Source organism: Ursus arctos, unplaced genomic scaffold (genome assembly GCF_023065955.2).
Source record: "Ursus arctos isolate Adak ecotype North America unplaced genomic scaffold, UrsArc2.0 scaffold_31, whole genome shotgun sequence".
Lineage (NCBI taxonomy): Eukaryota > Metazoa > Chordata > Mammalia > Carnivora > Ursidae > Ursus > Ursus arctos.
Window position 1 is genome coordinate 32761521 of NW_026622997.1, and position 70468 is coordinate 32831988.

Sequence of the window (70468 nt, forward strand, 5' to 3'; positions counted from 1 at the left end):
GAGACACAGCCCTGCCTTCAGGGAGCCCCAGTCTGAGGGGGAGACACAGCCCTGCCCTCAGGGAGCCCCAGTCTGAGGGGGGAGACAGAGCCCTGCCCTCAGGGAGCCCCAGCCTGAGGGGGGAGACACAGCCCTGCCCTCAGGGAGCCCCAGCCTGAGGGGGGAGACACAGCCCTGCCCTCAGGGAGCCCCAGTCTGAGGGAGACACAGCCCTGCCCTCAGGGAGCCCCAGTCTGAGGGGGAGACACAGCCCTGCCCTCAGGGAGCCCCAGTCTGAGGGGGAGACACAGCCCTGCCTCAGGGAGCCCCAGTCTGAGGGGGAGACACAGCCCTGCCTCAGGGAGCCCCAGTCTGAGGGGGAGACACAGCCCTGCCTCAGGGAGCCCCAGTCTGAGGGGGAGACACAGCCCTGCCCTCAGGGAGCCCCAGTCTGAGGGGGGAGACCCGGCCCTGCCCTCAGGGAGCCTCAGACTGAGGGGGGAGACACAGCCCTGCCCTCAGGGAGCCTCAGTCTGAGGGGGGAGACATAGCCCTGCCTCAGGGAGCCCCGGTCTGAGGGGAGACACAGCCCTGTCTTCAGGGAGCTTCTGTCCAAAGGGGCAAGACACAGCCCTGCTGAAGGAGGAGATACAGTCTGAGGGGAGAGACACACTTTCTGATCTCCAAGGGTCTCCGAGACGATATCCTTCTGTCTTCTTGCCGCTGCCTTGCCTCTATTTCTTTCTGTCTCTCTGCATTTTTCTCTTCCTCTTGCAGAAACACACACATGCACACACCCATGTGCAGACATTCAGAAGAAGACTTAAAAACACTCGAGACCAAATCTCAATAAATCCCAGAACACAGTGGAGACCCAGACTCAGGGATGCGTCAGGTAAGATCCTAGGCTTGAGCTGCTAGGGGTGAGCTCACCTAACTCAGGGGCCTCAACTCCGACGAGCCTTCTGAGGCTCTGAGCGTGCCTGCCCTCTCCAGCAGGTGTGTCCTCTGTGGTCACTGGGTTGGGGTGTGAGCCTCCCTGCCTTGGGGCTGTTTCCTCCCTGCCTCAGTGGTCCCGATACATCATCTGGCTGCTAAGGAAGCAGGGCCTGGAAGGGTGAGGAGCACAGCGATGGACGACATCTCAGGGGCAGGGTGGGATGGGAGCAGTGGAGCTGACCACTAGCTGTCCACGAGGCCAGGCCAAGAAACAGAGAATCCCCACTACACACACGCACACACACACCTGCCTTGACTTTCAGAGCCCAGAGGGGAGAGAGCCTAGGCCCTAGCATCTTCCAGGCATGTGCTCCATTGCCCTTGTTTGGCCTTCTATGCTGGGGAGGGCCCAGGGGTGGGCAGGAAGGGACCCCCAAATAGGGTTCAATTCTAATAATGTTTAGAAATCACCCTTCTGTCGCTTGCATGCCCTAGTCACTTTGTGTCCCCAAGAAAAGGGCCACTCCTATTCATTTACAAACATGGAAACTAGCGTCTGTCCCCGTGAAGTGACACCGTCCAAATGAGAGCTGGAGGGAAGGAAGCCATGATGTCCTGTAAAATCAAGGGACGCAGAGAAGCCGTGAAGTCAGCCTTTCCAGCACCCTTTAAACTCAGGGCCAGTTGCCTTCCTTACAGTCCGTTCAGGCTGGAGGCAGAGGAATGAAGAACTCTCTCTAACTGCAGAAGCACAGCAAGGTGCCAAGACCGCCCATCTCCCAGACGGGTCCCCTCTCCAGTGACAGGGAGCTCGCTCTCTTTTGAAGCTGCCTTTGCTTTCTCTAGATGACTCTCATGGGGGGCGGGGGGTATGGATTGTGAGGCTGCTGGGTCCCCTGCCCTCAACCCAGTCACAGTAGGCCCTGGCACAGAGGGTGGGGCACTGGAGCTCGAGCCCCATTTTACACGGAGGCCCAGAGCCTTCCTGGCTGCTCTGGGAACCCGTCCTGGGAAGACAGCTTTCACAGACGGGATTTTGCTCTAAAGTGGCCCCATTGTGCTCTTGGGTGGCGCCAGGGAGCTGGCGGTGGTGTGAGAAGGCTGCATTCGGAGCCACGGCGTGCTGAGGGTACAGCTGGCCCCAGCACTGGCTGGTCTCATCCACAGGCCTGGCGTGGCACCTCCCTGCCTTGGCATTGTCCACGCCGGATTATGGTCCAGCCAGACTTCCTGTGCACGTCTAGCCAGTCCTGAGCCCTGGGGGGCGGAAGGAGGAGTGTAAGCCCCAGGGCTACTGTCTGGTGGACAAACAAGATGTTTATTCAGTAAAGGTGAACGGGGGTCCAGGGATGGAGCCGCCGGTGCCTCGGCCCTTCCTGCCTGCCTTCCGCTCCCCGTGCCACACACACTCAAAGCCCCGCACTAGAGCCAGAGGCCCCAGCATGCACGCTCAGACGTCAGCACCAAAGGATCCGTGATAGACATTATAGACAGACACACACACACGTATACATACACCATACAATAAGGGGATACCTGTGGACAAGGCTATGTTCACTGTTCTGATATAACCTTCCTAAAATCACACACACACACACACACACACACACACACACAGAGAGAGAGACACATACACACACAGCATTTCTGTTTTAAAGGGGTGGCTCAGGTCCAAGGGTGTCACAACAGCCACCAATGCCAAGATGGAGGAGAACTGGCCCAGAGAGGGAAAGAGGTGGTAGCTGGCGTCAGGGACAGGGCACGCAGGGGGCAGCTGCCAGGTCCGTGGTGTGGCGCCTCTGGAGTAAACAGACAGGGCCTTGCTTGATCTTGGATGTTGTCCTGGAAGGCTGAAAGGATGAAGGACCTCCTCCCTGGACTAAGGATCCAGGCTCTGGGGCCCTGTGCATGGACAGGAGAGGGGACAGATGAACAGATGGACCCCCAGAGGGAATCTGAGGCTCCCTTGGCCCTTGCTTCTCAAAGTGTAATTCATGGACAGCAACATGACGTGGGAGCTTCTCAGAAATGCAGAGTCTTGGGTCCAACCCAGACCCACTGATTATCCATTTACATAATCAGGTTGCAGAGGCGTTTCTCGGGGAGCTTCCTGGGCCCTGGGTGAGTTTCCCTGTGAGCAAGGCACAGATGACAACGTCATCCCAGCGGACTTCACTGGAATCAAAAGACACCTTGCGAAGTCAGCCCAGCCATTTCCCAGCATCCAGGTCGTGGCTACGTGTCTGGCCTCCCAGATGGATGCATTCATTCATCCCAAGTGTTTACTGCAGCACCATGCTAAGCATGGGAGATACAGGGATAAGCAAAACCCAGACACGGTGCTTGCTCTCGTGGAGTTCTCAGGCTAGACGGGTAAGGCTTTCCTGAAGTGTCACTTGAGCTGCCTTTGAAGAGGTCACTTTGGTGAAAGGGGGAGAGAAGCCTATTCTAGGCAGAGGGAACAGCAAGCGAAGGCCCTGCGGTAAGACGGTGAATGGCTGGTTTGAGGAAGTGAAGATCACTGTGGCTGGAAGGCAGGAAGGGGGCAGGACCAGATGACACTGAGTGTAAAAGTCTCTGGTGAGCCAGAGTTCCCAGGCGCCTGCCACACTCTTTGATTCGAATAGGCTTCAGCGAATCCTAGAATGGGAGAAGTGGAACGAACACTGGGCTGCGTCCATGCCAGTGCTTTGAACCTGACTTCAAGCTTCAGCTCCAACATGAATGAACTGTAACGGTGACCTTGGGTCATGAATTTTTCATCTGAAAAGTGCAAGAGGTGACATCTACTTTGCCGGGACTTGAGTAGCTTGTGTAAGACTTTAATGAGGAGTGAATTTAGCTAGGACACATTTAGACTGCTACTAAAAAGAGACCCCTAGGGGCCCTTGAGCGGGGCAGTCCGTTAAGGGTCTAACTCTTGGTTTCGGCTCAGGTCATACCTCCCACACGGCGCTCGAACTGAACCTCACGTCTGGCTCCGCGCCAGCAGAGTCTGCATCTCCCTCTCCCATTGCCCCTCCCCCTGCTCATGCTCTTTCTCTCTCTCTAAAATAAATAAGTAAATCTTTAAAAAGAGAGAGAGACACCTCCAAATATAGTGACTTAAGCAGGAAACAGTTTCCTTTCTCTCTCATGTAAAGGTCTGAGTAGATGGTACAGTGAGGAGGGCAGCTGAGTGGTGATGGAGAGCCAGTTGTCTTCCACCGTTTTGCTCTCCCATCCTCAACACGTAGCTTCATAGGACCCAAAATGGAGGCTGCAGCTCCTGCCATCACATTTGGGCCCTCCTTCCTTTTAGAGGCACCATCTAGATGTTATGCCCAGCCCTTCTGCTCATATCTCATTGGCCAGAACTTAGTCATGTGGTCACACCGAGCCACAAGAGAGTCTGGGAAATGAAGTCTGCAGCTGGGCTGTGTGTGCCCAGCTGAAAATTTTACGACTATGTGAAAGTGGGAGAATGGGTACTGAGGAGCCACAGAGGGCGACTCAGAATCTGAAGGTACAGTTGGAGTCGGGGCGCCCAACCAGGTGTCTCTAGGATTCTCCTCTTGGCTTTGAGCTGCCCTGGCCCCCTTCACGGAGCTCACTGGGGCTGGGCTCTGTCCTGCCCCACAATCTGCCCTCCTTCCTACCAGCTTCGGGAAGGGGGCGCAGCCCGTGGAGGCTTTGGGAGTGTAGTAAGCCAGTCATGGTAGGCGGCCCAGCTCTCGCAGGCCCCCATGACCCCACACACTGGGTTTTAGGAGGGTTTGCGGTAGGCTGGTAGGACAGGCTCAGGAAGAGGTGGGTTTCCACCGTTCACACTTGTCAGAGGCTACTCCTTCTGCCCTCAGAGTGGTGGGAGAGGCCAGTGGGGTGGGGAGTGGGCTGGCTGTGATTTTTATCACCTGATCCTGAGCCAGGACCAGGGGTGATCACATAGCCAGGTACACAGCTGGCAACAGCAGCAGGGGTGGCTAACGGGCACTTTCCCACCAGATTGTCTGACCCTGAGAAGGCCAAAACCAACACCAGGGATTCCTGGGGCTGCGTCCCACCCACTGTCTGGGCTACTCATCACAGCTGGCTGCTGGCAGTGGCTCCCCTTCTGGGCCTCTGCTTTCCCTCTTGTTTTCTCCGAGAGGAACTGGGGGAGTGTGTATGAAGTAGGGGTTATAGGAGATTGGGGTTTCTCAACCTTGGCACCGTTGACATCTTGGGGCCGGATAATTCCTTGTCCTGTGGGGCTGTCCTGTGCATTGAACGATATTTGGCAACATCCCTGGTCTCTCCCCACTAGATATCAGTAGCACCAAGACCCTCCCTAGTTGCCAGATGTTTCCTGGGGGAGCAGGGGAAATCAACCCTGGTTGAGAACCACTGGAATAATAAATGGAAAATGTCCTGATTTCTTGAGGGAAGAAGTCAGGGATGGATGGAGAAAAAGAGGGGAGAGAGAATGGGGGAAATGGGAAAAGAGAAAAACAGGTGGGAGAGAAAAAAGAAGGAAGAAGAGACAGTGAGAGTGAGAAAATGAGATAAAAAGAGAGGAAAAAAGAATAAAAGGAGTGGAAGAGACAAGCAGGTGGAGAGGGCCAGGCCCTGGAAGGCAGGGGAGGGCAAGCAGGCCCCAAGGATTGTGTGGGAGTCTGGGGACATAATGGGGCCATGCAGGAGCATGGGGCAAAGCAACCATCTCAGAACTCTAGTGTCGTGGTCAAAACCAAGGTCCTGGCACCCCACTGCCCAGATGCCGGGGCCGCAGAGCAGAGCTTTGAGAGGGTCAAGCTTCTCCCAGGTCTCTGGCCATGCTGCTTTCTTCTTGGGTTAGAATTTGGATGTGGGATCTCAAAGTTTCTCTAAGCCTCGATTTTCACCTGCAGAGCATGGGCCATTGCTGGAAAGAAAGCATGGAGAACGCCTGCTTTTTATGTCTGCTCTCTCCTAGAACCTCGCAAAGAAGATCACAGTAAGGCATTGCACACAGGACATAAGAACGGAGCTGGACTGTAGGCGGCAAAACTCTGGAAGCTGGAAAGGGACGGGCAGTCAGCCCAGCAGAAGCTGTACCTTCACTGCCTGAGGTGGAGGGTAGAAGGATGGGCAGGCTGGCAGCGAGAAGCTGGCTGCTCGGGGGGCACCGGGGTGGCTCAGTTGGTGAAGCGTCTGCCTTCAGCTCGGGTCATGATCCCAGGGTCCAGGGATCAAGTCCTGCGTTGGGCTCCCTGCTCAGCAGGGAGTCAGCTTCTCCCTCTCCTTCTGCTGCTTCCCCCGCTTATGCACTCTCTTTATCAAATAAATAAATAAAGTCTTGAAGAAGAAGAAGAAGAAGAAGAAGAAGAAGAAGAAGAAGAAGAAGAAGAAGCAGCAGCAGCAGCAGCAGGCTGCTTGGAGCTGCGAGTGCCTTGAACGGCTCAGCACTGGGCAACAGGAGATCCCTCTGAAAGGAGGTGCAGGTGGGGCTGAAGAGGACTGGCTGGAAGTGGGTAAAGGAGGAGTGAAAGCTCCAGGCCTCCTCTCACATCTTGCATAGCTGGACACCGCCTTCCCCATCTTAGCAGAAAATGGGCTTGCGGACCGTCAGAGACGTTTACACATCTGAGGCAGGGGTATAAGTGCCACTATGCTAAACATCAGCAGTAGGCTCCCTGAAGCCCTTCCCTACTCCACATCAGAATCTTGAAAACAGGTGTACATATTCTGGTACCTTCTGGGGATTCTCGTTAGGAAAATTGGCCCAAGAGGAAAAAGCTTACAGACACTGACATTTAGGGGGGTTCTCAATGAAAAGTTCAGCTTGCCACCAAGTCCATTAGGCACAAGCCCTGGTCATATAATCAGAGATTCAATCTTAATGATGAATAGACAATCAGGGGTTGCTGGATAATAGAAAAGAGGCATCTCTATGAAAAAGAAAACCAAAATAAGCAAATAAGAAAAAAACCATAACTCAGAGATGATGCAGAAGGCAGAACCCTTTTTTGTCTCTTTGAGATAATATTCTCAAAGAAAAATGCTGTAACCTTTGAAACAAGAATAGGAGGCTATAAAAAAGGAACATTCACAGAATAAAAAATAGCTCTTGAAAATTAAAAATATGATAGCAACCTATTTGCATCCTTGCTAAAAATACTTAACCTGAATCTCACCATGATCTTACTTCCAGTCTCCAGTAAATACAAGCGATGGAAGGATGAATTAAATGACATCGTGAGGAAGTAATCAGACAAATCCAGAATGTAGGACATTCTGTAAGGCAACTTGCCTAGACTCTTAAAATGTCAATGTTGTAAGAGAAACAGAAAGATGGATTTTAGAAAGACTAAGGAGACCCAACAGCCAAATAAAACTAGATAGGATCTCAGTTCAAATAGACCAGCTATAAAAGAGAATGGGGACACAATTGGGGAAATTGGGGTCTGGACATGATATTAAAGATATTATGGGATTATTGTTACTTTTGTTAGGGGTGATAATAGTGGTGTGATTGTGTAGCAGAACATTTTTAATTTGGGGATCCGTAAGCTAAAATACTTAAAAATCAAGTGTAGGGACACCTGGACGACTCAGTCAGTTGAGCAGACTGCTCTTGGTTTTGGCTCAGCTCGTGATCTGAAGCGGAGGGACGGAGCCCTGGGTTGGGCTCTGTGCTCAGCAGGGAGTCTGCTTGAGATTCTCTCCTTCTCCCCCCTCCCCCACTCATTTCCCCTCTCTCTCTCTCAAATAAATAAATCTTTAAAAAAATTTAAAAATCAAGTGTAATATGACCAGCAAATTCTTTTCAAATGGCTCTACCAAAATAGGTAGTTCACAGAGAGACACATAATTAACAATGTTCGATCTAGTTGTGTGCTGTCTAATACAGTAACTACTAGTCACGTGTGGCCACTAAGCACTTGACATCATCTGAATAGATATGCTGTGATCATAAAGTACACACTGGATTTCAAACGCTTATTACAAAAAAAAGGGAATGTAAATTTATCTTAATAATTGTTCTAATAAATAATTATTAAAATGTATTTTGAAATAAAATATTAAAGTTAATTTCACATGTTTCTTTTTACCTTTTGAATGTGGCTACTAGAAGTTTTTTTTTTAAGATTTTATTTATTTGATGGGGCGCCTGGGTGGCGCAGTCGTTAAGTGTCTGCCTTCGGCGCAGGGCGTGATCCCGGCGTTCTGGGATCAAGCCCCACATCAGGCTCCTCCGCTAGGAGCCTGCTTCTTCCTCTCCCACTCCCCCTGCTTGTGTTTCCTCTCTCACTGGCTGTCTCTCTGTCAAATAAATAAATAAAATCTTTAAAAAAAAGATTTTATTTATTTGAGAGAGAGAGCATGCTTGAGAGAGAGCATGAGGAGGAGAGAGTGATAGAGGGAGAAGTAGACTCCCCACTGAGCAGGGAGCTCAGTGCGGGACTCAGTCCTAAGACCCTGGGATCATGACCTGAGCTGAAGGCAGATGCTTAACGGACTGAGCCACCCAGACGCCCACTACTAGAAGGTTTAAAATTACCTATGTGGCTCACATTATATTTCTATTAAACAGCACTGACCTAAATGTCAGGAAAAGAATGTTAACTGTATTATTTTTTTCAACTTTTTTTGCAATTGTTTTAATAAAAAGTAAGAAGAAAAATAATAAAGCAGAAGACTTTCTTTTTAATCAATAAGAGTGTTGACAATAAAGTTTAGAAAAATCCTCTTGAAATAGAATAAGGGACGTCTGGGTGGCTCAGTTGGTTAAGTGTCTGCCTTCTGCTCAGGTCCTGATCCCAGGGTTTGGGGATCAAGCCCCACATCGGTCTCTCTGCTCAGTGGGGAGCCTGCGTCTCCCTCTCCCCCATCCCTCCCCCTGCTTGTGCTTTCTCTCTCTCAAATAAATAAAATCTTTTTTTAAAAAAGTAAGATAAGAAGACAAAAAGCAAAGATTAGAAAATCGGAGAACCAACTCCAGAGTCCTAACTGAAAATATAGAACATCGTAAGCACAAGAAGGAGCCGAATGGCATGAGCTTCTAGATTGAAGGGAAGCCTGAGGGCTAAACAGTGAACTCAAGAATATACAGACCAGTGCACCCTAGTTAAAGAGACTATAAAAAGTTTCCAGGGTGAAAAGACAAAAACACAGTTCACATACAAAGGCTGAGGATTTAGAATTTTGCTGAACTTCTCCGCAACCACACAGGAAGCTAGAAAACAAAAGGGAACAACTCTCGAAATTCTGAAGGAAACAATTTCCAACCTAGGGTTAGATACCCAGCCCAGCTATCAATCAAGCTGAAGGTAGAATAAAGATCCTTTTAGACATACAAAATCTCAAACATTGTACCTCCCTTGCACCATTTCTCAGAAAGCTACTGAAGGAAGCGCTCCATCAGACAAGGAAGTAAACAAAGAAAGATGGAAGCCATTGGATGCAGAAAACAGGGGCTCAATGCAGGAAGGAGACAGAGGGACTCCCTAGTGAGTAGTGAAAGGACATTCGAGGCTGCTAGCTTTGTAGCGGACCTAGAGAGCACCCAGGGGCAGAAAGATGTTTGGTTCTGAAAGAGATTCACCAAGAAATAAACAAATGGGACAGATGGATAATCCTGGGAGGAGGTTTGCAATTGTAGCAGGGGGCTTGGAAATTAATTAGTGACAGGACCATACAAAATTAAGCAAACAAACAAAACACGTGGAAAACAAGATGAATGCAAGAAAGGGTACCCAAGTACATTAGGTAGTATTTACATAGTCATAATAACATGAATACAGAATTGGGATCTAACCATAAATTGAAAGCTAACTACAGTAGAAGGGCTGGGAAAAGCTTGTGTGTTAGAGGTCGTGCGGAGCTAATCCCCATCTTTTCTAGTAGGGAGATGAGCATTGCTAAAGTAGGATAAGAAAAATAATAATGGGGTACAAAAATAGCTATACGTTATTTGGAGAAGTGGAAGAAAAATAAGAAATGGTTGAAAAGTCTAAAAGAAGTTGCCTCTAGGGACTGGGGATGGGGAAGGGTGAGGCAGGCAATTGCTGTTTTCCTTTACCGCCTGTGTAGTATTTTTTTTTAACTTTTTGGAAGTATTTTTATAGATATCACTTTGCTAAAAATAAAAATTGAATTAAAAGATAAAAAGAAAACCCAGGTCATCCAGGGCAGGGCAAGTGAATGCCCAGAACTGAGGGTCATTCCAGGTGTCACTGCCTGGCAGCTGCCTACGTCAGCAACTCCGGACACGGCTGGAGGAGCTTTTTTGGAGAAACATTATCCTGCCTACCCCCATGACTCATAGGTTCCCATTGTTTCCATCCCCCTGCCATTCTCCCACCATAGCGATGTGTGAGCTGATGTGGGGAGTAGGGACAGAAGAAACTTTCTCGGGCTCTTTGTTTACTGCACGCCCCACCCCCATCCTCAGGGGTATAGGCTTCCTTGCCAGGGACCAGGTGTTAGGGGGCACTGGGTGCCAAGAAGGAGAAAAAACAATCTTAAAATACCCCCTGCCTTCCCATTGTGGAAATTCAGAATAATGGGTTTGAGCAGGACCTACGAGGTCAACTGCCAGCATCTCCAAGGAGTGGACACTGACCCTTTGCCTGAGTACGCTGAATGACAGGGAATTCAGTGTCTTAGAGGGACAATGTGGGGCTTGGGGGCAAAGGGGGGCTGCATAGGGGTCTTTAGTGCTTATAGGCTTTTGTAGGGGCTGTTCGAAGCCTATTGTATTGATAAGGCTCATTAGTTATAAAAGGTGAGTTTCCATGGAAGGATACAGCTCTCAGGGAAGCAAAGCCTTCCCAGTCCCTTGTCTCTGCCTTTCTTACTATGTGTCTGCTCTATCCTTCTGCTTCTCTCTGCACACCTTCTTCCTCTGGCTCACACATGACCGCAGAGGTCTGCCACCACTCCCAAGCCTCCATGACCTCGCGGCTCTGCTCCCCATAGCTCACTGTCTCAGTCTTTCCACATCCTAACTTCGAATGCCTAGCCAGGTCATCCAACTGGTTCGGGTTTCCTCTCCCAGTCCAATCAGCATTGCCAAGGGGGGTGGGTCACAGGGTTCACAGCTATAAGCAGTGGTCTGAGGGGTCCCCAGGGATACAAGTGACTCTTCATGAGCTATGATCTCTCTGAAACCCACATATGCTTGCTCCTTTCCAAGGTAGGCAAAGCCTCACAGTCTCTCCCACCCCACTCAGTCCACGTGGCCTGTCCAGAAGGCACTCAGTGCAGCAATGTGCTGGACACATGGCACTTCTGGCCATGTTGAACATCTGGCTCTCTGAGAAGGGGAGAGCCCTCATTTCTAGTGTCTGCCCATTTGCGTGGTGTCAATGCTCCCATTATGGCTGATTTTGAGTTACCAACACGATGGCACAAAACGTGAAGTCGGGGAGAGAAACACAGTAGCTACCATTATATAATAGTCCTTCCATATACCTCCGGGAGATGCAAATATCCTCAAAAGCATGGGTAATGGTGACATGTAATTAGGAAATGAGGAGTTTTGCATATTTACGACATTTGTTCTTAACTATTTGTGTGTTTATATAATTTAACTTCTAATACAATCAGCTTGTAAAATGTCCGAAACGGAAACCATTGGCTCTCATGAGCCAGTACAAACAGGCTTCAGAGAACTGAGTCTAGTGCTCTCCTCTGGGGTGAACTATTGGTGAGAATCTGAGCAGATAGAGAGACAGAGAAGGGGCCTGACTGCTGGGCAGGTAATTATCTCTTCCTCATTTTCCTTCCTCCTTCGTCACCAACATCAGGTGTTCCAGGTAACCTAAGACAGACAACAAATAGAGGTGATTTGAATTGAATGGAGTGTGATGTCAACACCCCAAACAGAGCGCTTAGCTGGCCAGCACTGCAGGTGAAGGAATCAAAGAATGACAAGGAAGTTTCGCATAACTGGAGGTAAACACGGATTTCAATGCAGAATGAAAACACGAGAATGGATGGCTTGCCAGGGGATGCCACACCAGGATTTGACCTCTGAGGTCTCCAGCCAGGTGTTACCAGAACCTGGGTATTTCCAAGGTTTTACCCCAGACCTTCTGATTCACAATCTCCCAAGGCGGAGCCCAAGAATCCCCTGGTGGTTTTGGGGGGAGTCGCTGCAAGGGCTGGGATCTACTGATTGGGTCATTTCACTGGTCTTGCCGATGACGATTGGCTGGGAATTGCTGCCAGGGCGTCTCTCCCTTGAGCAGGAGAGCCTTGCTCTGGAAGCCTGGTGTGGTTGTGAGTAGCCCAGGCCGGGGCTTCTCAGCTTAGAATTGAGGTTAGGCTTCTAGCTGTGTGACTTTGGGCAAGTTACATAACTGGTCTGAGCCTCAGCTTCCAAATGTGGCTAATGTTGTGGGGATTAAATGAGACCATGGGCATAAAGTGCCCCCGTCTGTGCCCGTGTGTGGTAAGGATCCCAAAAATGGCAAACGTAGCTATGTAGGTCACACTGCCTAGATGGTGGCAGCCCCCAGGCCTCCCAGTACTGTTTAAACCTAGCAGAGAGGGGATAAACATAGTTAGAGACCCCAAAATAGAAGGGGCTTTGATACCTTGAAAGTAAAAACTTTGATCTTGGGTAAGGATTACGAAACATGCCAGCGTTTGGTCTCAGCTGCACCATTTCTTCAAAGAGTTTTGGACTCAGGGAAGCAGATGTTGTTTGTGTCCCATGTCCCAGTCCCTCTACCCACTCCGGGTGTCAGCCCCGCTGTAGTGGACAGCCCCATGCAAGCTGCCTAAGAGCCTCCCCAGTGTGCCCTGGTGCCTCTCTGCTTTTCCACCTCAGAGCTCTCTCTAAAGCCTGGCAGAAAGTTGCTTGGCCCAGGGCAAGCCCACCCCATGTTCTCATTATCGACCACTGTGTCACAAACCACCCCAACACTGAGAGGTTCCAAACGACACCCATCATTTATTTGCTCATGATTCTGCAGTCTGGAGGGGGGAAGGCGGGGCTCTCCTCCACGTGGCCTCCAGCTGGGGCTGGGATGGCCAAGATGGTGCCTTGGCTGGGCAGCTTCTCTGTCCCTGTGCCTTCCCCATGTGGCTAGTTTGGTTCTTTGCAGCACGGGGCTCAAGGTACTTGGGTTCCTTACATTTCACCTGGCTTCCCCAAGAGCACAAAAGGGAAAGCCGCTAGGCCTCTTAACAGGTAGGTTCAGAAAGCACAAAAGGTCATTTCCACAGTATTCTATCGATCAGTCCCAGCCAATGCCCAGTCATTAGACTCCACGTCTTGCTGGGGGAGTGGCGAGGTCACTTTGCCAACAAGTATGTGGGAGGGGAGACATTGTCCTGGCCATCTTTGGACAATGCCGCCTGCCACATCCAGCCTGTATGGGAGGAAGGTGGGGATTAACCCCCTGGGGGCATCCTCAACCAGTGAGGGTGGCATTTGGTGGATAAAGGCAGGGCTCTTGTCCTTCAGAAGGGCAGTTCTGAGGCGTACTGGCCAGGATTTTCAGGAGATCCCAGCAGGACTGAACCTCAATTTCTCACAGTGAAACCAGCTCAACCGCTCAACAATGTCTGCTTTATTGCCTTTTGCTCTTTCCCCATCTTTTTCTCTCCCTCCTTTCTGTACTTCCCCCAACCATCTCCCAGTTCTGCTCTTCGGCCTTGCTCTAGTGGGAAAACAAACCAAGACACTCAGTTTCCTCACTTGAAAAAGCCCCTTAAATTGGGCTGTAAAATACTGCACCTGCCTCCCAAGGCTGTTGAGTAATCCCGCAAGAACCGACGTGAACGAGCGTCGTAAACTGGGCGGCTGGCCACCGGGGTGAGGGGTCACCACGAGTGGATGTATTACGTGGACTTGGGGGCTGCTGGGGTGGGAGGCCCAGTCCCCCAGGTCATCCATAAGTGGTGACTGGGGCTGCCGTGGGGGTGATGAGAGGTGAGGGCAGACAGGTGAGGGGAGCTGCAAGAGGGGGTGTGGACAAATAAGGTGCACTGTGTCCCCGTCCTGCCTGCCAGACTGAGGTGACTTGGCACAGTTACGTGACTCACCAGGCCACCACAGCCTGGGACAAGGTCCCTCAAGATCATCTACCTGGCTCTGCTGAGACTCGCCCTTATGGGATAAGATCTGCCTCCTGATTTGGCTTCCACCCCAGGAAGAGGGACTGAGTTACCACTGGGAGGGTCTAGGACTCTGGCTCATTCATCCTCCACTCAGGAAACACTGAAAAACTGAGCCTTTCTCTGTGCTGGGTCCTGAGGGAAGGCTCTGAAGGTGAACAAGCCACTCCCCGCTCTCCCCGGGCGCCCAGTCAGGGACCAGGTGTGTGAGACCCGGAGACGAGCACCTTGAACCGCATGGAAGCAGCTGCTTGCTGACCTCGTCCCAGAGAAACTGACGTCCACCACTAATCCCACCAGGCTCTAGGACAACGCAGGAGAGAAGAAGGGCATATCCTGGAAACAGCGTGGGGCAAAGACCCGGGCGGCCTGGCCCATTGGAGAAACTTTTCTGTGGCTGGAGCCCAGAAAGAGGTGGGGGTGAACAGAAGAGGAGGCTGGAGAGAGAAGGGGTGCGCGGAAGAGCAATGAGAGCCCGGAGGCGTTTAAAGCAGGACAGAAAGGGGGTCAGATTTGAGTTCAGGATTCTCCCAGCTGGGTGCAGTGATGGCCAGGTGGGAGAGGGTCTGTGTTAGGGGCAGGAAGACCAGCTAAGGGGCCTCATTCACTCATTCAACAAACATCTATAGAGCCCCTTTCAGGAGCTGGTGCCCGGATCCAGGCAGGGGGCTGCGGGGTCTGGATGGAGAGAAGGGGCAGAGATCTTAGGAGGCGTTCTCACTGTGTTACACAAACACCCCCTGGAGGTTCTCACACTGGCTTCCTGAACCAGTTGTGTATGACTTTGGAAGTTGGGGACCTGCTGTTTCAGGGGTGAAGAGCTGTTATTTCGGGGCTGAGCTCAAACCTCAAGGGCCCCATAAGAAGGGCAGCCATTCCTGGACACCCCACCCAGAGCAGCCCAGCCCAGCCCGCCTCCTCCTTCCCCTTCTCTGCCCCAGGCTCAAGAAAGCTTCAGCGCCATGGCGACTAGGGAGAAGCTAGACTGGCCTCTACAATCATGGGGTGAAACCCTTACCTGACTCCTCCAGAGGTCAGAGGAAACCACCCTTATTAGGATTTTGCACCCGCCCTGGAAGGAGCCCTCCACCCTTCCCCATGTGATAGACAGACGACAAAAACCTGATTGGGTGACAGGCGCAGGGAGGGTTCATCAGATGAAAACAGCCCACAACCAGCCCATGAAAACCCCTAGACATAGAAACTCCGTGACAGCCAACTCGGGAGCTTTGTGCTATCACCCCACACACCTTGCTTCGCTGCCCACCCCTCTGTCTGGTCTACCTCTTCATTTTTCGAAGCAGCATGACCAAGAACCGCAGACACTTAGAGGAGAAGAAATCCTGTAACATTATCAGGGTCTCACTGACGCAGGTTATGAAGCTGGTGTCAACAAGGGGATTCCCCTGTCAGGGTCCTTTCCCCAGACTCCCCAACCACCTCTTCTACCTTCCACGCCTGGCCGCTCACTCACAGTGACCCGTGATGGGAGGTCCCACCACGCCCCCACCCGCCACGTGGCACCCCTCCTCTGCTCTCGATCCCTCAGCGACTTGGGGCCTCCCGGGCCTCACCTTCTGCTCCAGCTGCTGTCTCACCTTCCTGTTTCTAGACCTTTTACTCGGAAAGCTCCTGACTCATCTTAGCCACAGTGGCCCACGACCACACCTCCACCCCTGTGCCCCGGTGAAGGCAGACTCTGGAGCCTTCACCTCCTTAGCTGGAAATGGGGCCAAGTGACCTGTGCCGTGGGGACACTCCGAGGTGTATCTGTCAAAGGGCTTTGTGAAGTGGTCAAGCGCTGAATAAAGGTAGAACTGAGTTACCTTGAGGCTGAACGGCGCTAAAGCAAAATCAGAGAATCTTGAACCTGTCTGTGGGGGTTGGCCGGGGGTGTGGGGAAGGAAGGGGAGGGGTAGACGTGGAGAGCCGTTTTGGCAGAGGTAGGGATGGTATCAAGTAGCTCTAGAACCAGCTGGTATGCTAAACACATAGGGCCCTTTGTCAACACATCCATGCCTTCGTGAAAAATGTGACTCACTCCTGAAACCACAGAACTTCACATTTTTCCCAGCAGACTCCAACTTTTAACTCATGTCCTGTCTGGGGCTGGTTCGGGGCCCCAGAACCATAGAAGAGACCAATCTCAAACCAGCTGAGAGGACGCAGCCTGACAGAGCCTCCCTTTAAATGGATGCAAACATGCCCAGCTGAGCCCTGTCAGTCCTTCTTTCATACTCTTTCGGGTCCCCAGGGCCCACCCCTCCAGCTCAAGCCTGGTCATCATCCAGTTCTTCTCTGGCCCACCTTCCCAGACAGGAGCCCTTCCAGGGGACGTCAGCGGCCACAAAGCACAGGCTCGCTTCCTCCTCCCATCCCGGTGGCTGGGGAACAGACGCAGGAGCATGACTGTGTGGGTTTGAATCCAGGCCCACCGTCTATTGAGATGTATTGCCCCAGTCACCTCTCTGTGCCGTTTCCTGGCCTGTGAAACGGGCACGTACACTGACTGCATGATAGTATCTTCCGCAAGATCAGAGGAGCTCATTTGTGGAGCACGAGCATAAAGCAGACTGCAGACAGTTTGGAGGACACCCACCACTGCCGGGTTCTAGGATCCTTTCTGCAAGGCTCCTACCCAGCTGCATTCAGACCCGTTAACTGTCACCTCCTCCAAGAAGCCCGTCCTGACCACCTCATCTTAACTAGCTGGCCCCTCCCCCACCTCCTTTTTTTTTCTTTCCTTTCCCTCCTGGACCACCCCAAACCTCACCGTGACCCTCACACTGTCGTCCGTTCTCCCCGCCCCCAATCCTCCCACCAGACTGCCCCCACACAGCGCACGCCAGGCTGGCCTGTCCATCTTTAAGGCTTTATTGTAAAAATGTTAAAATAAATTACATTTGACATCATTGCCAGTATGTACATATAGTGTGTGAGTCCAGGACAGCCAGCAACACGCCAGCAAGGTGGGGCAAGGAAACGAGGATGAACTCATTGAAACATTCACAGAAAAACAGAAGGCCGCTCCTTCTCACCCAGCAGCCCAGCCAGCACAGCCCTGGGTCACAGGATGAATGCCGGTGTGGACACACAAGCCCATCACCGTCTTCACATGTCGGGGGGTGGGTGGGGTCCGGCCCCACAGTACTGGGGAGGGGACTGAGAGGCATAGAGGGTGTTGGGGTCAAGGGTGATCACCTGCCTCCTGGCCAGCGCCAGTCACCTGCGAGGGATGCCTCTCCCCGACCGTACTCACTTGCTTCTCAGTGCCTTCCCCCCACTCCGCGTGGGGGCTTCGACAGCGTGACTTTGGCTGAGCTCACCAAGAAAGGCCCAGCCGAGTTGGGGGCAGGAGGGCGAACATGTAACATCCCAATCTTGGGAGCCTGCTCGACTCCTCTCCCCTCTGGCTCGGAAGCCAACAACAGATGCCAGGTACATCAAAACAGCAGTTTATTTAAAAAATAACAAAACATACGGGGCAGAGAGGGCCGGCCCTGGGGTGCGCATCGCAGAGAACCCGAGAACTCTGCCGGCCCCTCACCAGAAATAGTCTGTGTACAGTTTCACATTATCTTTTGCTCCCCTGGTCCCCAGTCTTTTCTTAAACACATACACACGCGCACACACAAATGACAAACCGTGGCTTCGGGAGCGGGGGAGCGGATTCACATCTTTGGCCCTTCCCACGTGTAAGCCAAGAGCGACTCAGCCGCCCCCACCATGGGGGCCAGGAGGGCCAGGGAGCCATGAGGTCCTTGTTCTGGGCACAGGGGAGGCTGGGGACAGAAGGAGCAGACCCGAGCTTAGCCCTGCAGCTCCTTGGCTACTGCTGCCCTCTCTTTTCGCAGCATTCCCAGGGAGGGAGGAAGCCTGAGTCTGCCATCACTTGGCCTAAGGGTGATTCAGGAAACTGGGCTCCGGGTTCCTTGGTCTGAGCAAAACCAGGAGTAGTACCCTGGGCCAACTCAGAGCTTGCTCGGGGTCCTGTGTCTTAGGAGTGTTTCAGCGTCTACCTGGGATCTCCTCTTTCCCTTCCCCTGGGCGCCTCTTCCCTACTGAGCTTTGCAGTAGGGCCTGATAGTCAGGAAGACAAGGTGGGACTGGGGGATGTGTATACACACGCCCCACGCAGCGCCCTGCTGTTTGCTCAGGAGCTGAAGTGCTCAGCACCGCCACACCATTGCTGTACCCCTGCAAAGGCAGGACCCAGGGCTCACAGTGCACCCCTCCCTCTCTTTCCGAAATAGCTGGCTCCGTGCTGGGCACACAGGAGCTCATTAATACTGTGAACTCAAACGGCTGGGGCCTCGAGCCTAAGAGAACCGTGTCACATGCTCAACCGAAGGACATCTGAAGACCCATGCAGGTGCAGGCCTCCCAGAGGGTCACCTGCCAGCCCACACACGTCTCTGAACCATCAAATACATCAGCCATGCTCAGGCCAGACGCCCCCCGCTGCCAGGGTGCCCATTCAGCCAGAGAACAGAGGCCCGGTCCTGGGCGCACGCCGAGTTTGACCAGTAGCATCTAGCCGGAGGGGATGGAAGGTGAGGAAGGCCCCTGGCCCCCCACTCCCAGTTCCGGGGCTGCCCCCCACCAGAGGGCAGAGGTCTCCGCCGTAGTAGGATGCCCCAGGATGAGGGGAACAGAAGCCATCAGAAGTGGGGTGGGGAGCCGGCCCTGCCTCACGTGCCTCTGGGGCAGTCCGACTGACCGTACTCGTTCATAAGCTGTTCGTAAGGCACGGAGAGCTCAGACTCGGTGCTGGTGAAAGTGGACTCGTCCGACGAGGGGAACTCGCCCAGGTTCAGGGGCGCCTCGGCTTCGGCCCTCTCCTGGGGCCTCTCCTCCCCAGCCAGGTTGTCCTCGATGGAGGACTTGGATGTCTCTTCGTCTGAGAGGCCGGCCTCCTCGTTTGCAAAGGTGATGCTGACGTTCTGGAAGATGAGTGGGTGGTAGTCCTGGGCATCCCATGGCTCACCCTCCTCGCTGATTCGGTCCAGCTGGTTAATGAACACCTCAGGGGTCGGAGAGCCTTCCTTGGGGGGCCCCGCCCCGGCCTCCTCACTGGGGGGCCGCGATACGTGGCCTTTGCTCCTTAGCGTCTGAGATACCTCTTCCAAGCTGGGCACCCGGTGCTTGGAGTAAACCACCAGGGGAGACAGGGAAGAGGGGAGGGCTGGCAGCCCACCCCCCTGAGGCCCCAGCCCCGCTGCTGGGACCCTCTCCCCAGCCCCGCTCGTCTTCATTGCCTTCTTCCCGATCTGCTTGATGAGGTCATTGTAGGTCTCCTCCTTCTTGGACAGGAAGCTGAAGATGTTGACATCCTTGGACGCCGTACTCCCAGTCATCTGCAGAGCCTTTTTGGAGTGTGGGGTGCTCTCAAAGGACTCCTTCCGCCGCCGCCGCCGCTTCTTGATGGCCTTGTGGACCTCCACAAACATGCTCACCTTCCAGTTGACAAAGAGGGACAGCCAGGCCAGCCCCAGGTAGATCCAGAGCTCCACAAAGTAGCGGTACAGGGCGTGGTAGTTGGCGCTGGGGTTCACACCTGCAGACGGGACAGGAAGCCCCGAGGGTCAGAAGGGGGTCAGCAGGGACCTGGATGCATGTCAAAGCCACAGCCGTGGTCTCTGAGAGCAGGCACAGTGTCAGGACATAGAATGGGATGCACAGTGAGAGAAAGGACTAGAAAACAGACTGTTCTACCATCCTGATGGTCCAGTCATTCACATCCCTATCTTAGTCCCCAACCTGCCTGAGCCTCAGTGTCCTCAACTGTCAGAAGTCAGGAGAGCAGTTCCCTGGGGTAAGGTGGGATCCAGGGCCAAGCAGTGGGGAGGCTGTTAATGCAGCCAACACCCAGGTCAGGAAAGAGTTCGCGAATGTCTGCCTTTCGATGGCGCACCGTACCGCATCAAGCGGTTCTGGGCACTGTGGGGGGCATATGTTACAGTTAAAACCAGGTTGGAAATTAAGTGAGCGAGTGGCTGGCATCTTCACTGCTGGGGATGGACTCACTGGTTTAACGTGAATGGGGCTGGTGGTTGGGCCAAGAGGATTGTGCACAGTGGTCCCAGCAGAAACTGTTCTCGAAAGCCTTGATTCGCCTTCAGTGGGGTCTGGCTGCCCCCTGACTTCCTGTTTCTGCGTTCTTCAGACTGGCCCTTCCCATGGTCTAGAGGGCTCTGCCACTCCATATCTTCCTCCTCTGAGGCCAGGCTCCTGACACCTGCTCCAGGGAGTCCTCCAGGGTCACCCTGCACAGCTCTGACTGATCTCCTACACTCCAGCATCATGAGATTTCTAGCTTAACTTTACATTTCTAGGCACATTGGTCTGATTATACATCCTGCCCCCACCCCACCTTCCAACTGGGAGCAATCTGGAAAAGGGACTAGGGGAAGGGGGCTTCTTCCAGAGTGGGGCTCCCACAGCGCAGACTCTACCACTCTCATCAACTTAGAGGTCCCTGAAGACAGGTGCTGTGTTTGCCGCTGGAGTCAAGAGGTGTCTTTGAGGGATGCCCGGGGCTGTTGGGCACAGGCAGGGTGGGAAGACAAGCGCAGTGCATGCTAACATAGCTGGACCCTACCCTCAGCACTGATTTGATCTTCTGCCCCCTGTTAGGTAGGTGCTATTCTTTTTAAGCCAATCTTGCAGATGAGGAAACTGAGGGAGAAGTCTGAGGTCTTGCTGGAGCTGAGAAAGTGTGGCTAAATATACCCCACCTGCCCAGTACAAAGGCTCCTCGTTGCCCGCTCAGGGTCCCTTAGACAATGGCAGAGCTGTGCCTCCATCTAAATTTATCTCCTAAGACAGCAGGCCCTGATCTGCTGAGGTCGGGAGAGTGTTCGGGCCTCTTTCCTGTTCCCCCCACCACTCAGCCGCCCCTCCTAGCGTTTGGAGTCTCCCCTTACAATGAGGCAGAAGGGTAGTGACCAGCTCCTGCCCCCTAGGAAGGGGGAGGGAGGAGACCAGAGGCCCCTGGAGCAAAGGTTGGGGTCGGCTGGGCAGGGCAACAGGCACTGAGGGAACAAACGTGGGGTCAGTGCAGCCAAACAGGAGTCAAGAAGATGAAGGGCCAAGATGCAGTGCAGGCCACAGGCACAGGTCTCCGAGAGGCTGGGGCCAAAGAATTTTATCACCTGCCTGGATTAAGTAAGGGAGGAGTGGGAGGGACTATCCCGCCCCGGAGGGTGGGGCAGCTTAGGAGAAGGCGTCTCTTGTCTCTAAACTGCCTGTGGCAAGAGGAAAGTTTCGGGCCTATGAGCCAAGCCTCTAGAACAGCTCCCTCCACTCGTGTGACGGGATGCAAGGCAGGCAGCTCTGTGACAGGAAGGGGGCCCCTAGCTTAGCTGGGGCTTTCTGGGTAATAGGCTCAAACCCTGTAGTGGGGAAGGACCTACCCCCAGCCCTTAGTGAACCTAGGCCTAGGCCAAGCAGGAAAAGCTATGACCCAAGAAAGAAAGGGAAACAGAAGAGGACCCCTTTGGCGGGGCGGGGGGTTGGGGGGGGTTGCTGCCCAGGACACTGAGCACCTGCTGGGACCCCAGTAAAGGTCAGCTGAATTGCAGGTGGAGAAGCAGAGAAAGAGAAGGCAGAGAGGCAGAGGCACGGGGAGAAGGGCAGGACTCACCAGCCACAAAGTCGCCAAAGCCGATGGTGGAGATGGTGATGAAGGAGTAGTAGAGGCCCTCGATGTAGTCCCACTCCTCGGTCACCATGAACACGAAGGGCGGGATCACCAGGTGGACCAGGACGCCCCATACAATGAAGATGGCTGTGCATGTGATCTGTGCCTGCCGCTGATGAGGGGGCAGGTGGGGAGACCAAGTCAGACCCGTGGCAGAGACTGGGGAAACTCAGCAGGGGCACCCGGAAGGCCGGGGAGGCCGCCAGGTGGGAGGCTAGCTGGCACCACGCCTGGGAAGAGGCTCACGACCCAGGAAAGGGCGAGGAGCACCATTCCCAGCCTCACCCAGGGGCCAGGGGGCCCCAAAACTGCCCTCTCGTCACCTGCTCTAGCACCTTTGTCCATTCTCGGATCTTTCCCATCCTCCCATCACCTGCCACGGTCCCCCCAGCACTGCCCAGCACCTAGGATTTGGGGACATACCAGGCTCACGCCTCTCTTGGTGAGGAACTGGCCCAGCCTCTTGGCACGTCCCCCGAAGAACTTGCCCAGGGCACTGATCCACGTCAGGCAGAGCGGCACCCCAAAGAGACCATAGAAGACACAGAAGAGGCGCCCGGCAGGGGTCTTGGGAGCCACATTGCCATAGCCTGAGGAAGAAGAAGAGAGTGGGGCACAGAGAGCCACAGCGGAGGTGATGGACCCAGACGCAGCATGGGCCCCCGCCTCCACTACGCACCCCCACCTATACCCACAACCACACAACCACATTCTCGACGATCCCTTGATATGGATCTAGTATCAGTCCTTAAGAAATGAAATTTCACTTCACTACACTATGGTCATGATCATTTATAAAGCAAGCAGGACGGCATGGGCTATGTCTCCTCCATCAGACTGGGAGCTCCCTGCTGGACAAAGCCTTCATCACTGCAAGCCTTCCACTAGTCTATACGGCACCACTGTGCAAATTACAAACAGCATTCTCTGAGGAGACACGCCAGAGGTACCCTGGGAGGTGGTCTCTAAAGACGGCCATTCTTAATCCCTTCCCTTCCTGTGCGAGTGTGCTGCTGCCACGTCGGCCCCCGTCTAATCTGTTCCGTCGGAAGCTGGGCTGCCATGGCCAGCTTGGCCAGCAAATGCAACGCAAGTGGTGCTGGACAGGCTAAGTCTAAGAAGCCCTGTTGCTTCTCCCTGGGATGGCCTGAAATGCTCACTTTGGGGATTCTCCCCCTTGGAATCCAGCTGCCATACTGCCAGCTGCCTGAGTCACTGCGTTTTCATCCCCAGCCGTGCTCTCAGCCAACAGCCAGAGTCCACTATCAAATGTGTGATGGAAGAAGCCATCCCAGATGTCTAGCCAATAGTGCTTTTTGGCTGACTCCAGCCACAGACACAGGACTGCCACCGCCATTACCAACCTCCAGCAAGAACCAACCGGCTGAACCCAGCCAATCCACAGAACAGCGGAAGATAATAATAAGTTGTGCTTTAAGCCATTAAGTTCTGGGGTGGTTGGTCATGCAGCCATCGATAACAGAAGAGACACCCAGCCCGGTGAGTAAGCATGGGCTGGGTTGGTGCAGTGCACAACCTGTCTGACCTCCTGCATGGCTCAGGCTATCGGGTTGTGTCGTTTCTGCTCCAGGAGCCCAGGTGAGGACTCCTGGAAAAGTCTCCTAAGTGTGGCCAGTCACCAAGGACTTACTAAACCCCCAGGAAAGTGTTAAAAGAATGCAACGCAATTGAAGGCCATGGGACCAGAGCTGGACTCTTATAAGGTTCCGTGCAGCGAGGGCACGGACGTGGGTATTCTGAAGGTCCCAGAAGACTTACCGATTGTAGTGATGACCGTGGCTGCAAAAATCATTGCATTGGGCCAGTTCCAGTTGTTGAAGGTTTGATTCCCGGTAATGGCCACGCCCTGTCCTGCAGCATCAGACACTACCTAGAACGAGAGACACAAAGTGACACAGATGATTTCGAAGTGACAGCAGCGTGTGCAACTGCATATGAGCACTGTTATTTAATCATCACAATAACAAGGTGGCAGTTACTGTCTCCAATTTATAGATGATGAAACATTTTCTGGAGGATCAGAGAGGTTAAGTGATTTGCCCAAGGTCACACAGCTGGTAAGAATGTGAACTCAGGCACTCTGCCTTTAAAGTCGGTTCTCTCATTGAGCCAGTGCTTCTCACACTGACTAGCATGCACCGGCATCCCCTGGAGAGCTTGGTAAATACAGACTGCTGGGCCCCACCTCCAGAGTCTGACGCAGCAGGTCTGGCAAGGGGTCAGAGAATTTGCATTTCTAATGAGTTTCCAGCTGCTGCGCTACTGGGCCAGAGACACACTTTGAGAACCACTGTACTAGACTGTTCTGCCAGAAAGAAGGCACGTGTGATTCAGAAACATTGGATGCCTGTGCCCTACACAGTCCTCCACAGAGAAGTCTTCTACTGCAGGACAGACCTGGGAGGGACCCCCAGCCACCCCTCGCCCCAGCTCATTGCCCTCCTGGATCTGTCATCTGGGCATACGAATCAGCTGGCTTCCTTTTCCCCATGCTTGGGACTCTATCATACTCTTCCCCTACAAGCTCCTCCTTCCCTCTCTTCTCTGGATCTGTCTCTCTGCCCTGGGCCGAGCAATTTCAAGGTCTAGGCCAGCACAGATCACCAGAGGTGTGGTGTACATTTCAGGGTGACTCAAAGTCACGCGCTCAGTCTCCACAGGGCTCCCAGTGGCCTGGGGGCCGCAGGTGAGAGGCCACCTGGGGAGGTCAACTGGTGGCCCCAGAAGAAGCCTTATCTATTCCAGGAACTTTAACAGCGGCCAAACCTGCTTCAACCTGCCGAGAACAGCCTCTGACCTCCCCATCCGTCAGTCCTGCCACTGTTCCCCCAGCCTACAGACGGCAGGGTGTGGACCCCAGCAGAAGGCTCACAAGCAGGGCCCAGGATGTAAACCAGGAGTTCCAGTTCTGCCCCCGAGGAGACCCCAGGGTGGGCCACCCAATCCAGACACCCGGAAACTCAGCGGGATTCTCTACAAAACTCAAGCCTGGGCCTGAGGGAGAACAGAAGGGCGAGGAATGGAAGCAAGAGGGAGACGGAAAGGCCGCAGTTCTCAGCCAGCGCGGCGTGACTGAAGTTCAGTGGGAAACAAGGGAGGGGCTGGGGTTGTTCTGAAGGAAGGAGCAGTTTGCAGCAGCCGCAGCAGCGGGCCCGTGGAAACGGATCTGCAGATTTCATAAAGAATTTTCCATGATGACATGCTCATCTGACAGGCCATCAAACCACACCACCCGCTGCCCTGCCTCCTCGCGGCGTTTCCAGCACATCTCTCTGCAAGCCAGGGAGCGGCGTCGCCGAGGGGCGGCGGGCGGCCTGAAGCCCTCCTCTCAGACAGCCGGCTGTCTAGCTGGCCAGGCCATTTCCATGGGAGAGCACCAGCACATCTACACCCCAAGGCGCCTCCAGGTCCATCTGAAAGGTTTTCTAAAAAATTAAACCTATGCCCAAAGCAGGAGAACGAGAAGGAGCAGGGTCCCGTGTCTTAATGTGAAACAGACGGCGGCTCCCTTTGGCCCTTCATCATCTCAGCGGCCCGCTGCAGAGCAGAGGGCGAGAAGTGCCGTGGAGCTCAGCCGACAGACAAAAAGAGCGTGTAGGGGAGGCCGCAGCACTGAGCAGGGGACCATGCGTTTGGGGCACCGAGTCTGGTCATCTCCGTGGAGTCTCGGGAACACGAGCGCTGTCCCTCTTCTCACACAGATGAAGGGGGTGGAATCTCGAAACTCAAACCAGAGCCCTCGCAGATGTCTAAATGGGGACGGCAGAATGTTCGGCGCATTCCAAAGAGAAACTGGTGGGCACTAGGAGCGAGCGCAGGTCCGTCAAGAACCAGTCACGCTCAGCTAAGTGCATCTCCCGCTTCGAAGGGGTTGCAAACCCTTGAAGTTGGGTGGAATGCAGTAAACCTAGATGTCATCGAGGCAGCTGAACAGATGGGCTTGCAGATATTTCATGTGGACAAGACAGAGAAATGTAGGGCGGAGCTGGGATTAATTTGGGCCCCTTTCAAAGCAGATAAACCACCAAGAAGTACTGATCTTTATCAGCCTGGCCTGAGGGTGTCCACGATCATGCTAAAGGCCTGGCCTCTGCCATATTTTAATCAACAACACAGAAAAGATACGTAGAGGGCCGACCCGTCTACTCTGCAAAGGATGTAAAGCTGGGGACGGGGCGGGATGGGGAGAGAGCCAGTGGCAGTCTGGAACTCAGAATCACCTCTCCTGGGGAAGATGGGCCCGCACTAACAGGACAGGATTACCTTTTACTATTTTCATGTCATACACTTTGGGTTAGAAAAGACCAGCCCAGGATCGACAGGAGAAGTCCTTGGGTTTCACCTGACCACAAACTAGCAAACACTAGAAAAGTAAATAAAATCTCGGGCAGCGTCAACACCTTATCTCTTCAGGGCTGGGCCGCACACGGTGACCTCTGCGCCACTCTGGGTGTCGGGCCTCACAGGACCTGCTAACTGAGAGGGAACCGGGCTGGCATTTTTGGGTAACGAGCGACCTGAGAATGCACTGCTCTGGGCAGTCATCCACTTCCGGTAGTAGGAAGTGTTTAGAGCAAGGGTGACCATAGCACAGCAGGGATGTCCAGGGGTGACCAGAACCAGCGAAGCTCAGCCGGGTGGGTGGCAGCACCCTCTGAGAGTGTCTGGAAATGCCGAGCGGGGAGCAGTGTCTGTGTCCGATGCTGCGGCAGGCACCGTGGAGGTCCCGTGAGGAGACAACATCTCTGTCCTCCCACCCATCTATGCCAGGTAATGGGGCTGGATGCCCCACGACACACAGGACCGCCCAACCCACGATGCCGACAATGCTCCCGCTGAGAAACACCGGCTTCCCAAAGGCAATCCGCGACTTGGGAATCAGTTAGTAAGTGCTAAGGAGACACCCGACAGAAGAGTGGCAAACGGGGTAACCAAAGAGGGCGTTACGGTTGGGAGCTCTGAGGGAGACAAGCTGGGTTTCCTGCCTTTCCCCCTGCCAATGCTATGCCCTTTGGGGCACAGCGTGCAGCCTCAGCGTCCGGCCCTGCGTTACTGGGGAGCCGCAGTCCCAGGCACTTTCCCCAGGACCTCCATTATCCCTGCACGGTCATCCAGAGAGGGGCACTCTGAAGGGTCCCAGTGTCCCCAGAGCTAGAAGCACCACCAGCCCTTACAGCAACCCCATGGCAGTCCTGCCCACTGGGCAGGTCACAAAACAGGCTGAGAGAGGTCAAGTGGCAGAACTGGGCTAGATTCCGGACTGTCTGGTTTTAAGTCCGCGGGGCTCCCCCCACCTCCCTTCACTGCTCTAGCTGCCCCCTGGGTACCCCTAGCACCCCTTGCTGTTGCCTCCTCTCTGCCCAAGAGCACCAAGCAGCTGGCCTGGGAATCAGCTTGGCTCCATCCCAATGCTGGGGCGTGAAGTAGGATTTTTGTGCTGCTGAATGGCGGACACCCCTTGCTGGGGTGTATATACACATATTACCTAACTGGCTCTTCCTGCGATCCTGCCAGGTGTTACTCGACAGGTGAGGAAAAGGGAGCCTGGGGGGGCGGGGGCAGAAGTCCCGATGTGGACTTGGGGGCCTGCTCCCTGTTCCCACCATGTGTAGCTGCAGCTTTGGCAGGGACAGCTCAATGGTTACGGCCAGGGTCCCACAGGGTGCAGGGGAAGGTCTCCCAGAACACAGGGCCTGCCCCAGGACTGAGGTCATCCCTGGGTTACAGAGAGTGGCATGGGAGAGCCAGGCTGACACCCCGTTAGACACGGCGTCCTGTCCCCCGGGTTAGGGAAATAGCTCTCGCAGGAGGAGGCGGCCCCTGTTCACTCACAGGATTCTTTAACTTGGCTCCCAAATTCCCACAAGACAATATTTTCATTTTCCACATAACCCAGGAGAGTGATGGGAGATGGGGATACTGCACACAGCCCGGGCCCAGCTCTTGTCTGGGGAAGGAGCAGAGCTCCCGCCTGGGTCGGCCTCATGATAAAGCAGCTGTGATTTATTGAGGGCCTTCTATGCACCAAGTGTTGTGCTAACACTTTACTGCCTGTGGCTCATTTAATGAGGACAGAATCCTGCTGGGAAGATACCGTAATTTTTTCCATTTTACAAATGAAAATGTAAGGCTTAGAGAGGTTAAGTAAGTAGCCTAAGGTCAGAATGCTCAAAGCAAAGCCAGGAGAGCCCTGACTAGACACGGTTATCCTCCCCCCACCCCTTCCCACAAAGGCCACAGGAAGGAGGCCAGTACATACTTCCACCCCTTTGCACCAGCTGAAAAAACAGTGCCCTAAAACCAGTCCATCCACTCTGACCTGAGCTCAGCATTTCTAGCCAGGCCTCCAGGGAGGCAACATGCCCTTGCCTTGGCTTCAGGCAACCGGCTGCCCTGACCCCACCCTCCTGGGCTCTCACTGTCCGCGAAATAGGGTTCCCGGACAGCTCTGCATCCCCCGGGGATCGGGGGTTTCCCAGGCAGAGGCAGCTGCCAGGCCTCCCCTTCCTGGAGAGACTCATCCTGATAAGTGGGCAGTCCTGGGCCTTGGGACACAATGCCTACCTTCAGACCCGGGCAGGTGGGGCTGAGGTCAGGTCTCTCCCCTCATCCACCCAGGTGTGCAGGGACAAGACAGGGCACTGGAGTCAGGATGGCAGCCTGGCTGGGGATGGCAGCTATCAGGCACCCAGGGAGCTACTCCCCATCTGGTCTCCGGCTCTCAGACAGACATCAGGTATGGACCACAGAGCTTGTTCCGCCATGCGGAATGCAGCCATAAGGAGCCTCCTCGATGCCAGCCTCCCCTGGACCCGCAGGCAGTGGGGGGCATGCAAGCCGAGTGGCCTTTACCCATCCCTGGCTGCATTTCACCCTGAGGTCCACACACTGGCAGGGTGCTTGGTAAGACAGAAAGGACCTTTATCATTCCACTCACCTGGCCCTCCTGGCGCCCCCTTGTGAGGTGGGCGGGGCACCGCTTATTAAGACTTATTTCATAGATCAGAACAGTTGATATTTGAAGAGCAGCTGATTTTGAGCACCGAAGTGACAGATACCAACCAAGCACCTAAAATCACTTAGCTCGTTGAATCTTTACAACCCTAAAACGTGGGGGCCGTGACCCCCAATTACAGATGAAGACTATAAGGCACAGAGGCTAATGAAGTAGGGTGCCCAAGGTCACACAGCTGGTCAGCGGTGGAGCTGGGGAGTGAACTGGGGCCGTGTGGCTTTCAACCCCTGTGTGCCACCTACAGACAGGGACAGGGGACGCAGGGGGGGCTTCGCCACAAGGAGTGGAGCCAGGTCTTGAGAACACAACCTCCCAAGCCATTGAGAGAAACGTCTGCAGGAATGCAGACTTCCCTAGAACATTCATAAGCTTCATAAGAGCGGGGCTTTTTGATGTTTTCTTTGCTGCTGCTGTATTCCCAGCGCCTAGAACACTGCCTGGCACATAGTAGGTGCTCAACAAATACTTGGTAGGTGGGTGAGGAAATGAACTGACGTGAGTGCATATTCTCTGGCCTAGACTAACTTATCCTCCAGTCCCCTTCCTTCAACCCTTTCCCAGCGTTGTTCTGCAGCTGGGTTTTACCTAAATACATTAGCAACAAGGTGGAGGACTTTATCCAGCAGGAGAGCGGGAAGCAGAGTCAGATCCCAGCAAGGGTGGGGGCTGGTGGGGCCACGGAAACCACCCGCATTGAAGTGGAACTGAGGGTGGGGTCCGGGGGAGTGGTTGCTAGACTCTGGGGGCGGCAGAGGGCTGGGGAAGGGGTGGGGTGAGGGAGGCAGGTAAATGCCCCCTCAGCCAAGGCCAAGGCAACAAAGCAAGTGGCAGTGGGGCTGGGAGAGTGCCTGGGGAGCCTTGAAGGACCGTCTTTTCTGCAGGAAGGGGAAGCAGTCCCCTGCGCAAACTGTCCTGCGGGCAGCGGGTGAGCAGAGAGCGGAAAACGGAATGTAAGTCGCCCCTGGTAGCGACACTTCAGTAAGAAGCCCGGCACCTTCCTCAGTGAGTGCTTGCAAGCCCCTGTGCGGCCCAGCCGGAGCCCTGCACCTAGGGAGGTGGACGGCTCTCATGCCCTCTCCATGGCACTGACCTGGCGGTAAATCTAGGGGGGCTCCCAAATGCTAACACCAAGTCTCTGGGTAAATAACGTAGCCTATTAGCCTCAGTTTCTCCATCTGCCAAGAATAACACCGACGCCAAGCATACAAAAAGTATGCGGGACATCAACGCAGGCTGTCATCGTCAGCATTGAACAAACGGGTCTGCAACCAGTGCTATGACTCCTTACACGTGTCCGTCAGGAAACCAGACCCTGCAAGGACCTGAGACTGTGCGACCCCAAGGCTAGATCAAAGTGAGGGGTTAACTTCCCTGCACCTGGAGGGCAGGCCTGGGTGAGAACAGGAGACACTGTCCCCAAGCTTCCTCATACCTGCCCCCTTTTCCCACCTCTTTCTGTTCTAAGAGTGAAAGCTGTCCTTTCACAGTCTGACCAATCTGCTCCTTCAGGGCACAGGGTGACTTCTCCGACATCGATGGGGACCAAAACAACTTAAGAAGGGGACAGGGGATCAGTTGGAGCTGGAGGGGCTGGAGGCGAGGGTGTGTGTTAACGTTTTCTCTGGAGGAAGAAGGCCCATCTCTCCCGGTCTCTGCCACCCGGAGCCTCCCAGACACCCTGACCAGTTTCCCGAACAGCCAAGCAAGGCAGGCAGGCCGGGAAGGAAACAATGCCACACACTAAGTCCCCCGACACCATGCCTGCCAGGGGGGGCTGAGCCTGTCTGAGCCCCAGTCCCAGCTCCCCGCCCCACTGCCCCCAGCTTCCCAATGTCTACCTACCACCTGGCCCCTGCTGGGCTCACTCTGCATGTTCCTGTCTGTCCGTACATCCGTCTAGTCTAACGAAGAACCCCTCAGAACAGGGGGCCACGAGTGGGGTCGAGGCCCTGTACGGGGGTGTTCCGAACAGGTCAGATGGAAGCGGAGGTTAGTAAGCCTACCTCAGGTACTTTCCAAGCAAGTATTTGCAGTCTGCGCTTGTTGAGAACCGTGTTTTTCAAATCCTTTAACACCTGAACTAATGAACAAATAAAAGGAGGAGGGGAGGAGGACCCCAGAGCCTGTGTGCGGACTCCCTAGAGCAGTTTGAGAAGCAGAAGTGGGCGTGTCAGGGGCTAGTCTGTCCAGCCGCTGCGCCAGTCCCCCATCAGACGGTCCTTTCTGGGACTACTGGCAAATCAAACGTATTTTGGCCAGAAGGTGACCACCTGTTAATGATTATTCCTGAGACCAGTGAGAGAGTTGAAGACTGTTAGTTAAACCCTCCATGATCTCCATCCTCTCTCCCTCTGCACCGCTCAGAGGGACCTGACTTCTCTAGCTTTCCCTCACTGGCGACGGGGGAGGGGCTGCTGGGCTGGTTACTAGATGAGGAAACTGAGGCTCAGGGACCTGAGATCCCACACAGCCCTCAAGGCAGTGGCTCTCAGTCCAGGCTGCCCAACGGAACCACCCAGGAGTTTAAATGACTACAGGGCCTGCGCCCCCAGCTGGTGTTCTGTGCAGCAGACCTGGGCTCCACCGGGGATTCTGATGTGCGGCCCCTCACTGCCTCGCGCAAAGCGGTGATGGGTGTGTGCGTGCGGCTCCAAGCCGCCACCTCCCTGTCCTGAGCATTCTCACCAACCTCCCGCCTCAGCCCAGGTGACCAGGGTGTGGCTGGGAGGGCAGGCGCACCTGAGGAGCAGGGTACAGGCAAGGGCCAGGTGGTGCCACCTGCTACCCCTGCCAGGTGCAGGCCCGGCTCACCAGGCCCTGTGGCTCCCGGCACGGGGCAGGTGCCCGCGGCAGCTGCAGGAACCCGAGGGGGCGGGGCCACACGGCGCCTCAGTTGAGACCAGACCTCAGGACTTTTGTTAACTTCTTTTTTGCTTATCTGCAGCTTTCAGCTTTGCTCCAGGGCCTACCTGAAGTAATTATGTTTTTAGAAGAAAGAAAGACAAACTGTTGGAGGTATGCTAGGCTAAGCTCTGCTCTGCCAGTCGCTTGCCCAGATTCTCCAGGAACCCTTGACCTCTGCCCGCCTCCTTCTCTGTAAAATGAGGAGGCTGGCCTAGGACTGCTGGGGTCCCCCCGCCTGTACAAGTCATATCTTCCTCTGCTCGGAACCATGACTTTGGAGCCCAGGTCAGCACTTCCCAAGTCCCCAAGCCCACAGCACATTCGAGAAAACCCATTTTCATTCTCCGGCTCCTCCTGAGCCCCCCGCAAGTCAGGCCACCCCTGTCAGGAGTGAGCCCTGCTCTTCAATCACACCTCCTTCCTCGTGGCCCCTACATCCCACTGAAGGATGGAGAAGGCGCCTCGCTGCGTCCACTCCTCTCTGGTTCTTAAAGTAATGGGCCAGTACTGGTCCAGGCTGCCCTACCTCAGCCCAGGTGTCTTGGGTGGGGCCGTGTACAAAACACAGTCCTCTGCAGCGTTGGTCGCACCTACAGAAACCCACGCGACCTCATTAGGCAAGGCGGCGAGTGGTCCGCCACCCCATCCTCGATGCACACTTTAGGGGTCACTATCCTACTGCCTCACCTGGACTGCACCTGGAGATCATCTGGCAGGAGCGTGGGAAAGTCCTCCCGCCTGCATCCTACCCTCAGGGTCTGGGGCATGGAACTAGGATGCTTAAAGCTGCCCCAGATGACTCTAATATTATATACAACCAATTTCAAAGCCACTGCCCTAGACTCCAATCATCCTCCCTATTAGGGGAAGGCCCGAGTCCAGCCCGGCGCCAGGGCAGCAGGCCTGGAAGCATGGCTGTCCTCCAGTCCAGCGTTGGCTTTCCCCTCACACACCCTCCTGAGCCATCTCTCAGCAGCCTTTGCGGAGCGCAGAGGCACTCCTAGATCTCACGCTCATGGGGGCAAGCCTGTGCCAGAGGTGAGCACATTTTCAGCAGAAATCTCTGGGTTTCCGACTTTCTCAGGCCCGGGAGCCCTGTCTGTACTCAGGAGGGACAATAAAAACAAGGCAGGTGACCCTGCCCCCATTGTTCTCTGCCTGGGACGGTAATCCCCCGGCAGCTGGGAGCCCCTCCCGTGAGAGCTGAGCCCAGGGACTGGCTGACCTGGGAGGGCTGCAGGTTTGGCTAAAGCAAACACTGAAGGGCTGGTGGGGTCTGAGCTCAGGATGGGACGTCAGCAAGTGTTCTCAGGCACCTGGAGGGCTCAGCCATGCGTAAGACTGGAAATGCCTGTGTGTGCAGGCGTGGGGGACCTCTCTGGCACAGCTCGGGTCCCACAGCACTGCCGCCTGAGAGCCGGCCATGGAAGTAGGAAAGCGTTTCCTCTGACCATCCACCCACCCACACAAGAGGACCCTCCACAGCCGTATGCTCAAAGTCCACCTCCTGCTTCCTCTTCCAAGGACTCAGGGCAGGTGGGATGTCCCGGGACACCTAATGACAAGAGGGACGTCCTTAGGCCACCTCAGCTTCTCTACCCACTGTCCTGCTCGGGGTGACTGTGGCCCCTGTGCTCCCTATCTGGGACGCAGCGACCTGGGGCCTGGGGGCAGCGACCTGGGGCCTGGGGTCATGACATGGCTCCTTCCCTGTCCCCGGAATCCAAATCCTGGGAATGTCTGACATCTCTCTGCCTTGACAGATGCAGAGAAAACTGTTGGGCCAGGACCCCTCCAACAGATGGGCAGAACAGTCCCCTTCCTCCCCCACCAGGATGCAGGAACTAGGGAGCGAGAGGTCCCTGCACTGTGTTCAGCTTCTGGCTTGTCCTTCCCAAGCAAGCCCCTCTGTTGAGCCCCCCTCAGTGGCTCTAACAAGGAAGCCAGGTAGGGCGCTGAGATGGCAGCTGCCTCCTCCTCACCCAAACTCACAATCCTCAGGCACCTCTCCCACCTAGAACTCTTCTAGCCCTAATGCCATTTAAGACCAAGACCCTGTAGGAAAGGGAGGCAAAATGGATAGTCCTAGTTCCATTTTGTAGCTGAGGAAATTGATCAGAGAGGGCTAGTGACATGGGACAAGTCACACAGCACGGTGATGACAAAGCACTGAGCAGAACCAGCCAGAATCCTCTGACTCTCAGTTGAGGGCCCTTTCCACCCAACAACCAGACCATACACCACCCATCCCAGGACTGGGCTGAGAAATGCCAACCAAACTGGAGCAGGGAAGGGAACAACAAGGGAACAACAGACAGGTAGGCACAGGTAACAGGTGGCGAAGAGCCATGAAAAGGTTGCGCAGGTCTACTTTGGGTATCATTTGGGATGAGTGTATGCTGACACTCCCTGTCCCCAACTCCCGGGATGCCTCTTGGATTTACCCCGACCTTGCAGCGGGGTGGAAGGAGCAAACACGGGAAGTCACCATCCATGCGAGGCTTCTAAAAACAGCCCTCAAGCAGGCCACAAAGGAGGTCACAGGAACTGCTGACTTGCCATCTCCCCATCCAGGGCTGATGACCGGAGGGAGATCTAGTCCACCCTCAGCCTGGCTGCCCCCTCCCCCTGGCCCCCCTGCCAGCTTGCTTCCTATCCTCCAGGGCTCAGGTCTGCATGCTGGCCTGGACAACACAAACTGGGATGGCCAACCCACTTCAAAATCACGAATATCATGTTCGAGATCCTCCATGACCAGCACAGGGACAGAGCAGCAAAGCCTGAGCTTTGAAGCAGACACGACTGGATTCAAATCCAAGCTCTACCATTCACCAGCAGGTCACCTGGGGCATGTCCTCTCCCTTCTCTGAGCTTCACACTCAGTCACCTGGCAAGTAGAGGTACGAAGACTTTGCTGGGTTGGGATGCAGATTACGTGAAACAATGCACGGCTCGGTGTTGGACATACTAGGGGTGCTCCCGAAACAGGTACTAGGAAGAAAAGTGAATGTGGGAAGGACAGGGGGGGTGGGGAGGCCACCTCCACTCTGGGGGTGTGCACCTGCTGAATGGGACCTCTGGCGCTGTGGACAAGGGAGACGGGCTAGCTGTCAACAGCAATGCCCTCCTTCCCGGCTACCACCACCCAGAAGACAAGGGCTTGAGACAGTACTTATGGCTACATTCTGCTAGGTATCTGTTATCTGGCCCACTGTTTATCTCCCCCCAATAGGCTGTGAGCTCAGAAGGCAGATCTCACTCATCTCTTACCCCTAGAGCAGAACCTGGCACTAGTAAGCACTCAATATTAATGAGTAACCCAGTCTCCAAGACGTATGTCTTTTACAACCACCCTTTCCAGGGCACAAGGATGGGTGCCGGTGTACTTAGGGTGGGTTCTGGCTCCACTGGATAAGGTGGGCAGTCCCGGTAGGTGCGGGCAGCCCGGGATGATGGCTCTGCGTTTCTCTGCCCCACTGCCTCTCCCCTGCATCACCCCACCCCACCTGTCTTCAAGGCCAAAGCTCCCGGAGGTCCTAGCCCTGGTGAGTCAGCTGCCCTGCAGACTTTGGAACCATCAGGATTTTAGAGGAAGGAGGCAGGTGGGTGGGGAAGGGTGGGAGCCCAGGAGGCATGACAGGGTGAGGGCCACAGGTCTTCCCGTGCATGACCCTGCTTTCCCGCTACCCCACCGAGGGGACAGGACGCTCTGTTCCACCAAGCTCTCTTGAGCTCTGGTGGCTGCCAGCCCTGTTCCTCTGGACACAGCTGCCTGCTGCCCTGGGCTCCCCTGCTGGGATCCTGAGGATAAGGTTCCCCACCACTGGCACCCCTGGACTCTTGCCTCCATGATACAAAACCTGTCCTGATGATACCTGCCACATTCCTGCCTCCTGGTTATACCTGCACCCTTGAGAGAAGGGCTGTGGCTGACACTGCCCACCTCTTGTCCCGTCTCGCAGAGCACACCAGACCACCGGCACACTTCTCCGCATCCAGGGGCCTTGAGAGCAGCCCCTCCACCTGCTCCTTCCTCCTTTCCCTCTCGCTTCACCCACGGCTGACGGCTCTGGGTAATAAGTAACCACCCACCCTTGAAGCCTGGGGTTCTGATGATAAGGAATTATTAAGCTTACCCATTTATTATAATTTGTTTAAGATGACTACATGGTTAAACTGTAAACCCCTTCACTAATTAAAAAAAAAAAAGGTCAGAGGGGTCTCAGGGGGTGGGTGGCAGGAATTCTGCATTGGGGGGGGCAGCTTGAGTTTCTCCACTATGTAGGAACGCTCCTGCCTGTTTCTTACACCCCCTCCAGCCCCCAAACCTGGCCCCCTGGCCTGCGAGCATGATCCCACCCCACCCCCCTCCACAAAGCCCCCTGCAGGATCCTCCTGAGGGCCAACCACCTGTCACAAAATCCATCCTTATTGTCCGACTCTAACCTAAATCCCTCCGGCTGCACTCCAAGCCCATTTCCTCTGGTTCAGTCTCCAGCTGGAGACGAACAACAGCTGGCCTCCATCCTCCCTGGAATAAATTGTACCAGAAACTACCGGCGAAGTGGCACAGGCATTTTGGGGTGGATGGTACACCTCCCCGTTGTGGGGAGGTGGAGGGGGTGGGCAGCAGCTTCTGCCTCCACGGCCCCCAAAGCCCAGATCAAATCCCACCAGAAGACGGGGTCCCGATCAGAGACAAGGGTCAAGACCAAAATGCCCAATGGCGGTGAGAATCCCTGGGCCAGATGCAAGGGGAGCTGTGTCCTAAAGGGCAGCCTCCCCGGATTTCACACACCAGTTGCATGAGGGGCTCTGGCCACCAAGGCCCCGTGTGGAGATCACAGAGTTGAGTTACGAACAGGATCCCCAAACAGTGTGGGAAAGGAATGAGAGTCAGATATATGCAACCAGTGCCACCCCTACCCACATAGGTCATGAAAGCACAGGGCCAGACTAGGCACAGCCGTCTCAGCCTTTTCCGCCTGGCAGGGATGGACGGCCCCCCGGGGCCACCTCCCATCCCCAGCCGCCTGGGGCGTGGACGTGACTGGGGTGAAGAAACAGAGAGCCATTTTGTGCTGAAGGTACGGAAAAGTACAGCCAGGCCCTCCTAGCGCAGAGAGGCTGGGTGAGGTGAGGGGTGGTGTGGGGGCTGAAAAAGCCTCCCGTGCCCGGACCTGGGGCCCAGGACCAGGGACAGGCCGGGTGACAGGAAACGGAAACTCTCCGGACGGCACAGCAGCAGACTCGTGCCTGTGAGACAGCCCCACTGCGAAACCCACGCAGCAGAACGTATCAGGACCCCAGCTCACTCGTTCCCTCCTTCAGGAGGGCTGTGATTTTAAGCAAAAGTCTTTCTCAAGTCTGCTTCACCCCCTCAGCCCCCCACCCCCCACCCCGGGCAGCCCTCAGTCTTCTCAGCAGACTGCAGCAACAGTCAGCACACAGGTCTGCACAGGGTTACTATCCCCGCCCCCCACCGCCCTAGAGGCCATGATCTTCATTTCTTCACCTGTAAAATGGGAATAACATCGCCTCCCTACCAACTCTCAGGTTCTGGATCCAAAGGCTTGATGGATGTGGACGGGTACACGGGGCTAACCTAGAAATGCGCCTCACTTACAAACTTAGGGTTTCTAAACGCCTCGTGCTGCTGGGGTAGGCTTGCTTTCAGACTCCCGGTGCGTTGTGTGTGGCCAGGGAAGGCTCCAAGACAGGAAGGTAAGTGGTACCAGATTTCCAAGTCACCCAGGGGTCAGGCGGAGAGCAAAACCAGCTCCACACGTGGCTGCATCCTGTCCCCCAGCAGAACTCAGTTTCCCACAAAACACTCTATGTGGGAGGCTTGTCCAGGGAGGTCTGTTTACCCTCCAGCCTGCTGAAGACGGCTGTCTGTCCTGGGCCACGGAGGGCCACACAAGTGACCCAACAGTGGGCTTCCAGGACACAGCTGTCACCTCCCAGGAGGAGTAGCGAGACAAGATGGCAAGATGGGAAGAGGGCCGCTTCACCCTCACTCCCCCCTAGGGGCCCTGGGGTAGTCCCCTCTCTGGAGGGGCGAGAGTGCAGCTGTGCCTGCCCGCTATGACAACCACACCTGGCCAGGCACCAGCCCCACGCCCCGTGCAGAACCCACCCAACCTCGTTTAACCCAAGGAAAAGATGGGGCCAGAAACACGGACGACCTTGCACTGGGCAGCTCAAAGTCGGGTCTACTGGTTAAGTATGCGCTGAGCACAGGCCACCTGCGCGGACGCTGTGAGCCAAACCAGCGAAGCTCAAGGCACAGGCCCTGCCCAGGAGGGCCGGTCGTCCTCACCAGAGAGGCGGGCAGACAGGAAGTCACTGGATGGTGGAAGATACCACAACAAAGTGCGGACGGACGCTGAGGCCAGGACAAGCCCTGGGGCTCCCGCCGCGCCCTTCTCCAAGTACTAGCACTGAGCATGAAGCAGGACCAGAAACTCAAACACGGACGGGGAAACGGAGGCTCAAGAGACACAAACCACTAGAGCAGAGCCCTCTCAGTCCGACGCTTCCCCCAGCTCTGAAAACTGCCTGTCCCTACTCCCCGGCCCCAGCCTTGGGTCTTCCACCTTTCCCGGAGCGGGACCCCAGAAGGATGCTGGAAAACCCCTGCAAGTTCCATCAGTCACCCCTTCTTCCATTCCTTCCAGATTTGTGATGGAAGATAGTTCTCAGTTCTCATCCCAAGGGGAAGACGTGCCCATGTGGCTGGCACAGTCGCCCAAGCGGTGAACACGAACCTTAAGGATAGGCTTCCCTCCGAAGGACCAGGGAAGAGCCGACGCTTCACTGGAGACGGGCAGGCTGAGGGAAGGGGGTGGAGCAGGCACTCAGAAGAAATTGAGACCCTGAAGCAACAACCAGAGACCCATGAAAAACGACTAACTTGGGGCGCCTGAGTGGTTCAGTCAGTTATGCTTCTGCCTTCAGCTCAGGTCATGATCCCGGAGTCCCGGGACTGAGCCCCACATCAGGCTCCCTGCTCAGCCGGGGGTCTGGTCCTCCCTCTGCCCCTACCCCCTCTTGTGCTCTCTCTCTCTCTCTCTCTCTGATAAATAAATAAAATCTTTTAAAAAAAAGAAACGACTAACTTTCCACAGCCTGGTCCCACCTCCACTGCACCGAGCCTGACCGATGACACCAGGAATGACCCTCCCACCAAATACACACTCGTCTGACTCAGAAGGCAAGGCGGTCCACAGCTCTCACAGATCTCGCACTTTCTGGGGCATGACAGTGGCTGTGCTCACCTCCAAAGAGCTCGCAAGCTTCCGGTGGGTGGGACAGGGAACCCACCCCCTGCAGGTTCTGGGCACATCACAGTCCATGCGGCTCCGAGGCGGCCAGGTCAGGCCAGCTCTCCCCTCTCCCACCCCAGAGCAGGAATGGAATTTGACCAGACACTGAGAGAAGCCAGTGTGCCATTAGAAACCTCCACAGATTCCTATCAACACGCCAGTGCTGTCCAAGAGAACTCTCTGTGCTGATGGAATGTTCTATATCTGAGCAGTCCCATGTGGCTACCGAGCCTTTGAAATGTGGCCAGGGTGACCGAGGAACTAAATTTTAATTTAAAATTAAACAGCCACGATATTTAGTAATAGCACGCTAAAATAAAATTAACTAGCAGCATGTGGGTGGTGATTTCTATACTGATCCTACCCAAATTCTCTCCTAGGCAGGCTGTGCCTTCCCCTGGACCCTCAGGTTCACCCCAAGCCTCAGGCTGTAGTCTGCAGCACGCTCCTGATTCTGAATTACGTGCATGCTGACCCAAATTTTGCTGGCTTGTGCTTTTTGTTCATTGGAAAGGCAGGGCAAGGTCTCCCTGTGGCCCTGTGGGGCTTGCCAGAGCTCGATACAATAAAGCACTGGTCCATGGGCCTCCGGAAGACACTGCCCTTTGTAGGGGACACAGACCCCGGCACTGGGTCCAGCCGCTGGGGCCCCCCCGGCTCTGCCAGGCTTCTCTCGGGAAACCACACGTGGTGGTTTCTTCTTGGAGACAGCCAACTCCTGTGAGTCCAGTCTCCAACAGCTTGGTCTGCAGACCAAAGGCCCACCTGGTGCCCCCAGTCTTTGAGACCCTTTCCCTCCAAGTGTTCAAAGTCACCACTTTGGCAGCTAAATTTAAAAATAACAACAAGATGCTGTTAAGCAATCACAGAACTGATACCAGGTCTCAGAGTGTGTTCTGTTAAAACCATTTGCTTTTGTGCTTGGTGTTCCTCAGACGTCAAAAATAGTGAGCCTAGAAGTGGCTAATGATACAAACTCAGTTTCTTTGTTTTAAAGGCAATTCAACAGCATTTCAGAAAACCGGGGAGTCAGAGGAAGACAAAGGCAGCAATCATCCTCCCTCCCAGTCAGCACTAACTGCCTTCTGTTTTTGCGTCGAGTTTCTGTGACTCAACGCAAACAGAACCACACGCTAACTTGGGCGTCCCGACCGTCCTCATCCCCGGTCTCGTTTTTGATGAACTTGAAGTCTGGCTTACAGCTCAGTCCCACTTTGGGAACACCAACTGAAGCACTGGGAGACCATTCCCGCCCTGCGGGCCCCTGCGCCAGGCATCCCTGTGCCAGTCTGTCTGAGGGGCTCCCATCCACAGGCCACACAGCCCAAGCCTGGCGAGAAGGAACTACCACACTGTGTGTGCAGAGCAGCAGGGGAGAAGTGTGGAGGCCTGTGTCCACAGACACAAGACCAGCGTCAGAGAGGGGAGATTTTTTTAAGACCCGTACATGGTGATCCCAGCACAGAGCAGGCAGGGGAGCCAGGGGTTTGACCACCTGCAGCTCTCAGCCCTGGAAGACTCCAAGAAGACAGGGAATGCCAAAACAGAGCTCTGTGAACTCAAGCCTCAGCAGGCTTGGTGCAGAGGGGAACCTTCTAGAGCAGGACCCAAAAGTGCCCCCCGTGTCTCTGATGTTGCCTTGCCCCAGCACCGTGGAGCCTGGCCTTGGGTCTAGACGCTGCTCCATACCCAGGGAGATGCTGACACTTCGCCGGGCAACCTATTGACCTGTCCCAGGAGGGCAGTGCACACAGCAGGGGTGTGGGTAGTCTCACGGCACCTGCTGGGTGGACGCAGAATCTGGCCAGGCAAGACCCCCACTGGCAGGGCAAGGGACAGTTTTCCAGATTGAAGGTGGGCCTAACTGGAAGGCAAAGGAGGGCTGTGAGGGTCCCGCCTCTGGGATTCGGGGGTTGGTGGAAGACAAGCCAAATGAGAGAAATACAGCCTCACGGTTCAGGGTGTGCATTAATAATTACCCGTCACCCAGTGCTAGGTTTGCAATCCAATGGGGCACAGGTCGAGGGCCTTGCAGAACAGGGGAGGAGTGCAGACAAGGCAGAACCCCCCGGCAACGTGCTCTGACACCCCAGGGTGGGGAGGTGGTGCCCTGAGAAGGATGGGGAGCCTCCCTGACAGCTGCAGCCTGCAGCAACTTCTCTACCTTGCGGCACCTGAGGCCCCCACAACGTGCCACACTGCTGCTTAATAATCCTCAATATAGACTGCATGGCCCCACCCCAACCTCAAAGGCAGGGATAAGGTCTAAGTCTTCCCCTAATTTCTGCAATCCTTAAACCAGCACTGGGCATATAGCAGGTGCTCAGTAAGTATCTAATTGGCCTTAGTGAGCAAGTCCTGGGTTCAGAGAGGGGTAGTGACCTGGTCTAACTGCACAGTAAGTCAGCTGAGCAAGGCCCAGGACCCAGCTCTGCCTTCTAGTCCCCAGCTCACTGGGCCGCTCCTAAGTAGATCTCTGGGCTGCGGCTAGTGTCTGGGGGATGGGAGAAATGGGGTGTTGAAAAGCTGATAACCAGGACACCCTCCCTTTTCCTGCTCCCCAGGGGGGTGCTGACAAGACACTCCTGCCTCGGCCTGCTCCACTTAGCCCACTCAGCACTTACCCTCAGTGAGAGGCGGCCCTTCCATCCACTGCTCCAGGGGGCCGGGATACTGAGAAGGGAAGGGCATCCTTCCAAAGCTAACACTGTCAGGATGCCTTCCACAACCCAGGAGGCAAGAGCTTTATTTGAACAGCAGAGATGGGGAAGGTATGGGGCTGCTGTTCTTTCTCCTCCAAGAGGGTCTGTGAGCAGGTGCCCTCCTGCACCCGGGACGTGGGAGCATCAAGGAACTTACACTAGACACAAGGGACACCCAGGCCCAGATAAACATTCAAGGGCCCTCCCTGGGGTCCTCAGCATGCTGCAGGATCACCAATCTCAGTCACTGGCCATGCAGGCAGGATCTGGGTGGCATTTCTACTCCAGGAGAATGGCAAGATTGAAACTCTTCCCTCCCAAGGTGAGGACCAGAGTCCTGCTGGTGCTTTTTCCTGGGGAAGCCGAATGGGGGCACAGGTTACAAGTACGGATTTAGCCGCTGAGAAGGTAGCAGGTAATATGGGGACTCAGAAACCCCACCGCTGACAAGCAGTGACATGTCCCCCCTCCAGCTCCTTGATTCTTTCTTGAAGGCTCGGTCGCTGGTCCCCTGACCCACAAATTCTGCAGTGAAGGGTCGGGGCCTGTTAGGTCTGTAAGGATGCTGGAGGAAAGGGACTGAGGGCAGGAAAGGGGTTGACAGCCCCAACTCTGAACCATGGCACCTACTTACATGACCCAAGAATTCCTGCTTTAAAACCTTTCACGCTGAAAATGGCAAATAAACCTATATATGGTTAGTGTGGTCAGGAAAACAGCGGTGTCAGAACCCACAAGGCTGCAGAACGCAGTGCTCAGCAAAGGCAAGCAAGCAGGCATGGAGTGCTTTTGGGGTGCTAGGAGCCAATGGGCCCCAAGGAGTGGCTGGTAGCCTAGCAAGATGGGTAGGACTGGTGCCAACTTAGGACACCACAGTCTAAATGAGAGGCCCCTCTCTGCAGAGCTCTGGCTCTGGACTCAGAAAGCCTGGTTTCAGGCCACTTACTGGCTGTGTGACCTTGGTTATGTCATTTAATCTCTCTGCCTCAGATGCCCTATCTGCAAAATGAGGTTCCCCACAGCACCTATCTTGCCATTGCTGGGGGGTCGATGAGACGTGGCGATGGCCCTCGCCTGGCCTGTGGCGCCCTTTCCCTCACCAAGTGCCAGCCACCATTACTCCTGTGGTGTGACTGTGGTCCTGCCCCCACAGCCACACTTCCCCAGAGTGACTTACGTTATTGGCAGACACACACCTTGAGTTCTTTTTAAGAACTGAAAACTTGCGATGTGCCTACAGCATTTTAGAATGCCTCTCCACCCTCATGAGATGGGCTTCTGTCTATATGGGGGCCGATGGGGATCAAGGGATTGGCTCCAGAAAGAGGCTGAGACCACGTGGGCAGCAGAGTCCAAATCCCAGGGGCCACTGTAAGAATGTCGGCTTGGTCTGAGGGAGAAGCCACTGAGGGTTTTCTGAGTTGGGCGTCACGACCTGAGTCTATGAAGACCCCTGACTGCGTGACACTGGCCAGGATAGCTATTAAGAGGTGTGGCAGTCATCTTTCAACTCACCTCTTGGGGACACTGCTTCCAAGAAGCCTTCCCTAATTGCCCCACTTAGCTCTAATTACTCCTTTGCTGTACTTCCCTGCCCCTGGTGAGCACAGTAACCTGGGGAAAGTTACATAACCTCCTAATGACTGGGCCTTGGCTCCAGGGCTATACAGGAAGGCCAGTTAGGTAACCAATAAGCTACCTCCAGCCTCACAATTTAGGATTCACTGCCAGGAGAGGTGCCCAGAGCCTGACCCTCCTCCCCCGTCAGCCAGCCCTGCCAGCCTCCAAGGGGGGTGCTCTGGAGAAACCAGCCAACAACAGCTCCTTGGGCACAAACACTTGGGCCGCGGGGTCCTGTGATAGGGCAACTCCGTGGGAGGCATCAGATCCTTTCCGCTCCAGGCTCTGGATGGCTCTGAAAAACATCCTCTTTTCAGAGCCTACAGTTACCACCATCTCAACTCCTGCCTCTTGTCCCAGAAAAATTCACTAGTTAGGGCGGGGAAGCTGGCACTCAAAATCCCAGGAAGGGGTGTGCTGGGCAGGTTAGGAAATCAGGCAGGCCAGGCTAGTGTTCGTAGAATCAGTGCTCTGCACCCCAAAACACTGTCATGATTTTGATTTAAAGGCCATTTAGAAGGGGATTCGAGGCTGGGTAACAAATGGCTTGGTGGAAAAAGGCTCTGGACCTGGGCAAGCAGAGCCACTTTCTCCTGAACTTAGTTCTACAGACAGCCTGTCCCCACCCAGCTCCTCACCTGGCCTCGGTGTTCCTACCTAGCAAATGGGATGGTGTTTCACTGCTACACCTCAGTCAGGCCCAGAAGGGTCACAGGAAGGCACCTCAGATGAACGGGTCTGCAGAGACCCATAGCAAGGCTCAGGGTGGGAATCTGGGAAGACTGCAAAGCCGGGGTATCCACAAGCTTCTCAGGGGTCCTCCAGGTGTTACAGGCAACACCATGCAACACTTCTGCTCCACTCCCTGGGGCTTACACCCTTGGTCTGCTGTGGACAGCTACCCTGTGAGGGGGCCCTGGGGGAGAAAAAGCCCAATGCAGGCTCCAGCCAAGCCAGAGTGATCAGGTCAGGACATGCTCCTCTCCCTGGCGAGCAGCCCGGCCTCGCTCCTGCTCCTCCCCAGCAGGCTCTGAAGGCCTCCAACCGTCTCTATGAGGGAGGGGCAGGGGGTGTTGCTTCCCTCCCCCAGCGCATCCACTTGCCCTCTTGGGTTTCCGGAGTCCATGGTCTGAAGGCGTTCCCCAAAAGGCAGGGATGGGGCTCGTTCTCTTTGCAGCAGGTCTCAAATAGGTGTGGGCGCATAGTATGTGCTTAGTAAATATCTGCTGAACGAAGGACTGAATGGCTATTTGCTCTGCCTCCAGTTCCTTGAAAGCAGCAACCATGGCGAGCGCGGCCCCTTGGGCGGGGGGGGGGGGGGGGGGGGGGGACGACACGGACACAGATTGGCCTTGTTAATCCCAGAAGAAAGGAGATTAGGAAAAGTTTATAAAGTAAGGAATGGGGAGTGGAAGCAGGGGAGGGGGCTCCCAGAGAGGGAGAGCTGTTTCGAAGTTCCTCGAAGAGGAAGAGACAGCAATAAACAGAATTTAAAGGTTAACCTAGAGCTGGCAGCCTGGCCGCAGTGAGTGACCTCCACGCACGCTTTCTCCTATGATCTCCTATACTCTTCATCCCACCGAGATGGGTAACACTGCTCCCACTCAGGGTTGCACAGCATGCAAAGGCGCCATCATTGAAAAGCCTGTCCTTAACCACTAGGCAATGTGGCCCCACCTCGTGAGGCTTGAAGGGGAAAGTGGGAGCACATTTTGAGAATGGCATTGCCCCCCCCTCCTCTCCACAATTCGGAGCCTATGAGATCTGGGCCTGGCTCAATTCACCTAGGCAAGTGCCTTGATCTTGAAGAGGCCCAGCCCCTCCTGGCTGGACATAGAAATGGAAGGTCCACAGGGCTCCCAGCATCCCCCTTGGAGCCAGGCACACCACTGGGCACCTGGGGCCCAACAGACGTTATGAGCATAGCAGTGGGCAACTAAACGGCACAGGCTTCCTGTACCTGTCTGTGGATTAGGGCCGAGGGTAGGGAGAGGCGTCCTTGCCAGGTAGGCCTCCTACAGTCTAGCTGGGCCTAATTTAATAGGCACTCTAAGCCTTCTTGAGTGAATGGATGAATTTACTCGAAGAAATGGAGTCCAGAGAAGGGAAATCTGGCCAGGGTCGCACAGCACAAACCAGTACTGTAGGCAGAATTGGAACCAGGTTAGAATCAGCTATTTCCTACGCAGTGGTTCAGATCAGGTCTGTCAACCCCGGGCGCAAGCACGGGTCTACACAGACAAAGGGAGGGGCTCTCCACAGGGTACTGGCCTGGCCATCAAGCACCCTGCTGGGCTTTTCTCCTGGAGCCCCATGGGGGGAGGGGAAGGAAGTCTCTCCCTCCCAGGAAGAGCCTAGCTAAGCAGCTGCAGCCAGATTACACTGGGCCAGGGGAGGTGACAACAGCCACAGTACACAATCCTGCCTAAATATTTCGGCAGGAAACGCAAATATTTAGATGTAGGGGAGGAAAAACAGAAAAATGGAATGTACATTTCAAAGCCAATCAAAGGGACCTGTCTACCAAGGGCCCTCTGAGAGGGGAAGGGGGGTGCCTGCCCCCTACAAGGGTACAACTCTGACCCGGGATCCTAGTGATCACCACCCAGGGAGGACACATGTGAGGCCATCTGCACCTGGCATCCTCCAGAATGGAAAAGGTTTGATTGGGGCCTGGGACCTGCCAGGACTGAGCAGAGAAAGCCTTGCCACCTTTCCCCAGAGCAGGGAGCAGGGCCCTGCTGGAAAGGAAGAGGGGGCCAACTTTCCATATGTTGAGATGTGGGCCGTTAATTCTTTTAAGGGGAGGGTTGTGGGTGAACTTGAAAGAAATGGGAAATGGTGGGTGACTCCACTAGGAGGAACGTGGTGGGCTTTATCATTTGTATCTCCATCTGCAGATCAGCTCGGTCCATGGTGGGGCCTGCAGCAGGCATCAGAGACAGGCCCCCCAGAGAGACAGGGTACAGGGTCAGCAGCAAACAGGCAGCGCGCCACCAGCTGCATGTGCCAGGCACTCTGCCGACTGTATTCATGTGGACTTTGCGGACATGAGGGAGATACTGTACTACACCCCGTCTCGCACAGGAGGAGGCTGACTGCTCAAGGTCAAGCAGCTAGGTAAGGATCCTGAAAGCTGTCCCACACCCCTAAGTCTCTTAAGACACCACGCAAGCCTTGCCCTTTCTTGCCTCCAGGCCTCTGCTCCTTGTGTTTTTCCACCTTTCCACCCCACATAGAATAGAAAGGTCCAGAGTATGGACTCTGGGTTCAAATCCTCATTCTTCCACTTGCTAGACGTACAGCCTCTGGGCTGAACGTCTATGGTGCACTGTGGCTTGGCCGATGTAGTGATGGTAAGAGCACCTACTGCAGAGAGCTGCTGCATGGGTCCACAAGAGGAGGCACCAACAGTTCCCGCAGCCTGTGACTAGGCAAGTGCTCGACTCACGGCTCACACCCCCCACCCCCACCCCTGTACGCCAACCTCCCGGCTCTGTCTCCACTCCTGGCTCTGAAGTCAACAGGGGAGGGTGAGTCTCAGCCTCCAGTTAGCCATGTAGACCCAGGCAAATCCCTTGGCCTCCATTTTCCTAGAAAATGGGTATAGCAGGAACATTTGACCCACCAGACTGTTTTAAGGAGACACGGTTAAAGAACCAGCCCGATGCCCGGCCTGTAGTAAGAATTCAGCAGGATGCTCACAGGGGCTGCTACCCACACCACTCATCTTCCCAGCCCGCCTTAAATTCCTCCATCTTTAAATTCGAGAGTAGAGATTAATCTCTCAATGGTTCACACTCAGAACCTCCAGGTGCATTTACCAATGTCAACCTGGTGACAGGTCCTTTACTTTTCTTCCTCCCGACTGGGGGCTCCCTGAGGGCAGGAGTTCTGTGTCATTCAGAGCCCGATTCTCTGCAGGCCAAGGGGTTCTACAGGCCTCAGGAAACAGGAACCGAATCCTCTGAGGCCTTGTGACCCTTGACCATCTCTCTGGCCTCAACCATCTGCAACCCATCACTCAGCACCGGGACCGCATTTCCCCTCATTTCACTACTGTGACCGCTTTTCTCCCCAGTGCGGCTGAGCTCCTGAGGGCTAAGGCCCCTGTCTGGTTTCTGAGGCTTCAGCACACACAAAAATGCTGGCAAGCAGGGAGGCCCCCTCTGGGAGCCCACCCCTTCTTTGCCCAGATCTCTGAAATTTAGGGACCAGATTAACTCCTCACCAAAAACCAAGAGGACCCAGGCAGCTGTACAGAGCTGGAGTATACCACCCCCACTTTTGCATAAAGGGACAACTAAGACATAATCTGGAAAGGTCATCAAATGCGGGGGGGGGGGTGGCTTTGGTAGGGACCAGGACCTGATTGTCCCAAGGGGCTCATGGTAAGAGGAGAAGGTGCCCTAACTAAAAGTTGGGTTTTGCAAGGGGGGGAGGGAGCTGTGGGCTTTGGTGGAAAAACCCACACTCCATCACATCAGAAGGAGGAAGGGAGGAAGCATCCTTATCAGAACACCCATGGGCCCACAGAAATGCTGTTAACTTCGAGTCAATACTCCACTTCTCTTAAACTGTAAGGCCTGTGAAGGAAGAGGGAGCTTTCTGAAATGCTGTTCACTCCCTTACTCGAAAATTGCAAAAATTTGGTCAGTTCAAATTCCTTGGCCAAACCCAGAGAGCTTCATCATCTGACCCTCACCTCTCAGCCCTGTGGCTGCAGCCCAGGACCATCAGGCAGTTCTACTCCTCCCTGAGGGCTGTGGGCAAGAAAGATCCACCACCCCCCTTATTTGTTTAGCTCTTTAAAAATCTGGTTGATACACACCCAGAAGAGGGAATCCGGATCACACGGTTCCACTTTCAATTTCCTGAGGGACCTCAACACTGTTTTCCACAGTGGTTGCACCATTTCACTCGAGGAGACAAATACTATAGGATTCCACTTGAAAGGTATTTAAAGTCATCAAACCCACAAGAACAGAACGTAGACTGCTCATTACGGGACCGGCGGAAAGGGGAAAGGGGAGTTGTTTAATGGAGACAGAATCTGCTTTGCAAGATGAAGTTCTGGACATCTGTTTGACCACAGCATGAATATACTTAACATGAATGAACTGTACCCTTCAAAGCGCTTACGATGGGGAAAAAATGGATAAGATGGTAAAATCTGTTATGTGTTTTTTACCACAATTTATTTATTATTATTATTTTTTGAAGATTTTATTTATCTATTCGACAGAGAGAGAGAGAGAGCGTGCAAGCAGGGGGAGTAGCAGGCAGAGGGAGCAGCAGGCTCCCCGCTGAGCAAGGAGCCTGATGCGGGACTTGATCTCAGGACCCCAGGACCACGACCTGGGCCAAAGGCAGACACCCAACGACTGAGCCACCCAGACACCCCTTTTTACCACAATTTAAAAAAAAATTGGTTGACATTTCTTCTGCTTCAGGAAGGTCCTCCTGATTCTGCGTGAGCCAGCCTCGCGTGGGCAGAGCCAGCCTTGCGTGGGCAGCGCCGTCCCAGAGCAGGGATGTCTAGGAATAGCGGCAGTGGAGCTAACACTTAATGAGCTCTGACTATGTGCCTAGCACTGGTCTAGGCAAACAATGAGGGTGCTACCGTGGCGTGGCGCACCTTCAGAGGCCAGCCCATAACCATCAGACAAGCTGCATGGATGGGCCTCTTTCAGCAAGAGCAAGGGGCCCTGCAGTTGGTGGGGCGAGTGACACATGGAGGGCAGCATGTCCTCTATCCTTGGGGAGGATGGACAGGTCAGGCCTCCTCTGCCCTATCTGAAGAGTCCCAGGGAACTCTCAATGAAATCTCCAAGGACACTCGCCTCGACCTGCTTCATTCCCCAAAAGGAACACGGGAAGGAGGTAAACCTAATTCCCATGGTTTCTTATAGTACCCAGCACACTTGGCCTCTCTCTATCACCCAGTTCTGGCCAAGTAGTTCTTCAGCACTGGTCAGATCTAGCACTCCAATTTGTAGACAGACTCTCTTGGGGATTCTGTCTCAGGAGTATGGCTCCTCTGTTCCCCAAAGGCTTATACTTCCCTGCTCCCCACCCCCACCCCCACCACACATAGAGTTCAGAGGCTGAGCCCAAACTGACAGCAAACAGCCAAGTTCAAGATGAAAGCCCTTGGCCTGAGGTCAGAGCCAGCCAAGCACAGCATCCAAAACTGCAGGATTGTTTCTTTTAAACGCCAGACTATAAGTAGGGCAAAACCCCAGGAAAATACTTAGAAGCAACAGCCCTCACCTCCCTTGCACCCCCTCCTATAGGACTCCCCCCACCTCCACTAGAACCTTTCAACACTTGCTAATTCCCACCCTCTGATAAGTATCTAATACCATGCCATCTGTAATCATTCTAAGGCTCTAGTAAAACTCCCCAAACGATTCAATAAAAATTCACTTTAACTGTTGACACTCTAACTAGAGCTGTTAACTGAGGCAGATTTATCGATTTAAGAATTATTTTTTTGGCTGCCCTCAACTTTGAAAGGAACATAAACAGACGAGCTATTAGGAGGGGACCTCTTCCATTTCCTCTCAAAAACCCGACTTCTCTACTTTCCACTTCTGCAGTTCTGACAGTGAGGATACAAGTTCACACTAATGACGTGGAGGCCTCTGTGATCTTGGATAATCAAAAGATCTATTGTGTTCCCTTTACTTACAGAGGCAGTTAAGTGGACCAGTGTGCTTTACAATTTCCAACAAGGCTTGAAACAAAAGAGGTTTTCATGTTAACCCTCAATTCTCAAAAAATTCAATTAATGTGCCCCATTCTCAGCATTTTGGTCAGATGTAATTTTAGCACATCATCCCTAGTTATATTTTCAAATTTTAGGAGAAGGACTGATGTTAATAACTTGAGGTCAGACCTTTAGAATTGGAATCGGCTTAACTGGTATAGGCGGGAACAGGTATAGAGTAGGAAGGTTCCAGTAAATAAAGGGAGAGGGGTCTGGCACACATGGTAAACCTCCAAATGGGAGAATGCAGTTTGAAGCTGGCGAGGAGGCCAGCAGGATCCAAAAGACTTCTGGGAACTGGTCAGCTACGTGAGCTGTCTAGCAAAACCCAGAGTTAGGGTTGGGGCATCCCAGGGGAAGGCGTGGCCTGGAGCGATCCCTGCCGCACCCCCTGGGGGACACGGGACTCTCAAGAACCACAGCAGGAACACCGACACTCTCCCCCCTTTTTCTCCCTCTCAACCCCTAATTCCAAGACCCAACTTGAGGTCATGGCCTCCAGAGAACCCTCCCTGACCCCTCAAGCTGGTCCTTGGGGCCCTCGTGAGCTACCCTGTCCTGGTGAGTTTATTCATCCTTCTTTCCAGCAGCCAGTTTAAGCCTGGAGGGTGTCTTAATCCATCTTTGCACTCCTAGAGCCTTGCCTAGTGCCTGGCACACAGTGGGCACTTAATAGATGCTGACTGACTAATTCTCATGTACTCGGGAATACAACACAGTGTGAAACCTGACTCTGTGCCACATAACCCCAGGCAAGTTCTATCACTGTCCTTATCTACAAGAGGGGGTGGTCACCAAGACTAAATTAAAATAAGAACATCTATAAAGTGCTGATTCGAAGCCCTGGCGCACAGTGAGCTCTCAAATCCTTCCTGTTTATGATCACTGCACACCGGAGGTGAGGGCTGAGGAAGGTTCACTGCTCCCCTTCACCCCAACCCTTTGCTTTCTTGTGCTGCCAAGGGAGGGGAGGACCGATGCTTACAGCGGAGGTGCTGGCTTGGCCAGGCCCCACACAGGAGGCCCGCGTGCCAATGCCTGTTCTAGCCGAAATAGAAAATAGAATTCCCCAGCCGGCCAGAGTCCACCTGAACCAATTCACCGAGCCCACTTACAGACTAACAAGTCAACAGCTTCACATGGCCAAGAAGGAGGGCAAGGGTGTGCAAGGAGCGGGCTCTGGAGGCAGACTGTGCGCTCCTGCTGCATCACCAAGGCCACGCCAACCTCCCTGAGCTTCAGTTTCCTTATCTGAATACGTAAGGTTGCTGTAAGGAGTACCTGAACTAAGGCAGGTAACGCGCCAGGTCAATGTCCACTAGGCTCAATAAATGCTAACAACAGGGGGAGACTCGCCGGCTCTCCCAAGTCACGTCTGTACGCATCTTGCCCAATGCATCCACTTGACCTAATCCTCACCAGACCCTCCTTTTGCAGATGGGGAAAAAGGCAAAGTTAAATGGCTTGATGGTAAATGGCCCAGCCAGAGGGCAAAACCAGCCTGTGCCCTCTCTCATATAATGCACGTGACACCCACAATGACAAACACAAGGCATTCAGTCAATGCTAACTGTCCTTGTGGGAACCACTGCAATTTAGGCAAAGGCTTGGGGAAGGAGCAAGGCTAGGGAGCAAGGTTCCAAGGTGGTTCTGAAGGCAGAAAGGAGGGTGACCACGTGGTCTGAGGCTAGTGGGGGTGGGGAGGTTTGAGGTTTGAAAGTTGTCCTCCACCTCGGTTCAACCACAGCTTGAACAGGGAGGAAGCACCTGATAACTTGGGGCCTATTTCCAAAGATCTAACGAAAGGCTGGGGGGGGGGGTGTTGTGTTAACTCCCTCTGCATGCGTTGGAAAGCAAGTTTGTTTCCAGGGTAAGAAAAACCCGAGCCCAGACTGCACCCCCCCTCCCTTCTAACAACCCCTCCCAAGAGCCCACCCCAACCCCAGGAATTCCTAGCGTGGACTTCTTTAGGATGACAAAGGTGATTCAGAACCCGAAAAAACAGAACCTCAGTTGCCAGCGGTGGGCCCGATGGGAAAGAAGTTTGAGTTTTCAAAGACTGAATCTTCGTTTTTCCTTAATCCGATTTCCTAGGGCTGAAGGCAATGCTTCAAGTCACAGAACAGAAAGAGCCAAGCAGATTTCTGCAGACTAAAAAGTGACGCTAGCAAAATGCTTCTCCTAGTCAGTTTTCGTTTCTTGGGTTTTTCCTAGGATGGGAGGGGACTCGCCCAGTTGGAGAAGGTTTGAGAGTTTTCTAACCAGGGATGAGCAACAGGGCTGTCCATAATCATCTCCAAATCAGACTGGCCTGATGCCCAGATCTAAAAATTACCTGCCCACTTTTGGGGGGCAACCATTGGCGGGTTTAAGAGGACCTCCAAACAAGAGGCATTCTGTTTGTTCGAACACCTTAAGAAAGCTGTCTAACTTCCACAGCGACTACCAGCTGCACCCGGCTGCCTTACCCAGACCCGCCCCCCTTTCCCCTCTCCTTGGGTTTTGAAGTTTATTTTCCCACATTCAGCCTTGAATTCTTTCCTTCCTTCCCCTGCTGTGGCGAAGAGGGAAACACTTCGAGGGCAGCTCGATTCTCCATCACCCACGCCTGCCCTCTTCCCCCTCTAAACAAAGGCCTGGAAGAAACTAAACAACAACTCGTTCTCTGGGGGAATTGTTTCCTCAAGGGAAATTATAAAGTGACCCCTCCCCAATGCGCACACACAGGGCAGACACTCATCCAAAGGAGCTCCTGCTATGGGGGCGAAGCCACCCAATTACCCTCTGAAGCTCATTCTCCCCACCAAACCGCACCTCTCCTGGGCCCCCCCTCTGGGGACAGCTACAGGTCCAGAGACTCTCCCCACTAAAATCCAACACCCAACCCTGCCCAACCTCCCCTCTTGCTGGCCTCTGAGAGGTCAAGTCCTTACTTGCCCAGCTGCTAAGTACCTCTATGCTCATGTGTGGGAATGTCCATTGATTTCAGGACAAAAAAGGAGGTAGGAAAGGCAAGACCTCCGTGTTCCAAAGCTTTCAACTTTCCAACAGTCCAGGGCCGGGAAGACAGATGAAGACAGGTTCGTTCTCATTTCACATATGGGGGGCTTGAGACCAGTCAAATGAGAGACAACTAGACAACCATAAAATGTTGGGGGCCTGCCGTAGATTAAGTGCTGTCCCTCATCAAACCTCCTTTCTGGCATCTTTTGCCCCAAGAGAAATGTAACACCTTGGACAATCTACTCCTAGTCCACCCCACAATTTAGAGCCCTCACCAGCTCTATACCCAGGTCCTGGTCCTTCCACTGGAGCGAGGACATTAACGCAGGCCAAGAGGGCGGGTGGTTAAGGCTAAGAGCCTCTGAGAAACTGGAGCAGAAGGCCCTGGTCCCCAAACAGACCCAAGGTCCCAACCACCATGGTCAGCCCCAATTTACCCGAGCGAGGTCAAAGCCATCCATAGAGCACGAAGGAGAAGGTAAGAGGCTCCCAATGCCAACATGGAGGAGAAACTACCCCCCCCAACACCTCCCATTCTGCTCAACCTCTCCTTCCCCCTAAAAGGGATGCCCAGGGTTTTGTTCCTTTGTTCAACCTGCTACTTTCACAAACTTTAACTCCAAGCCCTTGGGGAGGAGGGGACCTGTCTCCAGGAGATAAGCCCTGCCGGAAGCGTGACCGCGTCCCCAGAATTTCAGCCATCAGCCCCTATCCCTAGTGCTCCGGCAGGACAGAGCCCCCTACCCACTTTCTGAGTCCGGCGGGTGCGGGGGAGGAGGAGGCTTTGCTCAGGCTGGGGCTGGGGGACCCTCCACCAACTCCGCCGGGCTCACGTTTGCGAAGAAAATACGGGCGGCGCGGCACTGGCCTGGAGCTGGGAGGTGGAGATGCGAAGGGGTGGCACCCGGCTCCCCGGATCGACTCCCGAACTCCGGGAGCGTCTCCAAGTAAAGATAAACGCCTTTATCCGCCCTCCGGCCCCCTTCCAACCAGGGAGGTACCCGCACACTCACACCGAGCCACCGCCGGGCCTGGTTCACTCGGGGGTCAACCCCAACTTCTCTCTGGACAAACTGGGTTCCCAAAGAGTCCCCGCGCGTAGATGACTCCGGTGTCTACGGGTGACCGACAGATCCCAGCAGCCAGACCCATGCGAGACATCCTTTCCTGCCATCCCCAGGACTACCCACGGGGACTGTGAGTTATCCAAAGCTGTGAAGGGGTTCCCTTCAGCACTCCTAACGCTCTGGCCAGCTTCAAGTGTCTGTAGGGGCACGGACCGCGGCTCACCTCCAAGATCTTGTCCAGGCCCTCCTGGCCCAGGCACGGGAACTCCTTGAGCAGATGCAGTTTCTGTGTATAGTAATTTTTCTTGGCCTCTTTCCAGTGCGGCTCCTCGAGCACCTCGAAGATCGCTGCCCCGATGGCCAGGTAGAAGATGATGGCCGAGGTGAGCAGTGGGCCCCGGTCCACCATGGCTCCTGAGCGGCCGCCTCCTGGAGAAAGCCTCCCCTAGCCCCAGCGGCTCCCCGTCCACGCGCCCTCCAGCCTCTGGAAACAGCTGTTTGAATTTGGAGCTCCGCATGCGCAGTGCCCTATTCCCCCCACCCCCCGGCGCCGCTCCCCGGACAAAGTTGCTCCGTCAAATTGGCCCACCGAGCGCGGGTAACTGTTCGAAGCTTTGCTCCCGCGGGCAGGGGGGGCGGGCGGACACAAAGAGGGGGGCAAGAGGGCGCCCTGGCTTGCGGGGGTAAAAGTAGCTGGGGGAACTCAAGGCCAGACTCTGGGGAGACACGTGGGCCGCCCTCCGCGAGCCACAGCAGTGCGCGCCGCGCCCGCCTCCGCGCGCCTCTTTAACCAGCGCCCGGCGCGCGCGCCCTCCCGCGCCCTGTTCCGCGGGGGAGGGGCCCGCGCTGGGCCCGCCCCCTCGCCGGCACCGCCCCCGCGCGGGCTCCGCCCCGCGCAGGCCCTGAGGCTGGCGGGCGGGACCGTCACCGCGAGGTGCGCGCTGAGAAATTCGGTGCTCCGTGCGCTCCGGGGCCACCGCCAGGGGAGGCTGCGCGCCCCACGGTGCCAGAGGGGTTGGGGTCTCTGCGACTCGTGTGTGTTATTAGTGCTGGTGGTATTAACTAAGATGAGTGTGTACCTAATAACTAGGGTCGGGAAGTTATTACTATTATTATTTTCATTGTGATTCAATTTCCATCCGCTGACGTTTCTGCCAAGAATGCTTGACTCTCTCAGTCTCTTTCTCTTACACGTCCTGTAAACCAGGGGAAAGTTAAGATTAGAAAGGGACTGCAGAGGCTGTAGAGAATCAGGATATCAGGAACTAAGCCAGCCGCAAAGGCGAGACTCTGCCCTCGTGCCCCCTTCTCACCTGCCCTGGTGAGACCGACCCCACATTGGGAAGGAAGAGTGGAGGCTGCACTGCTCTAGACGCCTCCCGGCCGCACACACTGTAACTCTCCAGGAATAGTTAACCTCTGCATACTCCCAAGTCTATTCTGCAACTGTCATCTACACCCCCACACACGCACTCATCCCCCTTGTTGAGAGAGAGTTTCTTCCTAAATTCCTTCTAATATACGATGTAACTCTAATACACTATGTAAGGGTAAAATGACCGCTGGGGGGTGGGGAATCTTGATTGTTCAATGACATATCTCCAGACCTTTACATAATAGAAACTCAATAAATATTTGTGCAATGAAGGAGTGAATGAATTTGTCAAAAACATACCGTCCATAAACCCCAGGGAGTACCACATCCTTTCCATGCATCACCAGCGGGGCCTCTAATTATACCGACCTTGCAGTGAGGAAACTGACGCGGTGTTGCGTTAGCTTGTTCAGAATTTCCAAACGGCAGCAGCCAGAGGTTGGAGTAGCACACTCCAACACGTGGTACCAAGGGCTGGCCCTGACTCTCTGGTGGTCTCTGTGCGGGCAATTACAGCAGCACGCCAAATTGGTGCACTGTCTTTAGCCAAGGCCTTTTTTTTTCCTCTCTCTCTCATGGGAAAGGTGAGGGACTTTGCTCAGGTGTCAAGAGTTAGGACAGTTTTTACTTGGGGGGAGGGGGGTTTCTGTGATGTGTCTGAATTGGGCAGGAGCAGGGGGTCTAGGGATACAGTTTTGAAGGACTGATCTGAGTTTGTGGATGTTTCTGTCTCTCCTTTATGACACCATCTGTGTGTCCCCAAGCCGGGGCAGAAAGTCCCACATTTCCTGATTCGGTGTCCCTGGCGACTTAGGGAGCCAGGTCCCCTCAACAAGGCCTTTAGGTTGCTCCCTCTGGAGCCCACCCACTCCCTAGCCAGGCCTGGGCCCCACCCCAGGCAGACCCCTCTTCTGTAACTCCTGTCTGCCTCTTACCCACCCTGCACCCAAGCTCTGCAGCCCCACCCTCCAGCCCTCAACCCACAAGGAGTCCAGGCTTCTGTCCCAGATCCCCTGTGTCTGGAGAGAAAGTCAGGGACTGTGGTGTGAACAGTTCATCCAGCGGGGGTGGGGGGCAGTTTGAGAGGCCACAGGCTCTCTCTGTGTTTGGAAAATTCTCCACCGTTCCTCTCCCACCTCCGGTCTGCGTTCTTTTCCTAAGAAAATAAAGGGCCTCTTCCTATTTCAGTTTCACTGTCTCACAAAAACACTGCAGAATACTTTGGGATGAATCAGGTTTTATTCAAAGTTTTTACAATTTCTAGTTTCTCTATTCACTTTACCTATTTCTCCATTTCCCAACTTCTCTCTTGCCCTCAGTGTGGTGTGCACTCTGCTCATCTCTCCTTCTGGGGTCCCATTCCTTGCCTTCCTGTGTCTTCCAGAGCCTCTTGACTTAGCTCTCTATTCTCGCTCCTCTCTCCCCTTCCCGGGGCTCCTTCCAGAGTGATTGTGGTTCTCCTCCTCTTCCCTCACTTCCTCCACCCTCTCAGACCCCATCCACACATTTGGGTCAACAATTTCTGATGGAGATCTTAAGCCATTCTCTGCATTTTCAGCAGCCAGTGGGTGCTTTTGGAAATATAAACTGTGCTGGAACCAATGAATGTTTAGACTACTTGAGCCTTAAGGATGGAAAAGTAAAAGTAGGTAAAAAGCAGGGGAGGGGAGTATATTTTCTTACACAGTCTGATGTTGGGAAGCAAGAATTTCCTGTGCCCTTCTGGGTCCTTCTAGCTGGACTGGGAAAATCAAATTGACATGAGACAGATTAACAGAGAAAATCAAATTTAATTTCATATGTGCAGGGAATCCACACAGACATGGAAATTCCAAAGATATTGGGGCAAAAATGAGGTATACATGTCATTTTGAACTAAGAAGAAGAGGGTAGGGGGTCTGGGACTTCAAAGAGAAGGGCTGCAATTCACAGGAAGATGAAAAAGAGTAGATGTTTGGTAAACAAATGTTTGCTACGTCACTCAGAAACAATGAGACATAGAGGACTTTGATCAAACAGGCCTTGCCAGATTCCTCTGTCTACCATAGCTAGTTCATAGTGTAATGTAGATATCTGTGGTGATAGCTCTCTTCCTGGAACAGATCCTCTATCTGAATTCTTTTTAGGCAGTTGAGGGGGAAGGTAAAGAGCCTTTCCTGAATCTGCTGGCTTTTGATTGCTTTTACTCAAAATAATCTTTACACTATGGCATAAAGTGGCCCTTCTTGGGGTGGCCTGCCCTTGGCCCCTACACCGATACTATGAGTATGACTAATAATCATTTCAGAGTGCCATCTTTTGAAAGGCAATCAGCTTTGAAAATGGAGTTGAATTTCACATTGATAGCAACAGATCACTAGATTTATGTGGGCGCCCCCTAGGAGAAAGTGACTGAGCAGATCAGCTGTTTCCCCCCAAGTCATGTCTGGCCACAAAAGGATCCACACTTACCTTTGTTTCTTCCTTGGTTCAATTAGGTGAAGGAAGGGGTTATCCTCTTGACAAATGAATGTTTGATAATCCTTTCTTTTTAAAAAAAAATTTTTATTTATTTATTTGTCAGAGAGAGAGAGAGAGAGCGAGAGAGAGAGAGCACAAGCAGGGGGAGTGGCAGGCAGTGGGAGAAGCAGGCTCCCCGCCAAGCTGGGAGCCTGATGTGGGACTCGATCCCAGGACCCTGGGATCAGGACCCGAGCCGATGGCAGATGCTTCACTGACTGAGCCACTTGGGTGTCCCTGATAGTCCTTCCACAACACTTACTACTTTCTTTCTGTTTAGGAATATTTCTGTTTATACTCTGTTTAGGGATTTCAAGGGGAATAGTTCCCCTCTGAAATTCACATATGATCTAAGGAGACATATGAAAAGCCATTAAGAACAGGCAAGTGGTTCAACATCACAATCACTTGAAAACATTGTTTCCTTAGAAAAAGCTTTGTAGCTGTCAATTCAGAAGTTCAAAAGGTTTTATTTTCATTTTTGTTCCTGTCATATTTCTTGAAGGATAGACAGTTTTAAATGCCTTATAAAATAGCTTGCATTATGAAAGATTGTCAATCACTTTATAAACTTGCTCTATTTCTAATGGATCATTTAGAACCCTGGGGAAAATATCTATTAAATTTTCATGTCTACTAATCCTCTGGTTCTTCAGTTAAAAAGGTTCTGAGTAGTAAACGCAATATACCCGATAAGATGACCTTCATGTTTTATCCTCGAAAAAATAAAATAAAATCACAGAGCAATAAAGTTGTAGTGAAAATGGTGTGTAAATACAGTGGAATATTATTCAGCCTTTAAAAAGAAGAAACTTCCGGGACACCTGGGTGGCTCAGTCGGTTAAGCATCTGTCTTTGTCTCAGGTCATGATCCCAGGGTCCTGGGATCGAGTACCACATCAGGTTCCTTGCCCAGTAGGGAGCCCGCTTCTCCCTCTGCCTGCCACTACCCCTGCTTGTGCTCCCTCTCTCTCTTTCTCTCTGACAAATGAATAAATAAAATCTTTTTTTTAAACATGAACTAAAGTTCTCTTTATAAAAAAAATAATAAAGAAGAAGGAACTTCTGACACATGCTACAAGATGGATGGAACTTGAGGACATAATGCTAAGTGAAATAAGCCAGTAGCAAAGAAGACAAATACTGCGAGATTCCATTTATTTGAGGCATCTAAAGTGGCCAAACTCTTAGAAACAGAAAACAGAATAGAAGTTGCCAGGGAGTAGGGGCGGGGAGGGGCGGGAAGAGCTGCTCAATGGATATAGAGTTTCAGTTTCATAAGATGAAAAAGTTCTAGAGAATTTGCTGCAGAACAAGGTGCATGTAATTAACACTACTGTGCTGTCCACTTAAAAATGGTAAAGATGGTAGTTTTATGTTATATGTAAAGTTTAAGGTAAACACACACAGATACACACAATGGAAATTAGTGAAAATTGAACTTGTAAATTGAAGGTAAGATATTTGAAGTTACAAGGATTAGCTGGCGTTGAGGAGAGAGACTTGGCTAAGAGGCAGGAATTAGTCAGTAATTAACCTTCAGCAGGGTTTCAGTTACTCTTAGCACTGAAGCTCCACGTCCTTCGTTCTGAGAGCTTGTGAAGCCGTGGAGAAACATGACCTTGTAGTTTAAGAACAGAGCTCACAGAGGCGCCTGGGTGGCACAGCGGTTAAGCGTCTGCCTTCGGCTCAGGGCATGATCCCGGCGTTGTGGGATCGAGCCCCACATCAGGCTCTTCCGCTATGAGCCTGCTTCTTCGTCTCCCACTCCCCCTGCTTGTGTTCCCTCTCTCGCTGGCTGTCTTTATCTCTGTCGAATAAATAAATAAAATCTTAAAAAAAAAAAAAAAAGAACAGAGCTCACAAACTGAGGGCCTCAGAGGGGAGTGGGTGGGGGAATGGGATAGACTGGTGATGGGTAGTAAGGAGGGCACATATTGCATGGTGCACTGGGTGTTGTATGCAAGTAATGAATCATCGAACTTTGATCAGAAGCCAGGGATGTACTGTATGGTGAATAACATAATATAATAAAAAAACATAAAAAAAAAAAAGAACAGAGCTCAAGCACCGATGCTGAATTTTTGGTCTTGGAAGATTTCAGATAGATCTCTGTTGCCATTTCAAAGTCTTTTCCTTAAAAAGGGAGCATGGCAATGTGAGAATTTCACTGTTGTGGGACAATATCTGAAACTTTTGTTGCCAGGAAAAACAATTCGGTAACAAGCCCCCCAACTCTGGCCAGTTCAGAGGTCACCCAAAGCTGTTCTTTAGACAAGGTCATTTTTAGAGTTGACACAGCAGGGTGTGAGTTCTGGGATTCACCCCCAAATCATTCTCTCGGGCTGTCATTGATGCCTGAAACCCCATATTTGAGACTCATGCCTTTGTGTAACACATTGCCCTCTCCCTAAGACCCCTTTTTAACTCCACGAAAGGGAGTGGCATTAAGACCCTTAACACTTCACTTCCGTGGATCTTAACCTTTTGTTTTGTTTTGTTTTCACGACTTTGAGTATCTATGAAGGTTTCCTCAGAAAAATGCACCCATGCACTAACCCACCAAAATTTTTACACAAGTTCTGGTTGTTTCAGAGGAACACCCCATCCTCACCTCCCGCCAAGGTTGCTCCTGGCTAGCAGGCTCCATGGACCGGGCAGGGAGTTTTGGGGTGATTGAGCAGAGCTGTTTGATGAGGAGAATAGAAGAAGAAAAAGGTGAATGGGGAGACGCCTGGGTGGCTCGGTCGGTGAAGTGTCTGCCTTCAGCTCAGGTCATGATCCTAGGGTCCCGGGATTGAATCCAGCATCAGGCTCCTTGCTCAGTGGGGAGCCCACTTCTCCCTCAGCCTATTCTGCCTGCCCTGCCTGCAGTTCTCCCTGCTTTTGCTCTCTCTCGCTGATGAATAAATAAATAAAATCTGAAAGAAAGAAAGAAAGAAAGAAAGAAAGAAAGAAAGAAAGAAAGAAAGAAAAAGATGAATGGAAAGTGGGGCAGGGCACCAGGGCAAATTTGACTATCTTTACAAATTTGCCTGTAACAATAATAATAAGGCAATTTTTATGTGTTCACTATGTGCTAGACATTTAATAAACACTAAACAAGGTAATGCAGATAAATAAAGCATATTATTATTATTACTATCATCTCGTTTAATGTTTGCAATAACACCACAGGGAGTTATTAGCCCATTTTACACACAAGGAAACTGAAGCTCAAAGAGATGAAGTAACTTGCTCAGGGTGTACAGGGTGACGTGAGTCCGGAGTCCATGGCTGCCTGTCCTCATTGACCTGAGCACGTGCTGTCACCGCCCCCCTTTCCATGGCTCTGGCTCTCCCTGAAACCTCCTGGTTTCCTTCAGTACCACGCATCTTTGCCCTGCTGGCCTAGACCCTCCCCAGCTCATTGTGGGGGTGACTGGGTGCACCTGGCAGCCCTGTGGGGCTACCTCTCTTGTCTCTCTGTGCTGTAGTGAGCAACCTCCTATGTAGCCTGCAGTATATCTTCTGGATATTGTGGGCTGTCCCGGCTGGTCTCTTACAGCCTGCTCCCTTTGCTGGCCACCCTGAACACAGAGAGGGGCTTTGGAAAGAAGAAATTGTCAGTGGGGTCAGTTGTTCTCTGCACGTAGAGATGACAGAACCATACTGACCCTGCCAGGGTCTTTGGGCAACTGTTTATAATGTTTCATATTCATGCATTTATTTATTCATTCATCCATTCTTCCATGTTTTTTAAAAATTTTGGTTATTTATTTGTCTGAGAGAGAGAGAGAGAGAGAGCACAAGCAGGGAGAGCAGCGGACAGAGGGAGAAGCAGGCTCCCCGCTGAGCAGGGAGCCCGATGCGGGACTTGATCCCAGGACCCTGGAATCATGACCTGAGCTGAAGGCAGATGCTTCACCAACTGAGCCACAGGTGTCCCTCTTGCTTGTTTTTTTGTGCAAATACTATGTGCCAGGTACTGTGCTAAGCACTATGGATACAGCATAATGTGGCCCCGTATTTGTCCCAAAGGGCCTTTGAATGACCAGGAGACAAAAGGGCAGTAACGTCCACCTGGGGTTGGGAAGCCAGGGATTACAGAAGTGGGGGTGGGAATCAGTTCCATCTGGATAGAGTCAAGAGTGACTTCAAAGAGGAGCTGATCTTGATAGTCGTTTTAGAAGCTAGGTAAGAGTTCACCAGGTGGACTGGGTGGGGGGAGCAGCGAGAAACGTCATGAAGGCAGAAAGCAAGGAGGTGGGCTGAGCAGCTGCGGGAGACTCAGCAAGACTAGTGCTCAGGGCAGGGACAGCCAGAGACTAGATCCCAGAGCTACAAACACAGGTGTGTGTGTGTGTGTGTGTGTGTGTGTGTGTGTGTGTGTACACACCTGTGTACATTCACTCAGGAGCACAGGGGAGGGGGCAGGGGTGCCATGGCAAGGGCTTCTAACCTGTAGTCAAGAGGTCCATGGATAAAATTCAGAGGCTCTGTGAACTTGAGGGAGAGACATGTTACATCTTTATTTGCACTAATCTCCATCTGAATTTTTTTTAAAGATTTATTTATTTGAGAGAGAGAGAGACAGAGAGAGAATGAGCAGGGGGAGGGGCAGAAGGAGAGAGAGAGAGAGAATCCTCAAGCAGACTCCCCACTGAGTAGGAAGCCTGTGACAGGGCTCCATCCCAGGACCCGGAGATCATGACCTGAGCTGAAATCAAAACCCAGCCATTTCACTGACCGAGCCACCCAGGCGCTCCTCTCCATCTGGGACCTAACGTCACCTTCAGTAACAACTGCAGGTCACAAACACAGTAACATTAGCAGCACCTGAGACTTTGTCACCAACTGATAATCACCAACAGATATCACATTTTCATACCGCATGAAATGGCAATGGATATCTCAAAACATCGTTTCAAAATTATGTCATTATTAGCCTTGTTGCGCGAACTATAAGGTGTCAATGAAAAAGCACATATATTCCTACACACAATTTTTATCTTTAGAGAATATTTTCAGGGTTGTGTTTGATACCATTCGTTGCCTTTGTAATACAGCACACTGCACGTTATGCATTTAAAGACATTTTCCTAGGAAGAAGTCCACAGGCTTCATGGGACAATCAGAGGGGTGTGTGAAACAAAAGTAAGGTTAAGCATTCCACCTGGGAGGGTTTTAAGCAGGCAAGGGTCCTTCTCCCCGTAGCATTTCCAAGAGTTCACCCAGGCAGCTATGTCCTTTAGAAGGTGGGGGCACCAACAGTCCTGGGGGAGACAGTGGGGACCAGAAGGAAGGTAAGAACAGTGGCAGTTGAGAGGCAGGGAGGACTCAGGAGATGTGAAGGGGTTGGGAGATTTGTGATTTGGGGGCCTACTTCCTGCTGCTGTTTGCGGGACCTGCGCCCTCTGGAGTTGGGCACCCATGATAATCCGCCCCCCTCCCGCATTGCCTGAACATGGGGCTCCCACGGGAGACTTTCCCCCAGCCTACCTCCCCTAGCCTCCCTCAGCCCCTGGCTGCTCCAAGCAACCCCAGAAGGCCTCATTCAGACCCACTGTTCAATGCCTGCGGCAGTCCCATCTGGCCCTGGTGTGGCTGTTCCCAGGGGACATAAAGATCCCAGAGACAATTGGCTACTTGTCCGCCAGACGAAAGAGGGGCCTGAGGATTGGATGAGAGGGGGTGGGGAGGGGAGGAGGATGAGGAGGATGCCAAGGGGCAGGAGCAACTGGGTTCCTGGAATTTCTGCTTCTGAGCAATATCAAGAGTGAGCTGGGAGAGAAAGACTTGAGCCCACACCGGACTTTGGTCTCAGAGTCCTGAGACGTGTGTTTCTGAGGAATGGCTCACCAGGCGCTGGGCTCCAGGGGCTTGGAGCCCCATACCTTATGACAGGATTCATCACGTGGAAGTTACTATTCACTGACTACCCTGAAGGACTGGAATCCCGGTTCCCAGTCACAAAGCACCCCCTCCTCAAACCAGTCACCCAAATCCTCCTAACCTTGTGCAGGGACCTAAGCTGACCGGCCCTGGAAAAACCATTGATTGAGGTCCCGCTCAAGGACCTTACTGCAGGTGACCATACTGGGGTGGATGGTCTAGCCCCTTCCCTCGTACTGCCCTACTGTCAGGACAAGCAGGGGACTAGTCAGAAGCGAGGCCATAACAGGAGTCACCCTTCCTGTGTACTTCTTGCGTGCCAGGCGCTGCCCTCAGCACTTGAAACACACGGTGGCGTGTACCTCACAATGACTCTCTAAGGTAAGTCTGGCCAGTCTCCCCATTTTGCCTGTGAGGGAACCGAGGCTCAAGGAGGAAAGTGACTTGTCCTACCTGGTGTGTGGGGAAGCCAGGATCGGAACCCAGGCTGGTCTGCTGGCAGAGGCCTCGGAGCGCTTAGGACAGGGCCTGAGGGAGCTTCCCTGCTCCAGAATCCGTCCCATGTCCCTCCAGATCCAGTCTTTGACCTGCAGGGACAGGCAGTGTTAATTTGTCCATCCTCCCCCACCCCATTATCTATCTGCTTTTATTTATTTTTTATTTTTTTAAGGATTTATTTACTTGAGGGGCACCTGGGTGGCTCAGTCGTTAAGCGTTTGCCTTTGGCTCAGGGCATGATCCCAGGGTCCTGGGATCGAGCCCCACATCGGGCTCCTTACTCTGCTGGGAGCCTGCTTCTTCCTCTCCCACTCCCCCTGCTTGTGTTCCCTCTCTCGCTGGCTGTCTCTATCTCTGTCAAATAAATAAATAAAATATTTTTAAAAATAAAATAAAATAAAATAAAAATATTTTAATGGCAGGGGGACGGGGGCTGGGTGGCTCGTCGGTTAAGTGTCTGCCTTCAACTCAGGTCGTGATCCCGGAGTCCCAGGATTGAGCCCCGCATCCAGGTCCCTGCTCAGTGGGGAGTCTGCTTCTTCCTCTCCCCCGCTCCTTCTCTCTCTCTCTCTCTCAAATAAATAAATAAATAAAATCTTTTAAAAAAAAATTTTCATGGGCTCTTTTTAGCCTGGTGGGCCCGGGACACTGTTCCGGCTACAACTAATGGATGAGTTGGCCCTGTTCCCGAATTATCTGTCTCTACCTCCCCAAACACTCTCCTCTCTATCCCTTCATCCTGGCAAGCCCTTCTCTTCCTTGGAGAAGGCTTCCCTGACTGCCCCACGTCCCCAAGAAAGCTAGTGGCCCCCGTCACAGGCACTCACGCTTCCTGAACCCTGGCTTCATGAGAGCATCACAGTTGAGAATCCTATATTAATCCGTGAGATTCCTCGCTTGACACCTGTCTCCTCCATTAGATCGTGCGTCTCTGTATCCCCTGCACCTTGCACTGTGCCTGACATATGGTGGCATTTCATGATAAATATTTGTTGAATAAAGAAATGTATTGGAAGTATAAAGAGGCATCAGTTGTGTTTAAAAACACTGGAATATGGGGTGCCTGGGGAGCTCAGTTGGTTGAGCGTCTGCTTCGGCTCGGGTCATGATCCCAGGGTGCTGGGATTAAGTCCTGCATCAGGGAATCTGTTTCTTTCTCTTTCTCCCTCTGCTCCTCCTCACCGCTCCTTCTCTCTCTCTCAGGTGGGTGGATAGAATCTTTAAAAAAGAAAAAAAAAACACGCTGGAACAAGAAAGAGAAAAATGTCTGGAAAGAAATACACCCAAAGGGTAACAATGTATTTTGGGGGAGGTAGGTAGTAGGAGGTAGAGAGAGTGGTACGTTTAAGAGTGATTTTTACAAAATTGCTAAGAGACTAGCTCTTGAATGCTCTCACTTCAAAAAAACAATAATTTTGTGATGTGATAGAGGTGATCGCTACCCTACAGTGGTAATCATATTGCTGTATATAAATGTATCAAGTTGGTAGGTAGTACACCGTAAACTTATTCACTGTTATATGTCGATTACATCTCAATAAAAAGAGCGATTTTTCCCCCTTGGTTATGCTTGAGTGCATTTTCTATTTCTTTCTCCATGAACATCTGTTGCTCGTGTATTAAAAATATTAAATGAAACAGCAAAGCAGCATTCTTTCCAGACAAGTACTGAAAGAAAGACCCTACCGACTGCACGCTCCTTGAGATATGGCTGTGTCTATCTTGTTCTCAGTGGCGTCCCTTGTGATGGGCACATTCTAGGTGCTCAATCAATATTTGTTGACTGATGGAACGCTGATCCTCGAGGTCTGCATTGGAGATGGTGACAGCAGGGTGGACGCTGCTGCCTTGCCCTGGTAAGGATGAGATGAGGACGGCACACAGTCAGCAGAAGGGGGAGACAGAGGAAACTTCTGGAGGTAGGATTGTCAGACTCAGAGAGAAAGGATGCATTTTACCTGGACAGCCAGATGTATGGCAAAGTAGGGAGTAAGGTGGAGAGAGTCCAGCAGAGGAGGTAGGTAACGAGCTCACCCTGGGGCTTTATACGTGGAAGGTATTCTTGGCATACCTGGCAGAATCAGCCCAGAGGGCAGTGAGACGAAAGGACCAGGAACTCGGGAATTTGAAGAGACAGATAGCTTTGGGGGCCACAGCACCCGTATGGCGGCTGTCTGCTTCCAAGTGGATCAACAGCCCACTCCTGCTCCCAGGCTGGAAACGCAAGATGTTAGCAGCGCGGCTGGCTTCCGAGCTCTTGGAGAGGAAGAGGGAGCTTTGCTGGGACAAGGATACAAACCGGTTCCAGGGGTCAGACAGAAACTGGGGAGAACTGGATGAGCCTCTGAAGAGAACACGGGAACTGAAACAACTACCAGTTACCCCCACTGAGTCAGAGTCCAGGCTGACATTTAAGAGAACAAACACATAGGAACACGTAGAGGAGGCAGACCTTTCTGTTCAATAAAAATCACTGCGGTGACCCAGCTGAACCGTCCTTCAGCTCATGCCTAGACTGGAACCACTTCTCATTCCAGGTGCGTCCTTGCTCTGAAATGGGCATATGAGTCACTTGGAAAAGAGGATTTGATTAGCAAAGATTCAATCAGACTACAGCTGTGGCCAAAAAGTGGGGCGCACCTGCAGGGCAAGCCTTCCCCATAGGCAGCCAGATTGCCAGGCACCCCATTCATGGCTGCTGCCTGTCACTGTGCCCCAGATCTCACCATCGGGGGGCATGCCACTGGGTGAAGCCATGGCAGCCTCCATGGCTCTTACTGCAAAATGTGAATGTCCCTTCACGGTAGCACATCCCAGTGGTAAGGAACCTGCCGCACATCTGTTCCCGATTCTCCTTGAGGGTTCAGTAGGATCAGGACCCTGAGAGAAGGGAGTTTTTATGAAGGAATGGAAGGACAGAGAAGTTGTGTAATTTGGTGTGATGCAGAGGGTGGGGTGCAGCTTAAAGGGTGTGGGCACGGGGTGGGGATGGGGTACAGCATGGGAGGGGTCTGCGTGAAGTGTAGCTGTGCTGTCCAGGTATATACGGAAACCAATTGGGCTGATCCTGGAGTAGCTTACAGCCATCCCACCCTGTGCCCCCGTTGTGGATTGTTCTCCCGTCCATGTATGCTCTGTGATTATTCCCCAAAAGTATGGAAAACCACCTCTTCTTTCAGGGGCCTTTTTCAAAATTCTGTATTCTTCGAATCTTTTGGCATCACCCGGGGCACATAATTTGCGCATTAATAAGATGTGTCCATTGTTAGCTCAGAGAGAAAAGCTCCGCCAGAAGCCAACCATCCAGCAGACATGCTGATCACCTTCAACAAGTTCCTCAAGAGCCTACAGCTCTGCAAATAACAAAGAGCTCCACAAAGAGCTGCAGTCTCTACAAACAGCAGTAGGCTCTGTAAACACCTTCAAGCTCTTCAAACAGCTGTGTATTTTAAAGAAATTACAATTTTAAACTGTGATTTAAAAATTTTAAACATTTGCAAATGAGAGGCTCTGCAAACAGGGAGGGCTCTGCAAACATCTGTGGGATCAGTGAACAACTATAGGCTTTGCAAAAAGTAGCAAGCTCTGTAAACACCTGCAGTCTGCCAGCACTTACATGTTCTGCACTACAAGCAGCTATAGGTTCTGCAACAGTTGGACCCGAGGTTGTAAGGGTATCAACTATAGCCCAAACCTGAGAACACTAGTATAGTTTCTGAAACTGATCATGACTAACCCTTTCCAGAAGAAATAAGTATTAGGAAACAGATGGGAAAGGATGGGAGAAGGACAAGTAAATTTGATAAAAAGATTATGGGCTCTAGGTGGATTCAACAAAACATCAATGGAACCATTTTTATTGTTGTTTAAGATTTTATTTGACGGGGGGGGGAGCACAAGCAGTGGGGGAGCTGGAGAGGGAGAAGCTGAGCCGCCTGATGTGGGACTCGATCCCACTACCCTGGGATTATAACTTGAGCTGAAGGCAGCCGCTTAACTGACAGAGCCACACAGGCACCCCAACGGAATCATTTTTATGTGCTGAAAATGGTGCTAGGCACAATGGGAAGCAAAGGGAAGTGTGGACAATCATATGCACTCACTGCTCATGGAAATTCAAACACCCTGCACCATTTCTGATAGTCTTCGAGAATACCTGTACACAGCTCAGATGGATTTCCTTCTGAGTCATGATTATAGTGTACCTGGCTAATACACCTGGTTATCAACTGAAGCAATAAAAACCCATCATAATCCACCTGCAGACTGTATCCAAAGGTGATTGACACCTCTGTTGATGGCTGCTGGCATCAGGGCTGGGCCAGTCTTGTCTGTGGGGACACAGGCTCTCGAAGGGCAAAGAGCAGACCAGGACTGGGGGCAGGACTCCATGCATGGGCACTTTCCCAGGACGTGATGCCCACGTGTCGCTGTGTGTCCTTCAGGGCCTGCGAAGCATGGGAATGATTCTGAAGCATTTGCTCAACTGAAAGGCCTCTGGCAGGCGGAGGTGAGCATGGGACACAGTCACACCAGCCCCAGGCTGGAGAGGAAGATGGCTGTTGAGATGAGAGGATAGGAATAGTCCTAGGAGAATGCTGAAGCCACTGCACAGACACTTTCTGGCTGTGTGGCCTTGGGAGGGTGATTTGACCTTTCTGAGCTTTATTTTCATATTCTATGGAAAATGGGAATAGTGGTAGTACCGGCCTCACAGTGTTGATGTGAGGATTGGAGGAGTTTCTATCAGCAAAGCGCTCAGAATAGTGATGGCACGCGCTTGGCTTCATCTAAGTTTTTAGATGACAGAGATGATGACGTGGATGGTGGTGATGATGACGATGCTGGGGATGATGGTGAAGATGAAGGTGGTGGCGGGGGTGCTGCTGCTGGTGACGGAGACTGTATTCATTTTCTGGGGCTGCTGTCACCAAGCCCCACACACCGGTGGCTTAAACAACAGGAATTCATTGTCTTACAGCCTGTGGAAGCCTCAGCTCAAGGTGTCGGCAAAGCTGGGCCCTTTTGAAAGTAGGAGCAAGCATCGGTTCCGTGTCTCTCTCCTGGCTTCCAGGGCTTTGCTGGCAATCTGTGGCGGTCTTCGGCTTGTTGACCCATTACCCTGATCTCTGCTTTCACATTCACATGGCATCCCCCCCAGCGTGTGTTTGTCTCCTTTTGTGTCCAGATTTCCCGAGGACACCGGTTATATTGAATTAGGGCCCCACCCTAATGACCCCATCTTGATCATCTGCATAGACCCTACTTCCAGATAAAGTCACATTTCTGAGTACTGGGTGATAGGACGTCAACATCTGGGGAGGACACAACTCAACCCACAGCAGTGGTGATGATGATGACGACGACGGCAGTGGTGGTGGTATGATGGTGTCCTTCCTTTTCTCACCTCTCTCTGCCTGATAGCAGGCTTCCCGCCCCGTATCACTTAAAGAAATGCCTGTTCATTGCCCAGCGTCAGATCTTGCCCATTCAGGGCCCATAATAAATACCGAAAGCATTGACTTGCCGTCAATCCCACCCTGCCATGACCTTACTGTCTATTTGGGGTCTCCCATCCAATCTGAGACAGAGCGGGTGGAAATATTCTGCCGGGGAAGCAGGAAACAAGTCCTTCTAGCCAGCATCACTCTATCGATATTTCCAAGACTGCGTGCAAGCAACACATGAGGCTGTATTGTTTTATTAGTGTCTGTATAAGCAGATGGCAGGGGAGCGCTCCGTGGTGACAGGAAGAGGTGATAAGGCATGAAGAGTCATAAACACTTGGGTGCAGGCTTCATCCCAGCTGAGCCCAGGCTTGGTGTTTGCCCAGGTGTGGCGCTTCCCTCCTCCCAGTGCAGATTGCATCACCTGTTGCCCTGGGGGACAAGGGGTTAATCTGGCGGATGGAAAATAAGCACACACTCCATGTCCACACCCCACCCCCACCCTTTTGGAATAATCCCAGATTCCAAAAAAAAAGAAAAGATAACAACAGTCCCCTTCTTACCTTCCCTGCATTTTCCAAAGCATTTGGGTACACTCTTTTTTAAAAAAATAATTCATTTTGAAATCATTTCAAATTTACAAGAATGTTGC

General features: G+C 53.1%; 1 protein-coding gene across 3 annotated transcripts; it reads right to left on the reverse strand.

The window, feature by feature from the left end:
* Window positions 1-16845: 16845 nt before the first annotated feature.
* Window positions 16846-54946, reverse strand: KCNK5 (potassium two pore domain channel subfamily K member 5). 3 transcript variants are annotated; one of them, XM_057304925.1, is made up of 6 exons: window positions 38832-44557; window positions 38402-38509; window positions 23471-23582; window positions 22115-22281; window positions 21635-21803; window positions 16846-19546 (listed from the first exon to the last, which is right to left on the reverse strand). In XM_057304925.1, exons 3-6 carry the CDS (start codon window positions 23502-23504, stop codon window positions 18681-18683), a joined length of 1236 nt encoding a protein of 411 aa, XP_057160908.1. In that variant the 5' UTR covers window positions 23505-23582; window positions 38402-38509; window positions 38832-44557; the 3' UTR covers window positions 16846-18680. The 3 variants fall into 3 exon arrangements, with proteins under 3 accessions (XP_057160908.1, XP_026338601.2, XP_057160907.1); XM_026482816.4 differs by lacking the exons at window positions 38402-38509; window positions 38832-44557 and adding an exon at window positions 54347-54946; XM_057304924.1 differs by having other exon boundaries at window positions 38402-44557.
* Window positions 54947-70468: the final 15522 nt, after the last annotated feature.

Bases quoted from the DNA above. Each gene is read 5' to 3' on its own strand.
- KCNK5 (XM_026482816.4), bottom strand. From the start codon at position 54,532: ATGGTGGACCGGGGCCCACTGCTCACCTCGGCCATCATCTTCTACCTG. The intron at 23,583-54,346 runs GTGAGCCGCGGT...CTCTCGTTCTAG, and splicing joins GCCTGGACAAGATCTTGGAG to GTAGTGTCTGATGCTGCAGG. The intron at 19,547-21,634 runs GTGAGTCCTGCC...TCCCGTCTGCAG, and splicing joins CTTTGGCGACTTTGTGGCTG to GTGTGAACCCCAGCGCCAAC.